At 37.2% G+C, this 62,109-nt stretch overlaps 1 protein-coding gene across 6 annotated transcripts; it reads right to left on the bottom strand.

The window, feature by feature from the left end:
* Positions 1-1,760: 1,760 nt before the first annotated feature.
* WWP1 (WW domain containing E3 ubiquitin protein ligase 1) lies at positions 1,761-60,135 on the bottom strand. 6 transcript variants are annotated; one of them, XM_069005041.1, is made up of 24 exons: positions 59,688-60,135; positions 37,838-37,928; positions 34,021-34,159; positions 31,667-31,791; positions 28,774-28,911; positions 28,611-28,677; positions 26,387-26,568; positions 23,502-23,853; positions 21,328-21,423; positions 20,533-20,707; positions 17,172-17,226; positions 16,993-17,077; positions 16,765-16,893; positions 15,761-15,833; positions 15,597-15,668; positions 14,525-14,613; positions 11,732-11,891; positions 8,997-9,130; positions 8,763-8,903; positions 7,720-7,840; positions 5,898-6,002; positions 4,290-4,386; positions 3,915-3,987; positions 1,761-2,691 (listed from the first exon to the last, which is right to left on the bottom strand). In XM_069005041.1, the coding sequence occupies exons 2-24, from the start codon at positions 37,905-37,907 to the stop codon at positions 2,592-2,594; spliced, it is 2,778 nt and encodes a 925-aa protein (XP_068861142.1). In that variant the 5' UTR covers positions 37,908-37,928; positions 59,688-60,135; the 3' UTR covers positions 1,761-2,591. The 6 variants fall into 6 exon arrangements, with proteins under 6 accessions (XP_068861142.1, XP_068861144.1, XP_068861143.1 ...); XM_069005043.1 differs by having other exon boundaries at positions 28,611-28,674; XM_069005042.1 differs by having other exon boundaries at positions 59,738-60,135.
* Between the last annotated feature and the right edge of the window lie 1,974 nt (positions 60,136-62,109).

Raw genomic sequence — 62,109 nt, 5'->3', positions numbered from 1 at the left:
GGAAGAATATCCAGGTACTGAGTAACAATTGTGGAGTGTGTAGTGAAAAGCATCTGAGTTGCAGGAAGAAAGGAACCAACAAAACCCATGAACTACACACCAGCTCCTTCAAGTAGTATTACCTCACTGGTTCCCTGGTCAGATCTCCAGCCATTGCTGCCTTCCCTCTTTTTGCTGTTTTACTCACTCCCCCCAAATATAGGTGAAATATGCAGAATTCAAATGGGAAAAGAAAAAATTACAACATAGTCTTACTGAAATTCCCAGAAAATTCAATTACAGTACATACATGCACACAGGTATATTAATTTTGCATTTTTTCCTCTGTAGCCAGGAGGTTTCAGTTAGTCCAATTCACAGATTTAGTCTGTGACCAATTCAGTCAAATTCATGTTAGTCATACACATGTACAGAAAGCTACTGGGTTTGGTTTTTTCTTGCTTACTAATCCTTACCCCCAAGAAAAACTAGTGCAGTTATGAGACAGCAAAAGTTACCAAAACAATGAAACAACTACATTCTTGTGATGTGCTGTCTTTTTTATTTTGTTCAGTTACTCACAGATTCACAAAATTCAGCAGTTGGTAGTGGGTCACCAAGTCATTCATTAGTGCAAATTCATTAACTGTGACATTTAGCCCTCCTTGTCTTTTAGGCAAGTGACACACACTCCTGGTGCCTGGCCTTTGACCTTCTTGGTTTGTTTTCTTAAACTTCCTCCATTCTAATCAGCAAAAGTGATAATTTAAGTGGATTTGCACTTCAAATGAATTCAGTGCTATATAAAAATGGTTTTGCAGAAGATACTTGGTGGTGTATGAAAAACCCTCAAAGTGGTGGAAATTTTTGAAGCTCTTACAGAAGAGTTCATGTAAGACAGCAGTCTGTTGGGCCTGCTGCACCACTGCTGTGACCAGAGCTCTGTACAGGTACAGCTCCAGTGTAAGCTGTGCATATTGAATACAAAGCCTCGAGACAATCCCATATGTAGAAAAATAAATTTCTGGCAGAATTCAGCTGCTGTATTGGAAAGATACATGAACAGATACAGCTATTTTTTCCACATGTACACTTTTAACAGTGCAATATGATATGTTAACACAAGTGTGTTGAATCGTATTCTAAAATCATTTTAATGTGTGTACAAAATCCTGTGTAATTAAATGTAATGGAATTTACAGATAATATTTAAAGCATATTACAAATGGTGATTTAAAACATTTTTACTCTAAGGAAGCACAGTTTGCTAAAAATAGCATTTAATAGAATTCAAAAGAATAAGGTGTTAAGTTTTAGTACTTTTTTAAACACATCTTTGCAGTTCAGCAAATATATACCAATAAAATGCCAATAAAACTTAATTTTAAAATGCTTTTATATTATTGTGCACTTAGGACAAACCTGACCTACATAGAAGGATGGCAGGTTTTAGATGTACTTCATTCAAGTACATCTAAATTGCTGTATGAACTTTAGAGAAATGAGAGTATTTAATACTAAATCTTTTTATCTGTGCAAAGCTTAAGTAACTTTCATTTTATTTGAGTTTACTAGATCCAGTATCTGAAACTGAACATGAACACAGCAGCAAAATTCACATTACCTTTTGTATACCCTTATAGCTCAGTTTACATTAATATAACTCTACAACATTATAAAAAGGACATGATGGATTGAAAAGGGAAACCAAATAAAACAAAACAAAACAAAAAAAAAAAAAAAAAAAAGAGAAAAGCCTGCAAGACACCAGACCAAGAAGATAAAGGGTAGTATTTTCTCTTTTATTTTTTTTTCTTTGAAGATTACCTAACATCCTCGTGGTAATAACCCAAGGTACTATGTAAACAAATTTCAATGCTGCTCAAATGAATTAAAATACTCTGTTCAGCTCCTGCAGTAAGTCAGAACAGTGGCACCAATTCCTTTCAACATTAAATCACATTCATCTCATTGTACATGACTCTTGTGCAAGTAGTAAAGGCTTTATTCATGACCTTGGCTACATCAGTAAGGAGGGATATATCAGCTATTTATGTATTTAAAAAAATTAAACTGACAGAACAACAGATTCTGTCATCTCAAATACCAGCAGCATCTTTCTACATATTTAGGATACGTTTGGCCTAAGCCTTTAACACCTTTTAGAACAGCCATGCAGTAAAACAAACTTGGAGATGTTTCTTAAGAGAACATTGAGCAGTTTAAACATTTTTCTGAATGATAAAGCCAAGATAAAGCAAATCCAGGCCCTTTCAAATGGCTGCAACTTCTCATACACTTAAAGCTCTATAAAACTAGAGCCCATTAGTATATATATTTATATTTTTTTATATATATATTTTAAATAAGTCTCTTGTCTGCTTTCAAAATTTATGGAGGGGTTTTTCTGGTCTTTTGAAAGGGCAATAAATAAAAGTAGAAAAGGCTGAACTGTTTTGCATATATTTGTGGAAGAACAGAGAACAATTAAACTTTTAGAGTTCCAGAAAGATCACTGTACAGAACAAAAAGCTTATATACAATTAAGTGTGCAATTTTAGTTGGCTGGGCCTTTAATTATGCAAGAGATCCTTTTTGACTAGAAGCCACTTCTACTCTTGTCCAAATCCCTCAGTTTCTTCAATGGCAAAGAGCAACTTCTCTTTTAGTTGTTCATAGCTTTTGTATGGTGGCAAATCCAAACGATTAAAACTGAGCAAAAAGAAAACAGAATTTTGTTAAGTTTATCTAAATCCCATGTAAAACTCTACAGAACTCATCTGTTACAGTAGAAGTTATAAATGTTCTGATCTAACACTTAGAAAAAAAGAAATAAAAATCAGCACTATCTCACTGCCTTGACATTTCTACAAGAAGTAAAAACAAATTTTCAGAGGAATATTTTAAGAAACAAAAGACTGTTACCAGATAAAAAGCCAGAATCATTAAAGACTGAAGACAGCCTAAGATACAGGGAACTATAATACTTAGAAAAAAATACCATATAAAAACATGATACTTAAAGTAATAATTACTATTTCTTATAATAGTAATACTTAGAAAAGGAAATTTTCAGCATGAAGTTTAATATAGACCCAGTTTGATGCATCTCCAAATTTCAACAACAGCATGAAAAAGCTGAACTTTTCTCCTTCCTACACATGCTTCGATACAGGTGGGTGTTTTTTCCTCCAAACTTTGCCCTTAAAGGCTTCTGCCAAAACATTTCATTCCATGTCTTCCCCAAAATTATCCTAGACAAGACATGTGTAACTCTTGCAAACATCACTTAAACAAAAATCCAGTGGAGAAAATGTAAAATGGAGGATAACCTTTAAGTAGTTTAAAAGCATGATGAATATTATTGTCACATGGTGCCAAAGGAAAGTGTGTCCATCTTGCACAGTTTATATAAAAAAGTGATCTTTGTACCTGTTGCACCAGTTCAGTATGCACAGGAATGCCAGGCCAATAATGGCCCATCTGAAGCCTGGTGGAAAATAGTATCAGCAATCTTGGCTAAGCATCCTTGTTTTGAAAGTTTGCTGTGATTTCTTCTCATGACTATACACTTTATCTTTTATAAGGTTACTGCATAATAACTATCTAATAACTGTATGTACCTACTACTAACATGACTTGTTCAGCTATTTAATATTCTCTAAAATAATTAGGAAAACACCTCTGAGTTCTACACACAGATGTTCTCACGCTTTTGATAGATCTGGCACTGACAAACTGTTCAGCACAGTAGCAAAATTTAAGAAGAGGGCAACTAGAAAAGTTTTTCGGTACTGTCATACCAGGGCAATCAAACAAAGCTGAAGATGGAGATAAGAGGATTGATTCAAATTAGATTTCATTTAATTTGGCCAATGCAAGCCTGGAAGAGATAAACCACTAAAAGTACAGAAACTTTACACGTAACAACTCACCATGTGTGACTTCTTGGTAACCAGGTTTCCTTGCCAACTTTTTCAATGCAGAATTTCTGAGGACCATTACTTCCTAGAAAAGAAGATTTTGAAAAGTGTAATCTGTTCCCCTTAAGTAGCATAGATGATATATACGTGACATAAGACACAACTCAGACACAGCAGAGTTCATCAGTTATATGAACATGCTTCTCACAGAAACGAGCTAATTTCCAAACAGTTTATAAACATATTCATGGGATTTATGATATCAAAAGCCCTTCTAGATACAAGGTGATGAACATGAAGTTACTCTTATCTGTACGCTTGCAGCATGGTTCATTTGCAAATGAAACAGTGACAATATAAGAACTCTTTTGGTCACCTTTTACTTACCCATAAGTTCAGCAAATCCACCCAGAGGTAATCTGCAAGTGCCAGTGACAAACTGCAGAAGTCGCATGCGAACCTCGTTGTCTGTTTCTTTTACAAACTAGGCACAGAAATTCAAATTACTTAATAAAAAGTTTTAACACAGCTGGACAAAAACAAAAACCCCATGAGATGGTTGAAAAAGTCTAATTCCATTTAAAAATACACCACCTTGGTACCAGTTTGCATTTCTTGACTTTAGCAAAATTGGGTGGAGGGAGAACAGTGATTTCAGATTATATGCACTGTCATCCATTACAGTGTGAAGGCTGGGAACAGCAAATAAGAAGAATCCTTACCTATTTTATTCTACACTAAAATATAAATCATGCCAATGCTTTTTATAAAGACTATTGCCATTGTTGTTAAACACAGCACTAGTCTAGCCACAGACTCAGGGTATTTCAAGACTAAATACTCCTTGTATGTGGAAGTCTCAGTGAGAGAAAACCCATCCATAACAGCTGCATCACTTTGTCAGGAAATTCACTGGGAAAGGAAGAGGAAGAAAAGACAGCAGAGATGGAGAACATCTCAGTAAGACAGGGGGCATTAATATACCTAGAATTTTGACTCAGAAAAACTTGCATATAAATCTTGATACTTAAACTTCTTTAGATTCTTTCAGTACCAAGCATCTTAAAAAGAGGTATCACATCTTACAATATAAATAGGAAATCATTGATTTGCATCACTTTCCCAGAGAAACTTAGTCAAAAGCATCTCTAAAATGGTGATTTTTCATAAGATAGGAAGACCCTAGGTCTGACTTCTCTTTAGGAAAATTCATAGAAACTGTGAGCCTGAATAGTATTTGAGGATTTTTCCTTAGCCAACTTCATTAAAATGTGAGTGAAGATTATTCAGTGCTAGACCAGAACAGTTAATATGACAATAATCAAAAGTACTGTGTAGCATTTTTAGATCACAGAATCATAGAATGGTTTGGGTTGAAAGGGACCTTAAAGATCATCTAGTTCCAACCCTCTGCCATGACAGGAATACTTTCCACTAGACCAGGTTGCTCAGAGCTCCATGCAGCCTGGCCTGGAACACCTCCAGGGATGGGGCATCCACAACTTCTCTGGACAATCTGTTCCAGTGCCTCTTCACCCTCACAGCAAACAGTGCCTCACACCCTCACCCTCTTTTTGAATCCATTTCCCCTTGTCCTGTCCTATATGCTCTTGTAAAAAGTCCCTCTCCATCTTTCTTGTAGGCTCCCTTCAGGTACTGGAAATTGAAGATGTACAGGTGTACTACATATTAAAACATTAACAAGGCAAATGACTGCTCAGAATAAAAAAAAACTCATTGAATAATCAGTAAGGACAACATACAGAAGAAAATATTCGTAAGCCAGCATCCAAATGTAATGTGTGTATCTATCTGCCATTTCTCACCCTAAAGTATCCTCCCTAAAGACCAGTAATCCTCCTTTCCTTCTCTGAAAAGAAAAAAGAAAGGAAGCTGTAAGAACCTTCACTTGGATGGCCCTCCACTCCACATGTCATTTGTGCTCCAGAACAAAACAAAACCTAAAGAAGTCAGAACTGTAACTGATTAACATACCTGCCAGAACCATATGATCTGCTTGCTATTCCTTGTATAATGGCGATAAACAGTGTTCCTCTGCCAGTCTGCTAAATCAACTTCTTGCATACCACAGAGCATAACCTAGAAAAGAGAACAATTTCTTCACATTAAACACATAAATTAAGAGTATTTTCTATTTTGTATGAGATATAGTAAAAAAAAATGAAAGTTTTTGCTCCAAAAAAGGACTGGTAATTTTTTCATTTTACTACACAATTAGATTTTCCTTTTTCCAAAGTTTACAGAGCTACTCCAAAATTGTGTACGTATTTAAGTGGTCTGAAAGACTGAATACCAGAAACTTGGTATCTTCCAACTAATAGCTCAATAATAAAAGATACTACCTTTCCCATAAGAGAAATTTTTATATGAAGAAGGAGATTACCCTCTCCATTAAACCTTCACCTCATATTCCAAAATGATGATGATTACATTGCTGCTGCTGCTACTGCTACTACTAATAAAAATAAAACATACTGCAAAGTGTAAGTCTGAAAAGTATTCATTACAAGAGGCAATGAAAGCCTAAAGTTCTAAAGGCAAAGCCTTCTACAAAACTGAACACTGAGTAAGATCAAGCAAAGCCTTTTCTTAGAAAAAACCCTCCCATTTAACTTAAGAAGGTTTCAGAAAGCTGCTCATATACAGGAAACCTTGGCAAGTCACACAGAAATAAATGAGCACAGCACTACAGAGCCTGTTGTCCCTACTCCAAGTCACAACCCCAAGAGTGAACACAGGGCAGGCTGACTGTTAAGTAAACATGGAGCATGCAAGCAATCCCTGTTTACCAGCCTTTGGGTTACATACTGAATATCTGCAAAGTTCAGTTTCCAACCTTGTTGGTTGCTCCAGCTTTCTGTCTTTAAATGTAAGAACAATAGAACCTTAGACTGTGTAATGTGATACCAAGCAATCATTATACACTACACTCAACTTCTGTGTCATCTGTTACATGGTAATTCTACCCATCTACCAGAGAGGGAAAAGTCTGTGACTCAGAGATCCATAAGTGATCTGATATACTTTCGCAGATACTTTCAAAAAAACATTTTAATGCTGAGCTGTGGGGTATGCCCAGCCCCTGCCTTGGAGGCATTGCATAGCCTCGCAGCAAGATCCCCTTGGAAAAGGCAGCACTTCTCAGTGAGGGTGAGAGAATACAGAATCATGATCCTCTGGGAGACCCTATGTAGATTCTCTGTAACCCATTGGCTTCTACCCTCTCACACCCACCCTTGCATCCCTGTAAGAACTACCCCTACTCCCCCTTAGATATCGGAGAGCTCATCCCTGGCCTCCCCTTCATGGGGAGTGGGTCAAATAAAGCTGCCCCATGCAGAACCACCAAAGGAGCCTCTCGTCTCTCTCCTCCTGGTCCAGCCTGGGGTTTGCCTTGCAGGACAAGAGCTGAAATCACTCTCACTGAAATCCCTAAAGAGCTGACAGCCTGCTGAGACAGGCACCCCTCTGCGGAGGCACCCCGGCGGCTGAGGGATCCCCGCAGACCTCTGGGGGACTGTCCCTTGTGGGACGCTCTCTCTGGTCGGTCACGGCTTCCTGGGTCTGAGCCACAGACCCCAACCCGGCCACAATATTGAACACCACAAAATACTGATTCAAAATACTGATTCAATTTTATCATGATTTAATCCCATTGCTCCTAATAAATTTTCCATGTTCCAGAAGCTATAAAATGGAGCATGCACAGACAAGAGATTCAAGCTGACCTATCCATTTAATCTCTCCATTTGTATTATCCTTGCAAAAGGTAAAAATGTTGAATAAAAAACCTCACCTCCAGTTCCTTTTCATCAAAATAATGTAGCCATTGTAGAGGAACTACTTCATTAAAACCATCAAGAAAAGCTTTGGTTTGTTCTCTAACTCCCCGAGAAAATCGCCACTCTGCCATTAGCCTGGGATAGAACAAAACCAAATGTGAATTAAACATCAATTATGCATTCAACATGAAGAAGTTCAAACACATAGGATTGTGTGTGTGTTCCCATCAGGAAAGAATCCCTCAAGTTTTACTTCTTACACTGTTTGAGTCTATTTAACTATAAGGAACCTACTATACTCTGTTATCCCAAATCTTCAAACTCAGATAATAGTAAAGTAGCAAGATGTAACTTAGATTACCATTCCAGTTAAAAATAAATATTAACTTTAATTTATCTACATACTATAGAATATATATACTATACACATATGTATCTATTATATACTCTATTTCTCTCAGAAACTGAAGACCACTAATTGAAACTTTATTTGTAGTACTGGACATACCCTGTATCACAGAAAAGGGTCTGTGTACATCTGCTTTTCAGATCACCAAATAGATCAGAAATAGAGGTTCAGAAAAAGAAGGGCAGTGATAAAATTAGGAAATAAGTAGAAAAGAGCAGCAGAAAGAGTTTAAAAACAACAGTTGAAGTCACAGCATGTTACACACCATTTTGAACTTCCATTTCCACATTTAGAGCAAAGTTCTGGACAATTTTAGAATCTTCTGTTAAATAGATTATCTTCCCTCTACCTGGATTTGTTACCTGAAGTTACTGAAAATAGGCTTGCTTATTTCAGTTTCACCTGTTCTCTCACTGTACAAGAGCATGACAGGTCATCTCCCCACATGGTCTCCTTCTGTACCAAGTGATTGTGTATCAAGATAGCAACATGTACGAAGATACCATTTCAGTAACAGCCACAAGAATTACATAGTACCATGGGAAGAAAAAAAACAAAACAAAACCAACAAAAACCACTGTGCCAAAAAAAAAAACTAGACAACAGGAGAAACATGGAACACGTTTTTCAGCATTTACACCTTCCTACCCAATATATTCTTCTTTGTTCTCCTCAGTTACCAAGATATTTGAACCTCCTGATTTCAGTTCATGTGAGGTTACTTTTCCTAAGAGCTCCATATCCACACAGAAGTACATTTCCAAGTTACACTCCTCAATGTTATTATCCCTGGATGGCAAGAAAAAAATATTGTAATGAATTCTATATAAACAAAAAATCCATAAAATATCAAAGACACACACAAAAAAATGAACTACAAACCTTATCCAAATTAGGGAGTTGTAGAATTCAGTATCAATAGATTCTAAGTCCTTAATAGTAAGCTTTTTGCTCAGCATTCGTTTGTAGAAAGGCAGAGAAAAACCAGTGTCAATAAATTTCCCATGAAACAATGCCTGTTGAACAGAAAAATATTTTCAGTTTTTATTGAACTACTGACTTATTGAAGTGTTTCTGGACTTGAAGTCTTTTTTTTTTCCTTTCTCCTTCAAATAATAAAAAGCACCCAATAGCAGTACCATCTTTTTAAAGCTGTATTTATAAAGAACAAAACATTAAATTAAATGGGAAGCAAAAAAAAAAGACAAAACTTATCCAAGCGTATGTTATTACAATTTAGAAATTCTTTGATTTAAAAAAAAAACTTCTCATAAAAGGACTTCATCCTTTCTTCACCTTCATTATGTGAATAGGCATAATTGTGTTATTTTATCCTACTTGATCATAATATTTGATCCTACTTGAATACTACTGCCATTTTTTACTACATACATACAACAACATCATCCATTACAGAATGCTACTGCAGCTTGTAAGAAAGAGCTTTGGGAATCACATTTTTTTATAGGTGAGTAACAGAACTGAGGAATTGAGTTCTCCACGAAACTGAAAAAAAAGCCAAACCCAAAACATGGTCACACTTGTCTCACCACACTGATTTCTAGAATTAGAAACCTGCTTTCTAGTACTGAATCATAGCCTTACACACACATACACACACACAGTGTTAACCTCTACACTGACTCAGTGCATCTGAGAGCACAACCATAACCCTGAAACCCTTTTTTCCCCTCAGCTTTATCAAGTACATAGGCCATGTGTGGCATTCATCACTTCTCTTTCCTCACATCTGAAATTCTGTGAGCAGAACAGCCAATTAACAGCCCATTTCCTGGAGGCTCCATCTTTTTTCCCCACCTAATTTCCCCCTTTTAGGCTTAGTCTATTATGCATTTTCTTCTGCTTAAGGAGAGCCTAAAGAGGTTCTCTTAGAGGCCTTTATTTATTTGTTTATTTATACATTTATTTACTTTTAAGCTAGTCTACTCTTCTCATGGGAAAGTGACCTGATAGAAATTCGATGTCAAGTGCAGCATTTGGGCATATGATTTTCTGCTTTTGCAAGATTAAGTTCTTAAAATCACCTTATTTAATGTGTATGGTAATCTTAGAGCAAAATATAAAAGTTGCCTCAGCCAACTTCATTTAACAGGTTTCTATTACGAAGTAAGATGTGTATTGTTTATGTTTAATCCTGTTTCAGTTGAAAACATTTGTGGTTACTTCAGTACTTAAAACTAAAAAACCCACTACTATTTTAGAACTGTGAGAAGAACAGAAACTGCAACTGCATTTCCCAGTTACATTATTACCTGAGCTATCTTAAGCCACTAGAGGATATCCCAGGAAGCACTGCAGAAAATACCATCCAGTATAAACCATGAATACACTCAAACCTTGCACATTAGGCACTGTTACACAGGTCTCTCTCGCCCCACTTGGAGAATTTAAAATATAAACACATATATACTTCAGGAAATAAAAGTCTGTCTTTTAATTACATTGATTACTTTAATTAAGCTTTTTACTTTGATGTGTACTGTTACGAAATAGCTTTCCTAAAGTTAACATTTCTTACACACAAGATCAAAAATCACCAACTAAAAGAAACAATGGCTCTAGCACGTAACTGGCTTTATCATGCCTTCCTTCTAAGTGGCATTGTAACTTGCTGAGGACTCTAAAATAAAGAAAAAAGTTGGCAGCCTATTGAAAGTGTTAACACAATGAGATAAATTTTCATGACAGCATAAAAATTGTGAATTCGGCCATAAAACACTTGAAATCAGAGATGTTATCATCATAACTGAATAATTTCTCAAGCATCATCTATAAGAAAAGCAGAACTAAGAAACCACCCAAGCCTAATTTTAAGTCTGAAAGTATTTTTTCATTTATGTTACACTTGGCTTGTATTTATTCTAATTTTATACGAAAAGCCTGAACAACATAAGGCAATAGTCTTTTCAATCTGAACTCTTTTTGGTTTCACTGTTCACCATGTTCAGGGGTGTTGCTGAGGACTACCTGTAGACATGATGATTATGTGGAAAGATGACAGTATCACTACATGGAAGGAAAGAAATGTGACAGAACAGGAGTCACTATAGAAGACCAACTCAGCGATACCAGAAGAAATGATACAACATGCCTGATCACCTTGTAGTTAAAGAGAAATCTGATGGCAGAGAATCAGCTCCCTGACAGCTTTTGGTCTCCACAGTATCTGACTTTGGTATCCAAGCATGTACATTTAAATTAAGGCTCAGTGTACTCTGCAAAACATTCTAACTCATTTTTTCAAATACACTAAGGTATACCAAGTCCAACTGAGGAGCTGTTTTCACAAAATATGTCACATTTTTCAGAGCATCAGTATTCAGACACTCAATCAAGCAGCAATTTGCATGAAGTACACACATCCAATTGATGAAAATAAAGTATTATATTGAATGTCATATTAACTTTCATCACTCTCCCAGGAAACATGAGTGTGGAAGAGACTTAACTCTCAGGGAATTGGCTCAATAAACTTATATGCCTTAATCTTCCATTTCTATGAGATTAATATAACCTTTAATAACTGTACAAACAAATACTGTTCAGGAGTAAATGTATAGCTACAGCAAATATAAAACCTTAAAAATCTAACCTACCATGGCAATAAAGCGCCCAATGAAACAGAAATATGAAAGATGGTCAGGATTGATTGTTGATGCTGGATTTATCTGCAGGCAATAGTTGCTCTTGCCAGCATATTCAAATAGGCAGTACATAGGGTTCAGTACTTCATGGGAAAGCAAGAAAAACCATTCTCTAAGGAAAAAAAACATGTATACACATAAAAAACCATCAAATACAGATGTTTATCACCATTCCCCTTAGGTAACTAGCAAAATGGTCAAAATATATGCAAACTTTGAAAAATAATATAAACAGTGTTGTATTAGAATCACAGAATTATATATGGTATTATACACTTCTTAAATATAGAAAATTAATTATCAAACCAAATAATGTTAGAAAGTCATAGTTTCCAAAGTTTAGAAATTATAGTTAAGATTTTCACCTTGAATGCACCCTCACAGCACAGGTTTTAGCTGCCTCTCAGTAACATTTTTTTCTTACACAGTCCTTGCCTCAGCTAGTACACAGCATTTACCCTCCTCATGCCTACTTTACTGTCTACAACTCACATCTTTACTCAAAAAAATCACAGATTATTCCATGCTTATTATAAACAATTTAGATAAAACAAAACAAATAAATTGAAACCTCAGAACACCTTATTTGCTTTTCCAGTCTGACAGAAAAATACACACTGAGTTACTGTAGTTTTAACAAATTACCATGCATTGGTTAAGCCTACACAACATGACAGTGTAAAAGTATCTTTTTGCTGAGATTAAATGAATACATGTTTTTCACCACTTCAGTTGTTTTCAACTCAAGTGATCTGAAATAATACCAGAATCTGGTATTTCAGTGTTCAGATAGGTGATTTTTATAATATTCGTTGCTTTACAGTATTTGCAGAGGCCTCAGAGCAGTCATACACACTCAGGAGCTCCGGTATCAGGCACTAAATGTTTGGTACTAAATAACCAGGCTTAGTGACATAAAAAAGCTAAAAGTCTGTCCCATAATAACTTTAGGGACTGAATTCCATTCTGACTGCCTTTCAGCTGTCACATTTAAGAGGCATCTCTTCTATCCCTGTACTTACTCAAGATCAAGGAATAGAAATGAGGTTTGCTGGTATGTTGCTCCTACCAGTGCTGTGAAACTCAAGTCATGGATCATGATTCACAATGATACACTTCCAACACAAAGGCCAAGTAGGAAGAGTAAACAGAGAAAGGCAGCCAGGATCCAATAACCCTAACAGAGCTCCACGTATCTTCCAGTAAGCACAAGAATGTTGTACAGCATTCTAGGCAAGTTTCATAGTGACACAATTACATTAACTACATAGAAGCATCAAATTTAATAGGCATTTAAATTAAAACAAAGTCAGATAACAAGGGAGAAATTAACTATATCAGTCATTAACAAGAAGTTGTGGGAGCAATGCCTTTTTCACATCAGCAGCTAAAACTTGCCACAGGACATAATGTCAGATCGGTCCTGCTACATGCAAGGTAAAAATCTGAAGGAATTTATTCTGCTGAGAGACAGCTGATCTTTATTTGTATTAATGCAGTATTTCATTAGTCAGTACATGAACATTTATTTAGTGTCACTTAAGAATTCTCAGCTCAAGTTACAGTGAGATCCTGGCTGGTTCTCAGGGCCACATACAAAATCTTAGGCAAGACTTAAGTAACTATGAAACTATGAAATTACACTACTTACATATTATTTATTTATTTGTTCTCCTACTTTCTATGATTAACACACTGCAGTTAAATTATTTTAACATCTTTTCTATGGAATACTTCATTTCTATGGAAAAGGCTATGTGAACTGTCCTGGTTCCCATCTTATGCCTGCAGCCCTCACAATAGGGACACCAAACAAACAAAATCCATGCAAAGCAAAAATTGAATTCCTCCCTGCAATCACTCCCCAAAAGCCTATATGATACCGTAATCAGAAGCAAAACACCACATACCCAAAGAAGCTCAACCTTCAGAGGCAAGCTTCCTTACTTATAAATAGTACACGTTTTCACTGAATTCCATTTTAACACAGGAAGCTACATAAAACCAGAACAAAACCAAAACAGAACATTTTTACATTTAAAAAAAAACACAAAACAAAACCAAAACAACATGACAAGAAAAATTCTATCACCTGTAACCTCTTCCAGTTCCCTGGCTCTACAGTAGTACTGAAATTTTTATCCTAGCAGTAACATTTCATTCAAGTAACAGGCAGCAGTAGTCAGTGGTTGTATTCTCTGTGGTCAAGAAATGAAATTTTGTCTGTGTTTTTCTTGTTATCAGATTTTTCCCCTCCAACTTCCAGTTCAGATTCTAGAAAAACTCATACTCCGGCTGTTTCACATTCCAGTGGAGCTGACATGATCTGTTTGCTGTTCCTTCATGCCTGCACTACTCTCCTTTGGTTTTTTTTCCTTTCTGTTCTTATCAGCCCTAATCTGCTGTTTGCTTGCCATTTTTCCAAATAAGCAGAACACTTTATTTTCCCATAGTCCCCAGTTCTAGGAAAATCGAGCTTTCTGATAGAAAGGTTCTGAAATAACTCAGTCTAGAGCAATTAATTTCATTCCAATTTAAACATCACTCTTTGTCAAAGAACTGAACAACTGAGACCATAGTTTTACCAATGTGAAGTTATAACCTGTAAAAATAGCCAGTGCTGCCAGTTCCACCTCCTTAATATATTTAGGAGGACTAAGAAGGTACCTAGGGTCAGACTGCAAGAGAAATCAAGGCTAGAGTGCTATTAAAAAAATAAAAACTATTTAAGCAAATTTCTTTTACCTTGCCAAGCCACCATAATCCAATCCTTCTTCTCCTCTAAATATAACGTATAATCTTCTCCTCAAATCATAGGGTTTTAATGCCATAATCTATTAAAAAAATAAATTAGTAAGTTATAAATTATGCATTGTCACTACATCACTCATTCAAATTTAATTTAATGCTGATACAGAAATGATATATATGTCAAATGTTGCACAAATCTGAAAAGCACATAGACCATCTCATGGAACATGCAATCAATGAAATACACACAAAAATACCAACTTGGATTTAAAATCCTTGAGCAGCAGACTGTTAGCAAGTGGAAGGAATATCTGGAAAGTATTGCTGTATGGGTACCCTGTTCTTACAGTCTTCCTAAGGCAGTCATTATTAAAGGAAAACGGGCAAAAAGGCACTTCATCTGATATATATGATTTTTGGGTTTAGGAAAATCACTTAAAGAAATAATTTAATCCAGAATAAATTCAATATACTTTCATTTATAATATACTTTTTACTTATAGAGAATCCCTGCCAAGAGGTCTTGATGTGGTGACAGCAGCAAGAATTTTCATCATACACTGGCTGCAGATTCTAAGAGCTCAAGCACTGTAAGCTTCAATTACACAGATTTAATCTTTGAAGGATGAAGCAGGACGCCAGTTTTAACTGGAGAAAACAACATATTGTAATGTATCTAAACACACAAATCCAGTGTGGCTGATGCCACAGTAGGTTAAGCTATGGAACTCCACCACAGGAGGCTGTAGATGCAAAAAGTTCACCAGAGGAACACAGACAAGCTCATAGAAGAGAAATCCCTTGAGGATTATTAAAATACTCAGAAACCACTTGAAGCTCAGCTCAAGAAGCATTTCAATTGTAAACAGCTGGAAAATGAAAGATCATATGATAAAAGTATTATATACAATACTTCTGTTCTTACAGTCTTCCCTAAGAAACCCCACTAGCTAATACCAGGGGAAGACTACTGTGCCTGAAGGACCCTTAGTCTGAACTGGCTATGGCCATTTTTGTTGTTCTGCTTTGACTTGATAAACAAACACAATCATTTTTGCAGGCTTACTTGCTGGAAGGAATCCTCAAACAAAGTCTGTCTGGATACATTGATTTTCACATGACTTGGCAGTGCATTGGACTGTAATCATAAGGCAGTAACATTAAAAGGCAGCACATACATACGTAAAAACTCAAATAATTTCAATAAGTAAATAATTACTAAATCAGTACCTGACACAAGTAACGGAAATGAGCAAGTTTCCACCTAAAGCTACGCTCATAAGCAATCTGTGGCCCTTTATTTCTGTAAGGAAACATATTTGAGATACATTAAGCATGCAGACATCAAATAATACTTTCAATTCTAAACAACAGCATGAAGATTTCAAAAATACACAAAAATTGTTATTGTAAGATAGGATCAAATGCAGCTGGTGGTTTGGAATGCCAGTCTTCCTTTCCACCATCCCTCACCCTTTTTTTTGCAAGTCAATTTACCAAACTTGATAGAAAGCTGAAAGATCAAGAGGATATCAAATCCCTATGAAACCTGTAAAAAGTACAAGTCACATAAAGGAGAGACATCTAATTTATCATCTTCACTGAGAAAAGGATTGCTAAGTTAGGCTTTATAAATTTAGCTTCTTCTGGAATTATGCAGGACTTCCTAGTGCAACATTCTACACGCTCATTGAATGACAAGTCATCACCACGTTGTCAGAAGTAAACCCTACCCCATATAAAAGACATTAAGAAAGCTACTATAGGTTGGGTCAATACTTCTAAACAAAATATTCAAAAGAAGATTTGCATGTAAACTTTTTCAGAAGTATTTAGTAGTACTTTGTTTAGACATTACTGTTGCTAGAGTGTGTATCATTATAAGCAATACTCAGAATGATCATTTTCTGTTTCTTAAAAAATGTAACTATTAGTTACATTAGTTCATTATTCAGGTTTACCTCACTTCCCCTCTTTATTAATAAAATTATTACAATCTTGGTATTTCAAAAGTGTATCAAAACTATAGAACATCAGAGCAACAGCAAAGTGTGACATAGATAAAGTCACAATTAAAATTTAAAAATATATTAAATTTATATTACAAAAACTTGTTCATAATTTAGGGTGCAATTCCAGCTAAAAACTGCAGATCATTTTACAGTATGAGAAAAGTTCACTATTAAACTATAACAAGGTAAAACATTCAAAAATATATTTAATTTCTCACTTACACAGAAGATTTCCCAGTACGAGGATCATTGAAGGTGGTGGTTCTTGTATTATGATCAACAAAGTATCTGACACCTTCTCTGGTATATCTGATTTCCCAGCCCTCTGGAAGAGGGTCCTCATTTTGTAAACTGCAAAAGAAATTGCAGGCAGTGCTTTTTCCCCCATATCATGATATAAAATAATTAAGCAAGACCTTTTGTACCTGCACAGTCATTATACACACCTACCCTTGAGTTCGAGGGTCTTCCCACTGTGTTGTCTTTGTGTTGTGATTTACAAAATACACCCGATCATTTGAATCCACTCTCCTTTCTAAGGGGAAAAAAGAAAAAAATCCACTATACAACAACTGCATTCCAAATTTCTGTAACAGCCACCTCCTGAAATCCACAGCTAATTAACTTACCCCAGCCTGGTGGTAAAGGCCCAAGTGGATCATTTTCTGCTGACAACATTGAAGCCTATTTAAAAACAAGAGGACTTCCAGTTAGGCCAAATATTATTCATATTTTTTCTCAGTGTGTTTTAAGATTACCACTAGTCCTGAAGACTATTCATTCTGCAAGAAAAAAGCCCATCATGCCATTTTGAATCTGGTTTTGCAAAGAAACTTAGATTATATGATAATAAAATATGCTTTGCACACTTGTTTCCAACCCAATGTACCCTCCCTCTCCCTTCCTACAGCAGACTTAAGTAGTGGTACAAAGTGTTCATACAAGTTTTGAGGAAGCATGTATCAGCAGATAAGCACAAAGTTCTTGCTTAAGAATATGTTTTACCATAATAAACATCTCCAAGCACAGTGACTACTGCCAGCACAGGGGGTTTTACTTCCTCAATACATGATAACTTCCCTGGATGTTTGGCTATTTTTAAATTCTGTATTTTTTTTTTTTTAATGCAGCTGCATTCATATGTGGATGGGCAAAATTATACCAACATCCAGTAATGCTAAAAGGGAAAAAAAAAGGGATTATGTTATTATGTAAATGCATGCTAAGCTCATAATATACTGTAACCTTGCAGAAGTCCCCAAGTAGCTCCCAAAAATACAAAGCATGGAGAAAAATAAAAACAAAAGGCAGAAATCCCACAGACTATAGGAAATATGCTCTAATTTATAATTAAAAGCATCCACCCCTAAAATTTGTGGACACTAACTTTTAGTGTGTGTGGGTGCAGAATGGAATTTTGATATAGGGGAACCAAGCTGTGTCCAAGCTATGTTTTCTAAAGAGTGTCTTAGGAACTAATACTGCTTTGTATAGCATTTGCAATACAAAAATGTCAAATGAACTTAGGAGCTTACAGCAGCAAATTCAGGCAAAACAAACCTATGATATTTTTTATCTGAAGGAGAAATAGATCAAGGACCAGAATGAAATGCACTAGTTACACTCAAAATTGAGCTGCGTAGTTGTTCCAGCCACCAGCTACTACACGAGAACAGAGAATTATAGTTATTTCAGCAGCAAATGCAGTAAGTCTTTTCTGCTTTAGGAGACTACACAATCACAGTGACCCTCTAACCAAAGACTTCCCTGTGGTGAGTGTAAAAAAAGAATAGTGCACAAAAGCAAAATGCTGTCTGCAGGAGAACTGAATGGTGGCACAATTCAGATACTTCCAACCTTCTTAATGGGTCTGAGGATTTGTGTGTGGCTGCTGGCCACACAGAGCTGTATACTTAACAGAACACACTGAAAGACCAGGGAGATTCACTTCCAAAATGACTATGATAAATTAATCCAGGTAAAATTAAAGTAATTAAAACAACTATACCCCATCTACTTTTCTTTCTTTACATAGTTAAGCTTTGACCACAAAAGATAATTGAAACTTTCTCTAACCAAAAGTATTCATCTACTTTTTCCCAAAAAAATAAAATACAATCTCACTCAAACTGCTATACAGGCAGAGTCCTGGTACATCACCAGAGCATGAAAAGGTAGCTATAGTTTGACCTTAACTATTCTAGAAGAAAAGCACACTAAAGTGAAAACAAAACACTCTTTCTTCAATATAATTTCAATTTTTCCCCCTCAATAAACTGTGAATTCTACCTGTGCAACAGATATAATACTTAGAAAACAGAATTCTAAAGAGATGCAAACAGTCAAGTTTTCTTTTCTCTTCCTTCAAGTATATTCTGTCTCACTAACAAATCCTCATTTAATGATTCTAAGGTCAGATGAGACATTTTAAGAAATGGGTCTGTGGTTTTCAGTAACGGTTATCATTTAATGAAGGAAGTAACATAATTTTAAAAATACATTGTTCCTTGAAGAATAAATCTAGCTCAAAAAAAAAGTCTTGGCATCAGAAAAGAGAGTTTTCTCAGATGTTTTATGCAACTGATCAAAGTACACAAGTACGCAAAGTCAGTCAGCAAGAGGTTTTGGCTCAACATGCTTCAGCTGTGATTCTTGGATTTGCATTAGAAGTTACCAGTGTGTATAAGTACCTGAAGGAGGGTGCAAAAAGGATGGAGCCAGGCTGTTTTCACTGGTTCACAGAGGCAAAACCAGAGGCAATGGGCACACGCTGAAACACAGGGGTGTTCCCTCTAAACATTGGGAAACACTTTTTACTGGGAGGGTGACCAAGCACTGGCAGAGGTTTCCCAGAGGAGTTGTGCAGTCTCCATCCTTGATCTACAAGACATCAGTCCTGCATGGCTGGCTGTAGGTGGCCTTGCCTGAGGAGGGACATTGGACCAAATAATCTTCAGAGGTCCCTTCCAGCCTTGACCATTCTACTTTTCTCTAACTGCATAAAACAAATTGAATTTGATGTACAGCTCCGGGAGTTCAAAAATTAGTGGTGATGCATGTTTCTTCTATTGCTAGTGACAAGATACAATGTCTAATTCAATAATGAGAGGTTGAGAACTTTTAAGTAATGCTGCAGCATCCTTTACTTCAGAGGGGTGTGTGAATAAAGTCCATCAAATTCAAATTAGATCTGCACATGCAGAGTCCTACTCCAATGAAGCTGTTTGAGACTTGTACTTCAATGGTTTCTTCTATAAAACACTCCAGTTTTGCTATAGATGTTACAAAGTCTCTGGGATCAGATAATTTTAAGAAGCCAAGCACAATTCTTAAAGAGTTTAGAGTGACACTGTTTAGAGTGACAGTGACACACAGGCACCATTGATGCACAGGCAACGTCGCTGTTAACACTGAAGAAACAACTATCCTATTTAGCCAGACACAGATGTGAAAATCTGACTCAAGAAATACCCTCTTTGAAGCTACTCAAATTTTCTTCAGGCAGAGGTAAGCAACTATCTGAGAGAAACGGAAAACCATGTAGGAAATTCCAGAGCTGAACCAGATGTACAACCTTCCAAGTAAGCTCAAAGTACAAGAATTGCCACTTGTATTAGTGAAGGACTCCTAATCAGTTAAACAGTTTTGAAGGCTATTTAAAGTTCAAAATGTCCCCTAACAGTGTTTACATTCCTTTTCATTTTAAGGGACTGCTTTAGTTTTACCCCTTCCTACTGGCATTAAAAGTCTTACAAAAATGCAGTACACAAAGCTCCAGTTGGGGAACAAACTCAGAAACTCAGAAGGGAGTACTTTCTGCCTCCAAGGATGATTTTTAACTTTTTTCAAAATAATCAGAATCCAAATTCCTGATGCAAAACATCTTCTAACACATATGATTGAATAGTTGTAAAATCACTTTTTCTAAAGTTAAAAACCAAAAAGTATACCTATACCTCTGTACTGATTTCTAAATTTTGTACACTTTACCGAATAGAGGTATCGTTGGTTGAATTGTTGCATAGCTCCCTGCAGTTGATTCCGTTGAGATTGCCATTGCTCAAAGTTCCTCACTGACTCCATTGTTGGTCGCTGCCACGTTGTTGTTCTGGTGTTGTGGTCCACATAGTAAACTCTCCCACGATCATCAACTCTTCTTTCCCAGCTTTCAAAAAATACAAATGTTAACAGCTAATTGTTTCAATAGTGTTACTAACCAATTTTCTCTTTATGCTAAATTCCTAGGTGGTACTTGAATGAACTACTGGAGTCCCAGGCATGATTTTAATTTCTGAAGGACACAAAAGCACCCCAACTTAATTGGTAGAAGAACAACCACAATGAGCAAACACAGACTTCTAGCAATTGCCTGCTCAGCGCTCTGTCACCTCATTTTTAATTTTGTAAACTCCTGTGACTGCAAGTAATGTTGGCAGATTTCACAGAGAACACTTTGCTGGGAAATCTGAGGCTTAGAACCAGTGCACTACACTCAGTGGTGCCACCTAAATAAAGGCAATCAAATATGCATTATTTCATGCTTAAGTTTCAAAGGAAGAACAAAATACCTTAGTAGCTGTACTTGAACAAGTGATTAAAACTAGTGACATCTCCAGTATCAACATTCCCAGAAAAATAGCTGCAATTAATATAATTAAATGAAAGCCAGAATTTCTTAAAATATGATATAGAATACAGTTTTGATGAGCTGCTGTTTGTTTCCAGCAACAAACAAACAAAAATATAGTACATTTATCATATTTAATTCAAAAAAGTCTACATTACCCAGGAGGTAAGGGCTGTGGTCTTTCCCATGTTGTAGTTCGTGTGTTGTGATCAACATAATAGGTTCTACCATGAGGATCCTTTCTTTGCTCCCACCTTCAAGACAAAGAGACTTGCACATAAGTCAAGGTGAAAATACTTCCTAGGGACTTCCCACTAAGACAAAAAAGTACCTTGGCATTGAATGAAAATACCGTGGTCCAAAACCCATTCTAGGACAGGAAAGAAAATTCACACCAGAATACATATCAGTTACTTCCTATTGAACTGATACCACCAAAAAGACTTCTTTAAAGGACTTGGCACATAATGAGCATACATCAATAGTCACAAGCATTTTCCTATTATATTTAACCTGAGAACAAAGTCAATTAATTATGTGCTCAATGCTTGAACACTAAAACAACCTCACTCCGAAAGTGCTTAGAGATGCATTCTTTGGATTTCCAAGTTCATGCCTCTCAAAAAATGAGAGTGTTTACATTTTGAAGCTCTGTTCCCTATATCCAACAAACAGTATCTTTCAGAGTGAACCTTAAGTGTGTGCTATCAGATGGCTTTCCTGTGTTTCTATTTCCTATCCTGGTAAATGCTGTATCTGATATCCTGGGGATTACTTCTTTTTGCAAAACAACCTTAGATTGAAAATGGAGCTAGGACCTAACATTATCAACAGCTGAAGTTTCATGATGCTGAGAACTACTATAATGCAATAAAAGTACTTATAAATGGAGAGGAAACCAGGATAAACATTAGGTGAAAAGCTGAAGTGCTTGTCTGCAGTTGATATATATTTGCTTTTCTTACATAAATACTTAATTAGCTCCTAAAAATGTAGGCAGAACACCTGGCCTGCTATTCATAGGATTGGATGTGCATTTCCTCACTATTGCAGAGCATTGTACAAAACTACAAAAGTTTTTCTGCAATTCAAGAGGTTATATGTTAAGATTTCAATAAGAGAAGAAAGGAGCAGCAACATTTTACAGAGTTCCTAGGTCTCAACATAATGGAGACTCAATTAGGCAGGGGGGTGATAAGAGTGGGAGGGGAGAGGAAGGAGGGGGGGTGGGGAACCACCAAATAGAAACCCCACAGAAACATGATCAGGGAATGATGAAGAAATGCAGTTGGCCGTAGTGTGCACTATGCCTGGAACTCATGACCCTGTCCTCAGTGGGAAAGCATGTAATTAATTTAAAAAAAGAATGTGTGGAAGAATTCCCACCTATAAGGACAGAGCAATTGAAAATTAAATACTAAGTAACTCTTCCAGAATTTATATAAAATACTTCTATCTTTTTAAATGTTTGTTTTCATGTTTATCTAACTGCAGAAACTCAAGTGATGTGTCACTAATAACTTACTGAACCTTCTTCACAGGGGGCAGGTATAAGACAAGCTCTCTGAAAGATCAGCTACAATGACACAAGGTATATACACTTTGGGTTAGGAAACAGTTTCTGTGACCAGAAAATGCTAAAATAGTCAATATTTAAAACATTATGGAAATGTCAGTATTTCTAATTTGAACTGAAGGTATCTTTTCACCCCAACATGAAAGCATGTATAAAAAATGTTAAGATCTATCTTATGTATATATATTTGAGCATGTACTGTATTTTCCTTTAATGTCCAAGCAGATTTTTAATTTTGTATTTAAGACTACTAAAGCAGTTTCTAACAATCTAGTAGAATTAAAATATTCTAGCTATTCTTAGCATATACATACATACACATCAAATCTTATTTTTAACTGTAACATTACTGAACTCATTCTTACGCAGCAAGCACATCCAAGCATTTATATACTAATAATTTTCACTTCTCTGTGCTTTGGTCCTTTACTACATTCTCATAGCTTAAGAAACAAAGGAGTAACAAATTACAGCTCAAGTTTGAAAATATCAAATTAAAAGTCTTCACGTCCATAATGCCCAGAAGCTTGTCTGTTAAGATCACAATACCGTATCAGCACATCAGTTATCAGTTGTTACTTTCTGGGACAAGAGTAGCCAGTTATAGCAGCAGTACAAATCCCATTTTAGATCAAACAACCCCATCTCAGTCAGTTGACCTGCATTTGACAATCCCTGTATAGAATTAAGTTTCTGCTTCTTTATATGCACATTTAGATGACACAAAATGATAGCATTAAAAGCAAAACACCATACCCTGGTGGCAAAGGCTCTGTACTGGCACTACCAGGCTGCTGTCTTACAGGTTCTGCAGATGCACTTGGCGTGGAGGAGGACTCCCTTGGCTTTGCTGCATCTGCTGCTATACTGTTTCGAGCATTAGGCTGAGCACAGTCTGTTGCAGCTGCAGGTTCTAGTCCAACAGACACAACAGGTAATGCAGAAGCATGGCTTTCAGAGCAACTAGCTGCTTCTGTTGCTGACTGAGGTTCTGCTGTATCATTAGTGCAATCTGCTGAAGACACAGGAGCTTCGACTGAACCCATCGGAGCCTCGGAGACAGAAGAATTACCAGCTTCAGGTGCAGGGGCAGATGACTCGCCATTAACTGAGAAATGGAAGAAAAAGTGATTACTCTATGAGATTCGCAAAACTAAGAGGCATTTCTTACAGGTAATTTCTTTCCTTTTTCAGAGCTGAGGTACAGAACCCTACAATTAACTCTAAACCTGTGTGTGACTTGGAAAAAAAATCCCCCTCCAAAGGAGGGATTAAAATATAAAAACTATTATTGGCTAACACAACTTACATAGATCAATGAATGAAGAAAATTACTTCAGAATCACAAAGTAAATCTATTCTATCTTTTAAAGAAAATATAAATGTCATCAAACTCAAGCAAGCACAATCTCGTAAAAAGTTCAAAGCAGGCATGGATTTAGCAGGCAAAGGGCGCTAAGAAGGCTTTATTAGTCCCAAACCCACTTGGCCAACAATACACCAATCATCTGCCGTGCTTAACGGAACAGTATCTCAGCAGGACAAGATCTTGTCTTAGGCAAGACAAGACATCAGGTACAGCAGTCTGTAGGACACCCATTAAAAGTCAAGGCCCTATAAAAAGTAGTGCAACATCATTCAGCACTTTCATTTTCTGCACCACTAATCAACATCATACAGTGACAATTCTATTTATACTTAGCAGCTTGTACCTGTTTTAGAGTTGGAACAATTTTCTACAGGACTAAGGATATGCAACAATCTTCAAGCAATTTTCTTACCTTACAGCTTATTATCACTTTACCATGCTAAGGGCTGAAACCAACACAATTTTATACTCTTGACTCTTAACCTTAGTGATACACATTTGCAAAATTTAACCCTACACTAGTGCCTGTAAAATGTTGCTTCATTATTTTAAAGGGGTCATTGTTTAATTCTGTCATCAGGAATGAATTTAAATTAGCAAGTCAGTTTCTTTAAGGAATTACCACTGCACCATATGAATTTTCTTGATATGCATAATGATAAGCATGACTTTACAGGCAACAGATTTTTAAGTTTTGTAAAGACACTACTGTTTCAACACAACTTTTCCAGGGTAACACATCACTGCTTCCAGATGGCACAAAAGAAATTAACTACATTAAGACATATCAAGACATTTTATATTGTTTCAGCATGACATGAAAACTACCAACAATTTGATCAAGTTCCTCAAATTTCTCCTTAAAGCAGCAACAACTTAACTTACACAGGAAAAAAGCCAACTGAAATTTCAACTTCCATTAAAAAAATTCAACTTATTCGCATGAAAGACTGAATAAGATTACATAATAAAGTTAGAAGCAAAATAATGAACAAATCATCTGCTCTATTAGTAAGTTCATCTCCAAAGAGACCTATAAAACATTACAACAGATGATTACTTCACCCGTTTTGCCTAAAACAGCAATTATGGCAACATGACATAAAATTACAATCCTACTAAGCACAACAGTGGGAAAGAAAGTGTCATCAAAAAATGCTGGAGACCTGTTTTATGCCTTGCCATAAAAACATCTTCACCAACTGGTAGAGTACTTGACTACTGCTATATCAATGCCTCAGTGCAAGCTCAGTGATGATTTCATCAATATTACCATTTGAACAAATCAATTATTTTTCAATTCTTCTATCTTAATACAGATTTCAAATGGATCTCTCTGCTGTTGAAGAAAAAGGGAGCAATGTCTTAATAATATATATGCCCTCTAGCCTTGAGCTGAAAAGAGAGGGGAATCAAATTAAAGTTCTCCAAATAGAGAAAAGATTCAGAGGCAGCCTAATTTAATTATTACCTTTTAAAGTTCATAATTGTTTCTGTTATCTTCCAACCATACCAACATTTTCCACTCTATTACAGAGAGTTTGACAATCTCAGTTCTACTATTTAGTAGCAACTTGCCTATTTCTATTTACAGTTGTCTTTTCTCTCTGCCATCACTGTAATCTCTCTCAAACAGCTGAGAAAACACAAAGTGCTTAGAAAGCACAGACATTATTAGATGCCAGAGGAACAAAAATCAAAAAACACTTTCTTCTCACTAGTTTCACTGTACAAAAAGTGAACTGTAGTCAGAATCAATGTTTTTGTGTTTAAGAGGAAAATGAAATTCAGTATCTGCCACTACCTGTTTTTAAATAGAATTTTTGAAAAAACTGAAGGCATGGAGAGTCTGCAACACATCTCGACTCAGAGTACAGCAGTTCCCTGTCTAAATCAGATTTATGTAATGTCAGGAAAAACTTAACCACAGTTACTCAAATTAATTGTGAAAGAAATCTGATTTTTCCTCCAGACAATCAGGAATATAGTTTCATCATCTGGGACAGAAAAATCGAAGATTTTGGACACTTTAATCTTTCTTCATCAGAGAAAAGAACTGATGATAAAGTGTGAAACTCAGTATATTTAAGAATGGGTCTACTGCAGAAAAATTTACAAGAGTGGACACACAAGATTATAAATTCAAGCCTAGAAACATCCTTTAAGTATTTCTGAAATCTGTATAGACTGTATAGAAAAAGTAGCTCAACTTCAGATACAACTAGATAAAGAAGGCTTATGGAACACGTTCCCATAACTCTCCCATTCTTACCAGTGCTGTTGACAGGCTGAGCTTCAAGTGGTTTTGGTACTGGGGTATTTTTGGGTCTGGCTGCAACATGATTAGGAGATGGTGAGCTGTCTCCATTAACAGCTTCTACACAGAATGTATTCTGTATCACAGAGTTGGAAGGTACTTGATTGTCTATCCCATTAGAAATGTCACAAGGAGATCTTGGTAAAAATAAAAGATGATTTTAGGTTACTACAAGCAACATGTTAAACAGTTATGCAACTAAACTAAATCCTACACTAAACCATGCTATAGAAACAAATAAAGAAATGGTGGTAAATTAACAACTGTTTATAGCATGGTGCTTGCAGCCTAGATAATTGTCTTGGTCTTGCACTTGACTGTTAAGAAAAAGGCAAGAATCAGTTTTGAGGATTTCAGATACTTAAAACAGGTAAGAGTTTATATTTTCACTTTCTCTTTACTTTTAATGACATATTAGAATTGAATTGAACAGACTGATACACCTGCTGCATCTTCCGAAGCGGCCTTAGGGACCCTGCCAAAGTGCAGCTATGAGCAGGAAAGCTTTTTCTCTCATTAAGCAAGAGGAAGAACTGGTTTTGTTAGTCATATCACTAAAAATACTCGTAACATAAGAGAGCAACAAAATTCTCCCTCAGTAAAAGGAAAATAAGATGAGCTTCTCTATGCACTGGCAGGATGGGACATTGTGAGGACAAATAGACATAGGCAGCTCTGTGTTTACAAGGCCACATGGAAATAAATGCAGTTTAAGGGCTTGTGAATGGAAAGTTTTGTTCAGTTACAGTGGTACACTGGTTTTTTACTTAAATCTCTTTCAGAATGCTTAAAGCCGTCTACCAGAGACACATATTTTGATAATTACACTCAATGCCAACTCCTTCTCAAGGAGTAGAGGCTAAATATTGAAGTTAAACAGATGACAAAAATGTGAGGTTAGAAGTCCAACTTTGTGGAGTAAGAAAGGAAGAAGCAGCATTTCCATCCTACCTTATCCAACTCCAAAGGAGCAGTATAAACAGAGAATTGAGGTATTATCCCTTTTCAACTCTGGACTACAAACTCAATTTGCCTCCGAAAGGCATGCAGAGAAGCTACCTTAAAGCTGTTCTTCATCTCTTAATTTTAAAACTGTAAATCAAAATTTCTGGATAGTTGTGTGGAAAACTGCAGTAAATTAAAATATCAATATCAAGAGCAGGATCCCAGTAAGAGACATTATCTCCAGCAACAACAGCTGAATGAAAACTAATTATTGTTACTACTGTTTCAAAATGATATGCAGATGTGTTTCAAACCACTTTTAGCAGTCCCAAACCTTTCTAAGGAAAAAAAAGCAGAAGCAACTTTTTATTCTCACTCCCTCATCTTGAGCACCCATCAGGGAAGAGAGACAAACATCCATATGTTCAAAAAAATAATCAAGTCAAGCATACAAGGACAAATGTGTCCCTGTCACTCAAATGCCTAGCAACTGGATTTTTTTTCACTCCAGTGAGTGTCAATAACTTAAGCAGAAATGGGTTCACACAAGGTAACTGAGCAGACCAATAACATTAAATTGATCTGAATTGACCTGTTTGTCTTACTAGTGATGAGGGGGCAAAAAATCTATTCCTACTTCTCTCCAGCCAGTCCTTGAGCAGGCATAATGGTTGAGAAGCCAAGAACGAAGCTCTAAATTGGTCCCAATGTCTTTTTCTTGCCACTTCAGGAGGAAACAGGCCTTGGCCTCAGTGTTACAAATACTACTTGTGAAACTCAATACAAGTCTCTTAAGTTCCTTATCACGACCTTAAGAAGGCTGAGGAGGAAGTAATTCAGGCTTTCTTTTCCTTTTCCTTCTGTTCAGGTGCTGCATTGCAAAAAGCTGGTAGACATTAATAGAAATGGTTCTTAAGCAGACAAAGGAAATAAATGGAATGAGTAAGTAAAAATACACTGAGCCACTGCTCCTCTAATTTCTGCTGCAGCACTTAATAGATTTCCAATCAGTTGAACTAAATTATGTAATTGTCAAGCAAATCATGTTTCTAAAACCTGTGGCAACATAATTTAGACCTCAGAGACTGAAATCTCTCACCTTCAAAACCATTAAAATAAATTTAAAAAAAAAAACAGAAAAAAACCACACCAAAACACAAACAACCCAAACATTTCAACTGATAAATTTGCTAATATACCTCATATGGCACAAAACACAAAAATAAATTCCAACCTGGATGAACTTCTTGCTGAAGCATCTCTGCTTTCATGTACAGCCCCGCCATTTTGCTGAACTTCTACTGAACAGTAAGAAACAAATTCAACAGAAATATTCTATTATATCTGTTTGAAATCTTAATCCAAATGTTATCATTGACTTAATTATTTTAACTTACTGGTTGCTGATGAACTGAGATTTGTAAGAGATTCTTGTTCAACAACCAAACCATCTAGCACAACTGTCAGTTCACCTGTTTGCACCATGCCACTCTTGTTTTCCAAAGAGAGTTTCAACTGTTCTTTTACCTTCTCCACTAAAAATGGAGTTGGGGTGGGTAGGGGAAGAGAAGGAAAGAAGGGGTAAAGGAGAGATTAAATTCTAAATAATATTAAAAGAGACCTTCAACACACAAACGTGACATATGCATTTAGTTCTACAAAACTGAACATGCGAGATACTCAAATCAATGCAAAAATCACTATGGAGCTGTGTATATTTACAGCTGCTGTGGGTAAATGCACACTTTGTTTTAAAAATGAACTGTCTGTTTACATAGTATACTCTATAGGTATGCTAAAGAATCCATGCGGATTCAGTACTTTGTTGTTAATGATTTCCCAGGTCTGTCATTTCCCTTAAGCCCTTTGGAAATTACACACTACTTACATAACATGTGATGGCTTAAAAGTCAAACAACTTCTGAACCACACATCCAAATATTATAAGTCACTGGGAACCTCATTTTACAACCAGGGCTTATATTCATTTCCCATAGCACCTTCCAAAACTGATTCTAAAAGACCACGGAAAAAAACATCTCTTTGAGGAAGAAGTAAATGCAAAGACTGCATAGAGTACTCCCTCAATTTTAAAACTATTTTTAGTAAATCCTTACTAGCATTTTCATAGATTGCAGCTCCAAGGATTAAACAGTAAGAGAGGATGCCTCAGGTAACCGAAAGTTAAATCAGAAACTATTTTCACTGAAATAAAATTTGAGATAACTAATGGTGCAGTAAAAATATTCAATCTGACTGACAAGCAATACACGCATTTGTAGAGAGACATACATAATCCAGAGGTAAAATATGCTGGGGATGCTACATAATTCTCTCTAAATCAACTACTACCAGTACAACAGTTAAAGCTACATGTCATAAATCCAAACACAGTCCGCTAAGAGTTCACATTAATCTGGTTAAAATGGTTAAGACCTTCTAGTGTTTGTGCTCTCAGATTAAAAGATCAGTTTTTTAAGATAGGCCATCATATTTCCCTCCATATGATAGCATCCCAAGTTAAATTTAAACTGGGCACTTCTATGCATTAAACTAGGATTTCCATTTTTTCTTCATTCTTAACATGTATCATAAGTGAAAAATAAACATGAAAACAGGGGAGGCTACCATAATCTACTGCCAGATACACCCAAGCTATTACTTGAAAGAGCAGGTTTGACAGCGTAGTTGGGCAGCAGTTCCCAGCAGAAACACACTGCTATACTACAATGCATTTTAAAGGACTTTAAATCTCTGGAGCAAGCACAAAGCTCCTAAATCTACAGGATTACTGATTTAGCAATCTGCATTTTGCAAAAGAGTACTACCTCAAAGAAGAGAAAAGAAGAAACTAGCCTACCACTGAATTGTTTAATTAGCACATTCATAATTTTTGTAAAGGGTGGTTGGTTTAACTTCTGCTATTTTAACAGGTTATCTTCCTAAAGCAGATCAACTGTTGGCTGTAGTTCAACTGAGCTGGCAAGAAAACAAAAAATTGTGGGCAGCAATTTAATACTGGTGGTGTTTTGCAGAAAAAGTAAACTCATTAATTCTAAAGTTTCTGCATTTAGAGGACTTCTCATTCCATATTCATCAGCAAAGAGCCTTTCAAGTGCTTCATTTTACAATAGGTATCAATAACTAAATGCATGAAGGAAACCAATCAGATTATTCTACCAGTGAATTCTTAGATAATCCAGTAAGTGTCAAACTACTGACTTGCCCAAATACAAAACATTGCACATAAATTATTTTTGGTGCAATGTACAGCAAACTCAGTCAACCATTCCCTGAAAGAATCTGTCAAGTTGTTAGGTCCTACCTCCCCTGGATCTAATAAAATATTAACTATTTTGTTAGAAATAGCTAAAATAATAATTACTTTTTTGGGGCTAACATTATTATAACACAGTTTCTTCAGATACAGTTTTCTTATTTAAGAAGAAAATTTTCTGCTTAACTATGAAATTTACTGCTGAATTATTATAATACTGTTGAAGAAGCCCCACTTAATTTTGGATTCTGTTCCACTTTTCTGTAAGACTCAGAAAAATTTAGCTTTTTTTTTTTTTTTTGGCTCTCCTTTCCCCCCCACACCCTTCTAAACAGACACCTCAGGTTTGTGTATATAACTTGTGAGAGAGGTTAAGATTGGTTTAGCTGGAATTCTATTGCTACTCTGGAATGGAATTTAAAGTGTGGATTCACCATCTTGTTGTACTAAAGAAAAAAAATTTCTAAAGCAAATTAGATATATCCTATTAAAAATATTTAATACTAGAAGTTACTTAGAACAAACAATCTCTAATGTACTAAAAGGCAGATCACAATTGTTTCATTAATCAGTGTTTTCTATTGCTCTCTGGGCAGCTAAATTATGAGGGACAAATATCCAGCCTTTCTATTAGTGACTCCAGAGAAGGAAAACATGAAAAATTACATGGCTTTTCCGAAAGTTTAACTTTTTTTTTTTTTTGGTTACCAAATCTAAAACAGATCATCTACCAAATTAGTTACCAGCTTGCTACAAAACATTGTATTTAATCACTTCTGCTTTTACTTAATTTTCAGCAACTCATACTCTACTGTTTGTTTCAAAAGTATTATATCCCATTGTTACATTTAAATTGTTCTCAATAGCACAGACATCTCTAGAAGCGAAAAGTAAAGACATCAACTAAAAGCCAGTTGTAATTACATGCATAGTTAGTAGCTCGTTGCCAGTTTGATACACAGATTAGTAATTATAATTCTACTTTATTCAAAATATCCTTCATGACAACTTACATTTTCTATTGTGTACTTCCAAAGCTTGTTTCAAGTCTACAGTGGCTCTTCCTAATAACGCATCTGCTTTTAAAGTGTGATGGCTCCACACTCTAAATTCCAGCGTAGTCTGTGGAGTCACATTCCTGCATATAAAATACATTTAAAAAAAATATACATACAGATTTTAAAGAATTTGTTCTTGTTATTAGGAGTACTTGAACTTCATTTACCTTCTTGTATTTCTTGATACTATTGAAGTGAAATTCTGTATTGCAAGAGGAAATTTTTAACTAAGAGCTGTGAACACTATGATATTTACACTTAGGATCAAACTTAAAGTGAATTACTATGATAGCATAAGGAATTTGTGAAGTATCAGAATAACCCACACTAAGCTCAAATCTCAGTTATATAAAACATATCTTTATTTATGAAAGGCATATTTCCCCTATTCCTCCAGAGTTCTACCTAAAAGCTTACATTACTAAATGTGGAGAAAAAGGTGGGAAGTATGCTTGCCTGCCACTAAAAAAGAAAAATACTAAATATTTTTTAAAAAGGAAAAAGCAATGAAGCATCTATTTGCAAGCAGGAAGAACCCACTTAAGAGGTGTCAGCTTGCCACGAAAGTGTCGATAAACATTTTTTTGTGAATCCACAAATATATATAAAACCATAAGGCATACTCTCAGAAAACAGAGGGGAAAAATCAAATGATGAAGCTAAAGCAAAAATTGGAAGCAAGCAGAAAGGTAAAGGACTCACTTGCAGTAATATTATGACAAGCTTTGGCATTGACCTCTCCCTTGCTAAAGCTATGCTAGGTCCTGGAGAATAAGTTTTGTAGTACAGGGTCTAGTACTGCAAGGGTGCTCTTGACTGTGAAAAATGGGAGTAGAAGTACTTTATTGCAAAAAGTCAAAGGCTACATATCCATCAGAATTGACCTAATATATACAGAAAGTTATGTCAGCAATGCTGAAAATAATAATAAAAACAATCCCCACCCTCCCAACAACAGGACTAGAGCTCTACAGTCACTTGAACATGTTGGACAAGGTGGACCATTTTTCCTGAAACACAAGCAAATATATTTTTGTATTTTGAATAGGCTGCCTTTTAAGGGAGGTCTTAGTAGAAGAGCAACAAAGTAAAGGAAAAAATCCCCAATACCTACACACACAAAATATATTGCTGCCCCATGGAAGTGAGGGGAATTTGGTAAGCCAGAGAGTTCACCTAATGTCAAATACCATTCCAATAGCCAGAGGAAGAGGGGACCAGAATATCTTAAACATATTTATAAGGGTAAGACCCTAAGTTAGCAATACTCACTACAAAATGAGTCTGCCTTTACCATGCATTGCAAATTGCCCCATTTCTATCAGATCACCAAATCCTGCCAAATCAAACCCACCTCCTCAACAGAAACTCGAGTCTCTGTGAATATACCGATAGCTCTGTACTTGTTCTAGTTCTTGATCCTGGAAATCATCCTCAGGTCCCAGACTATGTTATTCTCTTCTGCAACATTGCAAAGGGCTAGTAAGTTCACTAAACCTGAAATACCAAGAAATGAGGCACAGGAATACCCTACTTGCTTCAGACCAGGTCTGGAGTAAGTAAGTGCTCCCAAGCAGAGTTTCCCAAAGATGTACCACTCCCCACTCTCCAGCACTGTTAGTTACTGGAATCTAGCATGGTTCCTGCTACTACCAAACCCAGCTATTGCACATCAGATGCCGTGAAATGTACTGGCCCAGGCTCAATGCCACTTGATAGGAGCTATGCTGTTTCCAGACCCAAGTCTAAACCAATACAATCTTGCTTGTGAATAAAGCATTCTAACCAAGTGTTCTTGCCAGTTCTTCATGAAGTCCTATTCAGGTATATCTACACCCCTAGCACACTTAAGCCAAACTAAACTACAAGAAGATTAAAATGGTCAAATATCAGGGTAAGTTGCAGGGTCACTTTGCAGTTTTTGTGTGCACATCCCTTCACTGGGAAATTCAAAGGAAGAAGTGACCTTCCTCATAACTATTACTTATCCAGCTGAGACTTTAAAAAGTTGAGAATTACATGGTTACAATTAGTAACTTTCTATGAAGGTGTGCTAAAAACAGTGCTAACAAATACCAAGACTATACCATGTACAGCCACGGTATGCAAGTAATACACTCAGTAGGAAAAAAATATTCTCAAAATGTTGTAAGGATTCAGAAAAAAAATCATTTGAGATAAATACCAACTTATGTCTGCATTTAGACATCAACAGCCAGAGCAAACTATGTAGGCAGCCAAGCTTACTAAATATTTGCCTGCCATGTCTGTCTAATAAATAGTATCAAACAACCAAAAAATCTACTTACACTGTCAGCTGCTCATCCCATTTGGGATTTGAAGAACTACTTGATTTTGCTGTTTTCTTAATTTCTCCATCTGCAGTTAATTCCGTGTAGAAAGTTGTTCCAAACCAATTCTTTTTCCGTTTCAGTTTGGCACTAGAAACTAATAAAATACATTGCTTTATCTATAACAGCACACTGTTGCTGAAAAACAGAAAATGTACTGCCTACACACTGTATGAAATAGATTGCATGGCAATGTTGTTCCTTCTCTACTTCCACTGAACAGAAAGAAGTGAATGCAAAAATGGTAGCTTTTAGTTTCAAAAGCTACTTTGTCAGATAGTTGAAACCAAGCGTCACATACTCTTCCCCACATACTGGCAGGACTGGTTTTAGAGACAGCACGATTATTTTAGGGATAAACACTGGAAATAACGTAGGTTATTTTCTCATTGTTCTTCATATTCTTCCCTAATTGAAAAATGCCCTAAGTATGATACATCTTATGATGCATCTGAGAGATTATCCAGCCTTATTTTTTAGTTATATATTGTTATGAAAGTCGATGCAGTTCACACCTATTTCAAAATGTCCCTGTATAGCAAATCCTATATACAGAGCTTCATTTCTTTCCCTGTATTACTGTATGGTTCAATTGTGGCTTTACACATCCGTTTGTCAAAATTAAGAAACCTGATCTTAGATTTCCCCTATTTAAACAGCTTTGCAGATGAACTCAAAGGTTTCAGGTAAATATTCAAAAATTAAGAAACACCACATGACCAAAGAAGCTATTTTTCACCTCCAAATCACTGGTGAGCTCCTCTGTACTCCTGAACGTAAGTCTGTTCTCCCTCTTCCATGCCCAGCTGAGGAAATCACTATAAAAACCAACAGCAGCCTAACTGCCAAGATTTTAAATTCTATTTCAGGCAGATGGTGTCTTGAAAAGGCCACAAGAATGGACTCTCAGCTATACTTACCTGCTGGCTATGCCTTCTCTCTTGCTTCAGTGTGATTCTTGCTCCCTCCACTTGCAAACTAAAACAAGGCTGAGTGTTTTCAGCCATTTGGAAATAATTCTTCTCTATTCCTTTCCATAAAGTACCTTTATGGTACTTGCTAACTCAATGTTTAAGTTTGCTAAACTGAAAGGGAGAGATGTTTCTGGATTTCAGTATTCTGAGACATATACATCAGTTATTTAAAAGTTAGTGAGATGCAAGCATCCAAGATTCTAAAGGCACTAGCCATGGACTTTTACTTAGATTCAAACAAAAGGTGCAAAATTAACTCCCTCATACTTGGAAAGCCTAGTCTTAGTAATGTTTCATGGGTCATAAAAGGGTACTACAGCCCAGAAAATGATGAAGGCTTGAATGTAGAAAACTAAAACTGTAATTCCACAAGTCACATTTTTTCATCTGAAATCATGATACATTTTTAAGCTTTGACAACCTCTACTTCTTCCACATTTTTCCTCCACAATTTGCTTTCCAAAGGAAAATACAAGATTTATTAAAACAGGTATTTAGTAATGATATTCAAGCTTCCTTTTAATTTCCCCTCTTGTATCTCATTATGTTTTAAGTTAGTAAATTTTGAGTGCCCAAACATAAAAGGAGACCATTGTCATCTTTTGGTTAGGACATCTTCTAAAAAAAACTGTAAGTAGTAATACCAGCAACCCTTCCAAAAGAACTAACAAGACAAGATCTCACCAAAATTATTTGAGCAAATACTGATGGCAAAGCATGCCTGCAACATGCTGCATCTGTCCAAACTCAAACAAGTCACCACTCCGTATGAATTCCTTGTCTGCAAAATGAGTCTATGAGACTTGCTGCCTTTATAAAAGTGCTTTTTAAGTATAGTTCTTGAAATATAAGTCTAGCTTCTACAGCAGCATAAACAAAACTGTGCATAAATATGAAGTGTACATCAAGCAATACTACAGTCCCACACTTGTCTGTGTCCCACTACTTTCCCTGTACTGGCACTGGCATTCCTGTGATTTTGCAATAAAAACTGGTTAGAGAAATAAACCTTCAGAAAACTAATCATAAACTTTGTAAAGACCTCTTCCCATTTGAGCCCTGACCCAGACTTCTTGGAGTCAAAAGAAGTCCCAGTACCAGAATACAAGACTATTTACATAAGGAGCAGCTCAGCACAGGATACAAAATTACCATTTCTGTATACACAGATCTGAAGTTAAGGGTAATTTGTGCACGTCAGTTTACAATGGTGTATTTACATTCAGTCTAAAGGTGGCTCCATCTCTGCTGTTAGCTATTGCCAGATTTGATGATTCATTACATTATTGAGTAATGTGCTCCTTACATAAGATTAATCAGTTTTAAGGTTCCTCTCTTATCTAATTTCATAACATATCCATTTGGGGCACTCTTCAAAATTATATTTTTTTCTCAGATAACCTGGCCATCTTTGGATCATCCAACAAGATGCATCTTTCTTTGGATGCAGCCTTTATTAAGACATGGTGTCTTACTCATGTTTTTTCCAAATTTTTTTCAGGATAGCCTTAATATATTCTTGGCCATGCATTCATTTTTACTTCAGTGTTCCCAGATTTCTCAAAATCCCTGGAAAGTTCAAGTGAGTTATCAACAGTAAAATAATACTTGTACACATAAGTATTTACGATAGATGTATTTATGCACTGTATTTTGTATACATATATATGTATAAATATATACTACGTGCTGGTAACATTTTCACTTTTAACTGCTGTAACACTGTCACAATTAGCTATCAAACTTGTTTACCTCGATGCATTTTGCTTATCTTCAGACTACAAGGAAGTCTCAGTTCTGCTCTGCCATCCCACAGAGAGACTAGCTAAGACTGACAGCAATTGTCACATCTTTGACCAGTTCTTGTCCATCAGTAGCAAAATGCATAACCTACTTGGCCTGTTCAACATCTACTGAAAAAGTGTCCCCAGCACAATCAGAAATTTCCAGGCCTGTTTGTAGCCTACTGTGTTTCCCTTCCATGGATACCAGGATGGTTGACTTCTGCCTCGAACTATGAGAACTAGCAGAGCAAAAGGAAAAAAAGTAGTCACAAGAGATAGCATAGTAAATTTCAACTGGATAGAAGGAAAAACAATCACAGTGACATGGTTTATCACAAGGAAAGCTGGTAGTCTACAGCCTTTGAGATACTGAAAATTCGACTGGACAATACCATGAGAAACCTGATCCAACTTCAAAGGTAGCCTTGCCTTCATCAGAAGAGTGAACAGGGAACCACCAAAGGTCCCTTCCAACCTAAATTATTCTATATGTCTGTTTAATCCAACCTGTGGCCCTAAGAATATTATACTCAGCAAGTATTTACCTGATATGTAGTGGAAGAACTTAATCTTTTGAAGGCCTAGCAAATTTTGTGATCCCCTCCAGTTCTCCACCTTCACTACAACATTGTACTCATTTTCAGCTTGGGGTTCACCACAACCACCAATCTTTTTCCTAGAATTTCAGTAATATGTGTTCCCTCTTCAGAACACATGTCATTAACCATTTGTTCCCTAGCAAATTTTCTTTCAATTGTCTGTACTGTTGTACAGAATATCCTTTTTTTTTTTATTTTGAAGACATATTAAACCCTGTCATGCAACTCACCGTATAATCTCTAATTAGCTTCAAATCATCTACATGCATTATAGTCACATTATTAACTGTAACATTCATACCAGTAATTAAAATATTAACTACACTAGTTAATTTCTACACTCACTTCCAGGATTGCTTTTCCTGTAAAATATGTTTTCCTGTAAAAATCACTATGATACACATCACTCACTACTTGCCTGTTACTTGCATCTGTAGTCTTCCATTACGGTTGTTACTTGTATCAGATCTTGGTGAGGCTGTGGCCATGTCAGAGGTTTAGGCTTCAGCCTAAAAAAAGCAAACAGGTAGCTTATTAAAAAGTACTTATCTCTGCATGTTAGCAAAAGCTATTAAATAAAATGTTCAACTAATCAAGAAGTTACCATATATTATTTAGGTGAGGCAGAACATATTATTTCATAACAGCAGTTATAAAAAGCAATCACTTTGGAAATTTGTCCCATCTTACACCTCTAAGGATGCCAAGACACTTCAGTTACATACATATTTATGTAGTTTAGAACAACTGTGTAAGGCAAGAATAGAAACTCAGCTGTGATGTATCAATAATTCCCTCTCTAGAAGACATACTCATGGTCTGATTTCAGATAAGCTGAGCACCAACAACTTCAAACAAACAAAACATGTGAAGTATTTACATGCTTGAAAATCACGCTGTCACCTGAACAATACACTCAAGCAGTAACAAAAGCGATTCAGACAAACATTTGCATTCTATCCCTAAATTTGCCACCAGCTTTCTGCCCCACTGTTGTCCACCCACAAATCACTTCCCTCATCTATTGAGGCCATATGCACTTTACAAGGACCACCCCACCTTACCACTCAGCAACTAAAACTGTGTGTGTCAGATCCCAGCTGGGGCATCCCAGCACTTAGACGTGCAGACAGCATCACTCCTGTCCTCCTGAATTACTACACCGGAAACATATCTAGAAGTAAAATATTCTGTTTCTATCAGACAACTACTTTTCACGAGGAAAGAATAAATACCTGAATATATATATTCCCTCACCTCGATGAACTTCCACATGTTTCTGTGTACACAACTGGTTTCAATAATATGGGAAAAGCTGTCACCAAACGTTTTTGATCATGCACCTCTACAAGTAAAAAAATTTTGAGTGCATACCCCCAATATGTGTGTATTTATTTATAAATTATATATATGTACCACCATACTAATACATTCTGTATATATTACAACATATAAAAACAGAAATTAAAAAGGATAAGATGAAGATGGAATAAACAGTATTTTTAAAGAATTTTTAATGACAAAAAGCTCTTTGCTCTTACTAATTTTTTTTTGGTTTTTTGTGAGAGTCATGTGACTGAATATGCTGCAGCATTTTTTAATATGTTGGCTTAACACTTCGTAATACAGTGATTTGAAGGTCTAGTTTTAAATTCAGTTTATTGGCTGTCATAGCTGGAAAACACAATTTACAAAGACACGTACATCCAAAATCAAAGTGCATCACTGGCTACACTTTCTAAATCATGACACTCATTTTGCCTCTCCATCCACTAATTACACAAAGTTTTTTCTTGAAATTTGGCCAGTAAATTTCCATCTTCCCTGATATCAATCACTTGTTATTAAAAGGTAATGGATGGTGTTGCATCTTCATACTTTTAACAAATTTTCAGATTCTGAAACTCTTAATTGGGAGGACTTTTAAGCAGATGGGAAAATTCTGCTTCCAAGTCTAATTGTACAAATATGGGAGGTTTTACAGATGACACAAATCTTTTCTGGTAACAAAAATCACACAACGAAACATTTCAAAACATCCATTTTCAAAATGGTCTCTCCCTAGCATCAGTTTATTAAAAAGCAGTAGGATTCTTGCTTGGTAAAGTACCATCTTCGCCTTCAAGGGAAGGTGTCTTACATGCCTTAACTTTTTTGAAAATAACTGATAGTCAGCATACTGCTGACTGTTATCACCGAACAGGTCAGCAAATTCCTAACACTTGTCTTTTTGCGAGATAGAACATGTAATTAACGTTCAAGTTTTACAACTCTTCAAAGCACTTTGCTGTGATAACTAGCAAACCTCTGCACAGTACAAAAGATCTTCCTGGTCACACCCGGTGTCGTTACAGATTATTTAAGATTATTACAGATTATTATACTATTTAAAGGTTTTATTTTCATACAATGAACCACAATGATGACATCCTGCAGCACTTTGTGCATTTACGGCTCCAACTTCCTTGTTGCTTGCCTATGCATGAGGCAGTGAATGAATTCTGCATGTGGTGTTCACCTTGTAACCTTAGCCCAGAGCCTTTTTTACTTCAGTCAATCAGCCACTCCATCTGTGGTTACTTTTGTACAGTTTTTTCCATTTAAAAAACCTGCTGTTATTAAAGAAGATACTGCTTAGAATTTATGGTTAAGAATGTCTCTTGTCTGATACATCTTTCCCTAGTGAATTTCATTATGGACACAGATCTAGCAATTACCGTAAGTCAAGCCACACTACAAACACCTATACTTTCATCCAACTGTCTGTACAGCAAGCCACTGTGTAATTTTGTCTAATATTTGTCTCTTCAGAACTTTGGCAATGTTTTCCAGACATCTTCCAACAGTATCTGCTGACAAAAGAATGTTTTAGTCTGTCACCAAATTGTTTACCACGTATTATTTCAGACATTTTTACTACTGCAGGAAGATGAAGTGTTTCCCCAACAGCATCTGTGTCTTCTGCTACCGAGAAATCTCAAAAGAGGCTTCTAATGATTTATCACTAAGTTCAGTGAAATCATGCAAAGTCTTGGATTGAGTATAGCATGACTTTAACATTGCAGAAAAAAACCTGTAGATGTTTGTCTTCATGTTCAGGGTGCTTAGTTTTTAAATGCCTTGCTAACTGTGATGGCTTCATACTATCATTAGCTGATACTTCAAGAAACAATGTTCATCATTTCCAATAGTGGATGTATATCCATATTTGAAATACCCTTCTTGATAAAGCAAATTGTTTTGGCTGACTTCTTGTCAGATCTAATTGCCAATGGTTTTATCTCATAATACATCCAACCAAGAGCTCATGCTAGGAGTAGAAGGAACATCAGCTCTGCCATGTTCTTATTATCCACGTTATTATCTTCAATCCATGGTCTCTTTGCAGGAATTTTTTTAAGCCACTTTCCCATTTTGTGAGGGTTTGTTTAGTAAAAACTAAATATTATAATCCACAAATCCTCCTAACGGGGCACAAGTAAACTGCATCCATTACAATACACTGGAAGTGAATGAACAAATGAAGGTGACCCCATCATACTGCAGATCCGTCTTCAGGACACCTCACAAACCAAATGTGACACAGGACTATCTGACAAACAGACCTACAGAGGATGCCAGTGTCAATATGTATACTAAATAAAGCTTAATTCCTTTCTTATTTTTCAGGTAAAATATAAGTCCTAGATTTTCTTCCTACATTTCACTGGATGGTCTTCTACACCTAAGTTTGGAGGCCACTGATATGGAAAATGTCATAAAAGCAGCACATCCAAACAACTCTGAGGCAAATAAATTCAAATTCTTCACAAGAAACCAAGATCTGCAATCTAGTTCTACACATCCACTAAAAAACTAGTTTAGGCATACTTTTTTAATTGACAAATTATGATTGTTTCTTTCCTCTAACTGTTTAACCTGCATAGATCTAAAACGCTAGGGGCGTTTCGGTTTTTATTTGGTTGGTTGGATGGGTTTTGTACTTTTTTTAACTCTACATCAAGGATGCACAAAGCAAAATAAATGCAATAAATAAATAAATAAATAGTGTCAGAGTCCTCAGGTAGACAGTTCAATGTGTAATCTCCTCAGACTTCAGGTGTTGATTTATCTGCAAGCAATACCACCTGCCCAAACCTGAGTTTCTGGCTCTTCTAGCTACTAAGCTGCTAACCGCATTTGGCAAACACGTTTGCCAATCTTCTGATAACAGGGAAGCGAGAATTCACTACACTTAGCTTTGCATCTTTCCTCTTGAAGGAAAAAATGACCATGATGCCTGGGAGAAACTGCAGTGTGAGGGAGATCTCAACAGCTGATGGAGATGAAACAAAGTTAGGCTTGGGGCTGGCTGAGGGGCTGTATGTCACTACATGACTGCAACTCACAACAACAGCCCCCTGATATTCTAATTCTGTTGAATTAATATCCTTCTGTAATAGGAATCTATTTTATATTCTTGGCAATATGGTACACTTAGGCCCATTCACACAGCAATGATTACAGTTCCATGTTTTTAGTATGTTGTAAATGAAATACTGTCATTCATGTCAAATACTATTTAGAAAAACAAAGTAAAATAAATGGAAGTTAAAAAAATTTAAAACATTACAAATAAACATAGGTCTTTATCAATGATACATAAAGTTTTGTGTCATAGTTTATATTGAAAAGGGCTTTACTGAACAGATGAAATTTGTTGAACTGACTGATTCTGTTTTCATTGTGTTCCAAAGATTCTAATGCTGCAGCCCACCCATTCTTGCTTAAGTGATTAGAAATCAAGAACTGTATTACAAATTAAGGAGAAAGGAAACATTAAATTTATTTAAGGCTTCAGTCATCAGTTATTTTCATCACTAACTATCCAAACTCAGCCACTGACATTTTTAAATTAGCAGGTTATTGCCTAATCAGCTCAGATGTAGGCTGGTTCTTCTGGGAGACAGCCTGCTGACATGACGATGTTTGTCATTTTCATTCAAGATCCAAAAAGCTACTCTAATGTTAATATTTAAAAAAAACCCAAAATTTCAACTAAACATGTTGTCTGATCTGAAGGAATGCATGGGATGGCAATTAGACCAAGAGAAATGAAAATATTCATTAGGAGGACTGAGTAGTTTTCACATCCAGAGTAATGACAAAAGCAAAATACCTGTACTTTCTTGATCTAATTTGCAAAAAAGTCTCCATGAGAAACAGATGGTGAAGAAACGCTGAAAGATGAGGATTTTTTTAACTCAACAATTTTAAAAGTTATATTTCAAATAATGCAAGCCCTTACCACTAATGGACAAGGGAACACTAGGGGCACTAATTACTGTTTTCCGGCATCATGGACAAACTTTTTTTTCCTCATCCCAAAATCCCTTGGTTTTGTTTCTCAAAATAAACACCCAGTTTGGCTCCTGAATATATTGATTAAGGGTTAAAATCTTTGAGGTTGTCTTTACATAATCTTAAAAAGAGGATTACATACATCAATGTAAGAGACACAATCCTTGTAGTTATAATCTTCCTGAAAATCAGGGGATTAATTCTGACAGGGTTACAGTCACCACATATTCCCAAATACGAACTTGCTACACCTCTCTATTCAAGCTCTAGGCTAAACTTCATTGGTCTAGAGTATGTGAAGCTTTACTTTCAGAACTGTTTCATCAACACATACAAATACCACCCCCAGCCTCAAAATTCCTGGACAACAAAAATTCACAGACTCTGGAGAGCCCCATGAAGACTGTCTAAACCATCGTCATCATACGTAACTGTCACATCAACTGGAAGAGTACAATCTAGTTATTAACTCCTACAGCTGATATTTTAATACTACTTCAGTTGTATATATTATTTTGGGTAACTACACATTGATTAGGACAAAATAAGATCCAAGCAAAACCATGGAATGGACAACACAGTAGTGTATTAAAAAAATTAAAAGTTCATTTTCTAATTCATGTGAATAAACAGTTTCATGGAATTCAGTCTTGTTAACAATATTTATAAAATTTACACTTCTGTGAACAATATTCTCTAAATCTCAAAATGCTATTAAAACATCAGAAATAAAAGGGAACCACAACAGTGAATACTTCATTTATTTATTTTTCAGTCATTGGTAAAACAATTACTTATTCATAGAATTTAAGCAGGTACATTTTAAATTGCATTACTCATCTAGTAATGAGTGCACCTGGTGCAGGTATTTCTTGTGAAGCTGAAACTTAGAAAGTATCACTGGAGCAGCAAACACACGTTTATAAATTTCCTGATGCTGTGAACCAGTAATTGAGGAGGTATTTCATGAAGAACCAAGGCACTCAAAAGCAAAAATGTACACCCACCAAGAGAGAAAACCATTTCCTTACTCATATGATACCACAAGACTCAAGTAAGGAATAAAACAAACCAAAAAAAGTACCAGAATAGTATGGTCTAATTACCCATTATATCATTTCATAATGTATGGAAAATCCCATCAATTAAAACAGTTAATTTTTTTCTCTTTTTTTTTCTTGTGCTTTAGTTCATTAATGTAAAAAGGTCAATTAATGCTAAAGGTTGGAGAGGTGAAGAGTGATTTCAGAAGGCTGTAGGGGTCAGAATCCCTGTACTGTAGCTGTCCTGATATTCTGAGTGTGAGGTATGGGAATGAAAGATTCTCGGGAAACTCTGCCCATGGTGGAGTATGCAGTACAGGGTGACAAAGCAACCCTGTGAGAGCATCTTTCAGGAAAAGACAGTTGTTCCACTATGTTGGGGAGCATAGGAAATCATCCACACTTCTAGTCCTGCCTCCAGGTCATCTTCTTCCACCAAAGAAACAAGGCTGGGGTGGGGGGAAGGGAGTTATGACACTGATGAAAATCAGCAAGTATAGGGTTGGAAGCAAAATTTTAATGTAAAAATAAGAAAAAAAAAAAGGAAAAAATGGCTTTTCTTATGACAGATCCAAGTAACTTTCTTAATCAATTTCCTTCCATTAAGACTTTCAAAATCCAGAATTTTATTCAACACAATTCTGATTGGAAAGTCCATTTCACTATTTATCAACAATAAAAATGGTGATGATTTTGTCACAGCTAAGTGAACATATGTCTAATCAACTGGGGCTTTTAAGAAAAACCCAAAACTATTCCTTCCAGAGAGAACCAGTAAAATTTTAAAAATCTCTTTTAAAAAATGAATGGTTTCTCCCTCTGCCATTGGGAAACTTTCAGCTCAATAATTCAAAATGCACAAACAGAAACGAGGTCTGAAACAGAACTGGAGAAATATCTGTAGACTCAAAAATGCACTGGCCCTTCTTAAAATGAGCAGGATAGTGGAGTCATTTTTACAATTCCTCTTGCCCTCTGCAAAAAAAACAAAAACTAACCAAAAAAAATATCTAAGACTTGGCATTCCCTAAATGGATAGCTTTAATCATCAAAAGCTAAATTACAGTAATATTTACACATAGGGAAACGGAGAACTTAAAGGTGTATTTCTTTGAGTGCCACAAACCTTACTACAAACCACATGCCACTTTAAAAAGCAATGGAAAGACTTATCAGTAAGACATGACTTCCACAAACACCAGCACGACCTTCTAAGAACCACTGAACTTTTTGCTTCATGTTGAAGACAAAACTAATTTGTCCTTCACAAAAATTTCATCTCTCCTCCTCCATTTCAGATGTCTTCTTCCTCTTTAAGATTTCCTATTACAGGCCAAGTCGGAATGGCCAGAGTTTCATTCTCTTTTCTGAACAAATATATGGTAACCAGGAATATACAGTGAAGCCCAATACAAATTTTGGTTTAGGTGCAATGGATTAGGGATACAGAAAAGACATCATGTAAGCCAAGGTACTAGCTTTAATTAACCAGCAATTAATTGGTGTATAGGGCAAGGGTGGGGGAAGAGAAAACAACCCTACTCCTGTGAATATTAGCTTCCAGTAAAAAGATATATTCATGGACATCTTACATACTTAATGAAAATATTTTCTAGTTTGATTACTTTCAAAAGAATGCCAGAATTTAAACTACTCATAAAGCTGGCAAAATGGTACCTTGACATGCTTCAGCTACTTAGAAGAATTCTGTCACATATGCACTCTGTTACAGTCATTCTTAAGGAATCAAATTGTTTGAACATAAGAACAAACTTTAAGAAAAGGAAAATATTGTCTAGCTATACTATTGTTTTAATTATTTCACATTACACATCTTTCAAGCTGGCAAGGACTTTAAAAAGGGTTATATATAGCTATAAATGAACATATTGTAACAGTTAAGCTGGCAATAAGTTCCACTCAAAATTACTAAAAGTTGCAAAAACATTGAAGAGATTTTTTTTTTCAATGTCAAATAAAAGCATTGACATTCTTTAGTAAATTGAAATTAAGTAAATGAATTGAACAAGAACTATGGAGTAATGAAGCACCATTAAGCAGCAGGTAGGGTTTTTTGTCTCTCTTACACATATACTGAAAGAAATGGTTCGGTGGCAAAGCCCAGTAAGTAGGGCTTCAACGTGTGACTCCTGCTAGACCCATGCGAAAAAAACAAAGTCCAAGTTATACACACAGCTCTAACCTTTGATTTCTAATCTGGATGCCTTACACTGGAAGTCTTGAATTCTTCCAATTTAATTTAATAGGTCTGTTTATATGACATTGCAATGTGGGATTTTTTTTTCACAGATTAAACCAAGTTACATGTCTTCTGGTATTCTGGCTCTTGCCTCAAGCAGCCAATTCCCAAATACATTTTTTTATCTGTATGAATTCAAATACTTCCTGGTTTTTAAACCCCTTATTTTTTGTTGTTCTCACCTTTACTACTTTTAAATTTCAGTCCTACGTATATTTTTCTCTTTGCATTTTATACCTATATATTTTAAAATTTTTCTGGGGGATATTTTAATTATTCAACACACAACTACACATGAAAGCCATATGTTACAAAATAAAAAATATTTAAGAATGGAACAAAGTAGCATGCATGCTTACCATCAGGTTTTCTACTATGTCTTAAAATTACGCATAAAACTAAAGAACCTGAAACATTACAAATCCTAACTTCTGGGATAGTATGCTCAACGAAGGAAAGACTATTAACTTTTAGAATCCCTGTGAAAACAATTTAAGTCCTATGCTCAAACTGAAGTCAAAAGATGGTACAAAATGTATTCAGAATCCTAAACCATACAATAAGTTTACTAACTAGCCAGTAAATCTGTAAGATGCAGTGAGTAGTACTGAACAGTTTCCTCACCTAGGAAGTACCGTTTGTAAAAGTATTATAAAGAGTAGCTTAAGTCATTGTTTAATACCTTAGAAAATATTAGAAATGGAAATCAGTTTTTCACTGATCATTTAAAATAATGCTAAGAGCACTGATTTTACTTCTCATCACACAGTGGAAACACATGACAACAGTACTTCTAGGACAGGACTGCAGAAAAGACCAACATTTGTTGAGCAACAAATTATTTTCTGTGGTACTACTGTTAAACTTGCGTCAGACAAATACTGATAGACTGAAATGTAGGTCTCTACCTTAAAAAAAAAATCTAGGACAGTTTATAAAAATCCAAAGTTAACAACTTGAAACTATTTAACAGAATAGTTAGCTACTTATCAAGACCGTAAGATTCCTTCAGGTCCCTTTAGAACTTCTTACTAATAGTTTCTCCAATTCCTTAGGTATTGATGAGTTTAAAATATGTATGTTAAAAAAAATAACTATTCCATCAGGCACATAAATAATTACCTATGCAAACAGATCTGGAAAACCTGAAAGGACAGTAATATGTACTGTTCAAAACATTTGTAACTGTAGGGCATATTCTATGCTAATAGTGAATATTGGAAACCTTTTTTTAAGTCAAAGCAGAGATGGTCCAGTGCCTTAATCATCTTGATGGCCCTTAATTAAACTCTCTTGAGCACATCCATGCCTCCCTTGTACTGGGCACAGCACTCCAGGTGTGACCTCATCACCAGTGCTGAATAAAAGGGAAGGATCACCTCCCTCAACCTGATGGAGATTCTTTGTCTAATGCAGGCCAGGAACCAGTCACCACCTTTGCCCCCATGGCATATTGCTGCATCATTTTCAACCTCATGTCCACCAGGACCCCCAGATCATTTTCTGCCAGCAGAATGTTTTTCTTCTCCTTTTAAAACTCAAAAGTACTACAAAAACCATCTTCAACTGACAATATCCCTCACTCCTTTATCTAAGAGCAACTTACAAGTATTCCCCAAAAAAAAGAGAATTACTTGAGGCTGAGAGGACTGGAAAAGGACCCAAATTTGTTAATTAGTACGCCAACAAAACAAAGGAGAAGAAAGCTATGAGAATATCCTCGTATTTTCTGTTTTCATCAACATACTTTTGGGAGTGAATTTTCAGACCAGCCTAAACAGTCAGGGATATAGGAGCATTTAATTGCTCATCTTTTTGCCAAGCCCACAGTACATACTGGTGGGTATAGATATAGTAGTGGCTTCCTCAGGATCTGCTTTCACACAAGTAGAATTTCAGCTTCAGCACTCTCCTCCTCCAAGGTTTATGAGCCCTTGCCAATAAGACAAGGCATTTGTTCTTCCTGACAGTAAACCAACAGCTTCTCCAGAGATACTTCAATGTCCCTGATACATCGTAAATATTTTGTTACTAAGTTCCAAGTTGCCAACCCTACAGCAGACCAACAGAGACCTGAACTGGAAAGCAAACTGTAACTCTTCCTAAAACACAGGACATCCTGAGATGGAAGAGACCCCCAAGGATCATCTCATCCAACTCCTGACTCCACATAGCAACATAAAAATTAAACAATGTATCTAAGAGCACTGTCTGAACACTTTCTGAACAGGATGGATTGGCCAAATTCCCAGGGCTATGATATCACTGGTGTTTGTAAGACTTGGTGGAATGAGTCCCATGGCTGGAGCACTGGGATGGAAAGCCACAGGCTGTTCAGGAGCAATAGGCAGAGCAGGTAAGGTGGAGGAATTGCACTGTATGCGAGGGAGGGTTTGACTGCACAGCCCTTACAGTTAGTGATGATGTGATTGAGAGCCCCTGAGAGAGGATGAGGGGGATGGAAAAAAAGGAGTTGTTGCAGTGGGCGTCTACTACTGATACTCCAGCCAGGATAAAATCATTGATGAATTACTCTATAAGCAATCTAGGGGAAATCCCTGAATTTTTAGCCCTTGTTCTTATGAAAGATTTCAATTAATATCAACAAGGAGCACCATACCACTGTGATGAGGAAGTCTTGGAAATTCTTGAAGTCTGTAGGAGACAACTTCTTGTCACACGTACTCAGTGAGCCAACTAGAAAAGATGCCTTTCCCAACTTGCTATTTGTGATAAAGAAGGACTCGTGGGGGGATGTGATGGTAGGTTGCTGTCTTGGCTGGTGTGATCATGAAATGATCCTGTTTAATTTTACATCTTTCTATGATAAGGCCACCAACCTTGTGGATCAAGGGAAGGTGGCAGATATAGTTCTGGATTTTAGCAAGGCTTTTGATACTATTCCTCACAACATCCTTCTGGACAAGTTGTCCAACTGTGGGATAGGCAGGTTCATGGTATGCTCAGTGAAGTACCGTCTGAAGGGCAGAGCTCAAAGGGTTGTACCAAATGAGACTACATCTGACTGGTGACCTGTCAAGGCTCAATTCCAGGGCCCCTCCTGTTCAATATTTTTACCACTGATCTGGATATTGTAGTTGAATGCTCCAGTAGCAAGTCTGCTGATTGGAAACTGGGGAGGGAGTCACTGATCACCTCTCCAGGATATTCAGTGACAGGACATGTAGGAATGGTTCAACATTGAGTCAGGGGAAGTTCAGACCTGACATTAGAAAGTAATTCTTCACTGATAAGGGGGTCAAACACTGTATCAGGTTTCTTAGAGAGGTGGTCTATGCCCCAGGCCTGTCAGTGTTTAAGAGACATTCAGACAATGCCCTTAACAACATAGTTTACCTTGCTGTCAGCCCTGAACTGCTCAGGCAGGTGGACTAGATCATCATTGTAGGTCCCTGCCAATTGAAATGTTGTACTCTCTTTTATTCTTGAAGACTGACAGCTTGGGGCCATGACCACTTCCCTGGGGAGCTTGTTCCAGTGCTTGACCCAACTTTTGAGATCCTTTCCAACATACACCATTCCATGATTCAGTGGAGAACTTCTTCTTATTAACCAACCTGGACTTTCGCAAAACAGTTTTAAGCAATTCCCTATCACTGGACAGCAGAAGATCAGCACCTCCTTATCTCTTCCCCATGATGTGGAAGTTGTAGACAGCAATGACGTCACCTCTCCATTTCATCTTCTCTAAGCTGAACAAATGTAGTATCCTGAGCTGCTCCTCCTAAGTCATGCTCTCTACTCCTCCTTTGGACAAATTCTAACATTCACACCGGGTCTGATATAAATACTACTGTATTTAATTTTCTTAAGCCAAGCTATATGCATTTTCCACCCCTCCACCTCAGAAACCAAATCATCTACTCCTGTTGATATGGAGAGCAAGCTATACACAAAAAATATTTTCTGCATTCTTTCAAGCACATTCACTGACCCTTGTTACAAATGCTGCAGAATTGATCTGTGCATTATCCATAACATATTACCAGCCTCATATTAGGGTATAAGAAAAAATATAGTACCATTACAGAAGTTTACAAAAAACTATATTTCCGAGTGTTATGCAAGAGGCCTAGACAAATGACTATGATTCCACTGCACACATCTGCCTGTTCTGTTCTGCCTTATACTTGGACCTTTTCAGCCTTGTTTTCCCGAGAAAAAATCACATGCATGACTCATACTGTCCACCTGCCTCTTCCCCCTCTTCCTTTCATCTCCATCCCTCTAAGTGAATCTGTTCACCACCAGATTCAGCTAAAATAAACTGAGAAGTAAAATCCCCTAAAACACTAAGTTCCCATCAGTTCCACAAAGTTCAGTACCATAGAAGAGGAAAGAGACACAATTTCATGTGCTTGCTAAGCAAAGGGCTGCAGCATGAGCTCAAGCTTGCTACACTGCCTGACTCAAAAGCTACACCAACACCACAGAAAGCTCTGAATCAGCCTGAGCTGCAGCAGTGCATAGTGCCTTTTCTACTACAAGTAAGAAAGGTCTAGAACAGCACATGAAGCAAAGAATTGTAAGAAAAGTCTGTATGGAGCCTAGTCCCACTGCTACAGAGCAACTTACGGCAAATTATTTACAGTACACGTTGCTTGCGAATCTTAATCACAGTAATCACAGTAATGCTTCTACATTCACAGTCCTACCACAATGTCAAATAATGAAAAATATCACAATGCCTCCTCTGTGTATTACAGATAAAAACACACATACACACTGAAACAAACAGAGTAAACAACTTCCAGGTTTCTTGAACAGAACAATGGTAGTTAAAGGCCAACACACACATCAAGAAATCAGGGAAGAATATTTTCTCCTTAATGCTAATATTTAGCTGAATAGTTCTCATATCTGCTAGAACATGTAATATGCTAGCTACACAAGTCTTTCTGGGTTGTCTTCTGTTATGGATAATCCTAACACTTATTGTTCATCAGACTTGCATCAAGAGCAATGTAAAGCAATATATTAAGATAGATTGTTAGAATATGGGCAGATTTTAGTGTACCTACACTGCAAACAGGAAACTACCCTAGTTACATACAGGCACCTCCATATTAAACTATATAGGTAATCAATTTTAACAACATGGAAAATGGAGAAGTGTGAGCTTCCAAACAGGCAGAGAGCCTGAGCACATACCAAGAGTGCTCAGATAGCATATAAAATCCACTTGCAGGAATTCATGCCTGTCAGCACCACCTTATTAGTTACAATAGCTTTGACTGGTGTAAACACATCTCTACTGCAGCCACAGCAAAATTAGCAAACGAGCAACAACTTTAAAGATGTTAACCGAGAGTGCTGCTGTTACTGTTACATACCCCCACTTTGTTTTTAAGGGATATCAAAACAGTTGACTAAAGAGTACCAATAATGGGAAATACATTAACACTGCCCCACAAAATAGTTTCCCAGCCTCCCCATTGTTTTGGTAAGTCATAAAAAACACCAATTTGAAGAGGGGAAGAGAAGCCTACTCAGTGTTATGAGAAAGAGGCAGAAAGGGTTTTGCACAATTTTTGTCAGTAAGACATTTGATGTGATCCACCTCTCACCAGCAACTTTATCTCAAAAAATAGCTCAAAGAGGTATAAGTAGAATTCACTGCATGTTCTCACTCTCTTTTCTCTGAATATTTGATTTTTTAAAAGTGCTATGCAAGGCTCTTTCCAGCTGTCAATCTCAGCAGTGTTAAAACACGTCTGTCCTACTTCCAGTCACAGACTGCACTAATCTTACCTACTGCTACCTGGGAGCATTCAGCCCATTCATTGTCACTTACTTTTTCAAAAACAGCCCTTCAGTCTCTACAGTGCTAGAGAATTCAACCTGATTCTAACTAAGCCTCCAAGGTGATGAATAATTCTCACTTCTTAAAACAAAGTTGCCTGTTTCTGCTAATTATTTTCCAATCAAATTTTAATCTGAGTTAATCTGATCCCAAAATTTAACTACAAAAAAATCACAAGTCGAGAACATGAAAACTAATAAAACACAAGTCTTACCAGAAGGGCCCAAAGCTTGACTTCTCAAGGGCCACAATAATACATTGCATATTAAGTTTAACACAGCATTACAAAAGCAACAGTGAAAGAAAACACACTTTCACAAATGTCAGTATCCTTTCTAGTGAAAAGCTAAAGACTAAGTTATAAAACTTAAAATGATTATAAAACTTAAAATGATTAACAGCTTATTCTTGAGAGCAACACTGCCTTGAAATCAGGTGGCAACAAAAAGTTCACAAAAAAGACCATCCAGCTTCCCACTGAAGGATGTGAAAATTATTCCCTAATTCAGGTTGATTTTCGAGGGACTTGCAAGGGTAGATATTAGAGGAAAGACAAGCAAGAGAAAAGCGTCTCCAGCATGATTTACCCACAAAACATACACCTGCATGATATGGTCAACACACAGGCCTTCAGCCTGAAGAGTATTAAAAACCCTTAGTCATTCTCAAAAGTCTTCTTCCATATGAATCTCTCCTCCGCTTGCTGTCCTTTTTTGTACTTTCTCCAGTTATACTGTCCAGCTTTTAAGACAGGGCAGAACATGGAAAAGTTGAAAAGATACACAAAGCATTCATTCAAGCTAGGAATGCACTGTGCACATAAACAGTGGCATGATGACATTGTCTGTTTTATTCTTTAGTCTATTCCTATATCAACCTTTGAAACCACCAGTTTTTAAGCTGTGTAGCGTCAATAAACATCTGGAAAAATGTTCTTAGTTCCCCTCTGTTATCAGGGAGGGATTGAAACACTAAATGTCCAACTATGCAGGAAAATAAACCCAAAGTGAATGTCTCTGCTAATACAGATTTATTTAATCAATTTTGATTTCTTATGGCCTTTAAAGCTTTGCAACTGAAGCAAGCAGCATAACAGATTTATACAAAAGAGACAAGAACAGCAACCAACTCTGAAAGGAAGCTGTCCCTGACAGTTCTAGTCAAAAAACCACAAAACCAAAACATAAACAATCACCAAGAAAGGCTACAGGGGGCAGTCCAGACTAACTTGCCCTTAGAAAGTATTTTAAAATGCATTTAGTTTATGCACTAAAATACAGTGCATAAGATCTGTATGATCTTTTTTATTAAAACTCCTATTTCTTAGCCATGGATTTTCTCCTTGTCGGTATAACAATTTATTCCTTATTTTGAATCACACATCAGTCAATCTCAACTGAATTGTGTAAGAATTACTTCTTCATAGACTACCCTCCTCAACTTTGAAAAGTGTTCTCTAACATCTCCTTTTTTAGTTGTATGACACAGGCTTAAAAGCATAGGCTGGAATTAATATTTATATTGAATAGATTTAATATTTAAGGTTCTGTGGGCCTCTGCTAGAGGCCTCTCTTCACTTTTTTTTTTAAATGCTAAAAAGTAACAACATTTTTCATTTTATTAGCACAGAAGCTGCACTACTCTGATAGTTTTCTCCTCAATCAGTTATTTTTTCCTGCTTAAAGACTGAATAGAAACAAGAAAGAAACCCAACAGTCCATTTCTAAAAGAGCCAAAGCTAGGGAATTCCCAAAACCATTTACCATAAAATAGTAACAAATATGCTTATGTAAGTAATATAAAAATACCATGTAAGCTCATATATGTTATATTCTGAATACATTCCAACACTGAGTTTTTTACTCCATTCCTGATGGGACACTTTCATACAACAATTCTTAACTATGTTTGGTACTTGTTAACAAATACTTCATTACACCTCATTTTGAGGAATAGTTGCAGCTGCTCTTTCCAACACACATTAGGTCTCCAACGTTAACACAAAAAATGTACCTATCACCAAATATTACACTAGCCACTGTTATTTCCATCTGAAGGTTCAACTTTCATTACTCAGTAAATAATTTTACTACCTAAAGATTTTGCCAGCTCATGAGCAGAAGATTTTTTTATCATGTTATGAACTAAGATTCCAACTAGTTTTCTTTCCCATAGCTATTCCCTTGACAGTGCAGTTTAACTCACCATCCCATGAAAACATTTTGTCAGCAACCTATTACAAGACATTCAGTCAGGGATTTATTTTATTTTGGAATGACACACAGCTATCAGTCTTCCACCAGATTTTCAACACTGACTGAATTTTTCCTGTCCTTGTAACTGGCATCTTGAAGTCAAAATACATCTTTTTTTTCTTTTTTTTTTTTAAACCCAAAATCTTTTCAGCTACTAAGTAAGAAAAGTGATCATTTTTTAAAAAGATAACACTGTACGAAGATAGCTGGAAGTGGAAGATAAATTGTGCCAAGAATGGAGGAAAAAAAGGAACTGAAATTTAAGAAGAAGCAGCTTCCACACTTCTAACCTGAGGGGAAAAGGGAAGTTTGCCAATCCTATTACTCTTCATCTTCTATTGAGCTTTCCTCTTACATTTTATTTTGCTTTTTAATTGTTATGTTTACAAATATAATTTTATGTCATCATAGATGCTAGGAAAGGCAAGAGAGTATTGTGTATGTAATTTGGTACACTAGTTAGTAAAAACAAGGCTAGCTTTCAAGACTAAGGTATCTGTTCAGCAGTTTTAGTTCATCCTTACAAAAAAAAAAATTTTCCGAATTTCTCAAGAACTAACAGAGCACTGTGTTTCAAAACTGGATGTGTTATTTTTTCAGTTCTGATGCCAAAGCATATTGTGCAATTTTACAGATCATCAACTTTATCTTTCCTGTTTACTTTACCCCATTCTAAAACTAGAAATCATTTGATTTGATTTATACTGAGAAATTGCTGGCTACTTTGAAATGCACATACAATCCAAAGTTCTCTCATATTTTTCACCCACCTATAGGAGGAACAGATAAAATGTTTTTAGTTGCCTCCTTTTTTAAAGGATTCTTCTGCTAATCTCCTGCTCCATTTAGAGCTTACAGCAAAAGATCTGGGTTAAAAACCCAGTAATGAGAAATGTGTGCAGAGTATCCTGTTTACTGCTGTCAATGTTCACAGAAGCACAGATGAGAGCTCTCCTCTGCCCACTTCAGGCTGCAAGGTGAAGATACTTAAATGCATAAACCAGAATTATTTTGCTGCTTATCTTTAGAATCTGACTTCCTCTCCTCATCAGTTTTTAAATTACTTTCTTCTATCTCCAAAACAATTTCCTGCAAAATAAGTCTAAAATCCTAATGGAATAAAAGCAGATGGGAGCAATTCTGTGCTGTTTGAACTACTTGAGTGGTCAGTTACTAACAGGCATTTGCATTGTCAATGTCATTTACACATAAGACAAATCAAGAGATTGTCCTACTGTGTAATAGATAATTTTATTTGAAAAATAAAGTCTTCATGTTTTGAACTGGTTACATTTAAGTATACTCAGATGCTAGCCATTTAAACCAGAACATAAGCATATCTAACATATTCCAACGAGAAGAAAAATGGTGATTAATAAAAAGCCAGGAACGTAGTCTGCTTTGTTAGACACTTGCTTCACTCCAATTTTATTGATGACTTTATTTTAGTCAAAAGCCTTTATAAAGTAACACAACCAGCTCAGTAAATCTCAGTTGGCTCTTCAAAATCAGTAGAATTTACAAGTTAAATTCAAAGCTATATTCTCTTTTAACAGGATTTTAAAAGTGATTTTTTTTTTACAGTACTGAATCATCAAACTGTACATTAGATTAACAGTTTACACAATCCTCAACACTGACTGAGGGGAGAGGAATTAAAATATAATTGTTTCTTTGCCATACATAGGCTGCTATAACAGTACAGTCATGTAAACCTGCAATGATTAATTGCTTCTTATTATATGTGCAATAATTAGAAAGACCTATATGTAACAGAAACCTAAAGGTTTTCCTGACACTTTCCCTACAATGCTAAGAAATTAAAAAAAAAACAAAAAGCAAACAAAACAACAAAAAAAAACCCAAAAAAAAACCCCAAAACCTAGCACAGTCTCCTGTAAATAATTCTGACATCTATAACCACTCTGACAGCTGATTGCTTCCCTGGAATCTCCAGTGTTTCCTCTGTAAAGCAACACTACACTTGCAAAACAGAGCTAAACTTAAATACGCTTCTGGTTAAACTAGCAGGTCCTCAAACACAGCAAACACATGCCCCAAGCAGCAGTAATTAGAGCTTTTCACTTACAAAGAGCAATTAAAAACAAAAACTCTCTCTTACTCTCTCTTAAAAGTACCATAGCAAATTTTAGCAAAAACTATGCATGTTCTGCAGGAGAGGGGGGAGGGCAGGGAAAGAGGGTGCACCACTCTAAGACTTTTTCTTTTTTACATGCATTTGGAATGCCTCTTCTGGACATTCCCAACACCTGCTGATAAGAAGAGGAGATTTCTCTTTCCAGCCATATTATTTTTCTTCAAGAAAACAGAGGTGAGATCTCCAATATTTCCAATGGCCACTTTATGTAACCACAGGAGAATGCCAGGATACTACAGTAAATCTGAACGAACACCTACACAAAAAGGGGCCTACTGATGCAATGGCAACAAACTCTGAAAGAAGGGCCTGGATGTAACCAGCTCCTACTGTCTGCACTGGGACACCTAAGAATACAGAAGAGCGTCACTATGCATTGCATAACACAGAATTCAAAGGAAGAGTTCAGCAGTTCTGGTTTACAAGTTTCACAAGGACAGCAAATATAACAGGGTTTTTGCCTAATATGACACTACCATAGAAACTGGGTAATCCAGCCCCAGTTTACATACTTTCATGCAGGCACACTGGAGCAGCTTTTCTGATTTTGACTCACCATGCACCTGATTTTCTGGCAGAGAAAACAAAAAAATCAGAAAGGTTTTTCTTTTTTTTTTAAAATTCAGGTGAATGTTACACTGTGCAGAAGCAGGCAAGTGCAGTACTAAGCTCACTTAAAAGATAAAACACTTTTATCAGTAGCTTCACTCCTTTTCAGTCTTTACGAAGAGTCTTAATAACACAGCTAAAAGTAACTTACAAGAATCACTTAAAGACAGCTTGCAGCAAGCACTTATTTTTGTTTATCACTCCATCCATTACCTCACCTAGCCTTCACACTTCATTATCTCAATTCCAAAATGAACTTGGGGTTTTTTTGGGGGGGGGGATTTAGGTTGTACGGGTTTTTTAAGCTAGCAATGAGTGTTTGCTTTAAGTGCATAAAGAGTAGCCATTTCCAATTAATAGACGTGGCTTAGGTCATGATGTTTTGACTGTGGCACCTTAGTTTTCAAGTCTAATGTTTTAATGGTATAGGAAGCGTGAATAAACTGAATGTGATACCAACCCCCTGTGGTAAATCCTTACTCCTGATTCTTCCTGTCCAAAGCCCAGAAGGAATCTTGGTCCCCACATACATTCTTTCATGAGAAAGAACAGGGAAGTGGGTAGAAACTCCAACTTATCAAAATTTCCAACTTCATACTAAAAGATAAAAAGGAAAATGAAAAGCAGTAAAACTAGCAAATATTTCTCCTTCCAAGGCTTCCACAGACTCAGGAAAAGGGATTGGCTCTGAACTCCATCAGTATTCCTGTGATTTAAGAAGGACTTGTAGGCAAGTGATTATTTCAACTTCATTGAAAGCCCTTTAATAAAAACATGCTGACTGACTTACAGTGTTTTTTTCACTGATGTTTAGCAAAAAATGTAAACTATTTTACAAACAAAAATAATCCGTATTCTTTTGGTAACTAAGTGTCCCATACCAAGAGAATAAATCAGTCCCAAAGCTCTCAAACTTTCAAGTATAATTGTGTATTTAAGAGAATTATTTTACAGTATCATTGGGGAAAGTCTACAGCTAGTACTAAGTTGCTCAAACTAGAAGTACTTACAGGACTAGCCCTTTAAAATATAGTTCACAATACACACTGAAGAGGTGACAAAGGGATTCTAAACCCACAAGTTTACAAACAGCATCAACCAAAAGTATTTCTAGGTGCCCCACTTGCAAGCATCTTTTCATGAATCCAAGTAAAATGGTCTTTTGCAGCTGCAAAATTTTTCTCAAAAGGATGGAAAACCTTCAGATTTTTTCTCTATGCAGATTTCTTTAATCTTCATCAGTATTAAAATCGACCAGAAATAGTAATTCAGTTTATACCTTGACCAACACGGACTCAGATAAGGCAGCATGGAAAATTTTTAAAAAATAAACAACCACTCCAAGTTAGTAAAGCATTATCATAGCCAACAACAGTCCCTTTGTTTCTATACTGCAAAGAGATTAAACCAGAATACCAATTTTAAGAGAAGACTCTTATTACTATGAAGACTGTACTGTCTTTCATGAGTATGACCCAGCTACCTGCAGTCAGTGATTGCAACCCCTAGTAAGTCAGTATTACTTAACTTGCATAACCTGAGGTTTTTTCACTGCACAACATCCTGATGACTTTTTATATGACACAGCTGCCATGTGAAAATGCAACTGAAATATAAACACCTCTTATTACAGTTTCACCCAAACATCGAAGAGCTCCTATTAAAATGATTAGATGGTGTTAAGTCCTTTTCTCTCTTTGATGTACAGTTTAAACATTTATAGATCTGGAAGCAGAGCTAGATCATCCTAGTTAAACTGGGATGAGAATTGGTATCGTTCCAAAAATAAGACAACGACAAATAAAATCAAGAAAATAAACACACTGAGTTGTAACATTTTACAACAACATAAACAAAAATAAACGACACAAACAGGTCTTTTGAGGTCTTCAGTTCAAGAAGTGTTTCGGTGTTTGGCTCAGCCAAACACCCATCACAGGGACCCCGAGAGACGAGCAGACACCTATAACCTGAGCGGTGACCGGAACCCGCCGTGCCCCCTGCCCGTGGGCCCAGGCAGCGTGAGGGGCGACAGCAGCGCACCGGAGAGGGGACACGGCTCCTCACCTCCTCCCTCCCCGCCTTCACCAAAGGAAGGTGAACTTAAACGTAACCATATCCTTCTCCTCTGCTTTCACCCCGCACATAAGCAAGCCAGGGCCGGCCGTGGAGCTGCCTCACTGACTCCTGGTCACTAAAGCCTCTCGCAATCCACTCAGCGTTGACACAGGTCGCGACTCAGCCCTCAGTCACCCTCGCAAAGGCCGTAGACAGGAATAAACAAGGTTATTCGCCTGACACCGGACACCGGCGACACTCCCCCCCCCTCTCCCCCCGCCCCATAGCGACACAGGCTCACCACAGCCCCGACCCTCCCTCCCCTCGCCAGGTGCGGGCCCAGAGGCCCTCAGCCCTGTCCAGACGCGAGCCAGAGTGGGAGACGGCAGGGAAACACAGCAATTCTCCGAGCACCATGTGGGGCACCGGGAGGGGAGAAGCAACAGCCGCCGCCCCCCACCAGAAGAACCCAAGGGGTGCGACGAGTCGAAGTGCCGGAAAGACCGAGACCTCACTACAGCTCCCTTCGCCATTTTAGCCCCCACGCCCATTCCCCTCCTCCCCGCCCCTCGGTGACAGGGGCAGACTGCACCCGTCCACCGCCCACCCCCGTGGCTGCCCACGGCCAAGCGGCGGCGAGGAGCGAGGACGGCAGCCGTGTTTCTGCCGGGCCAGACCGCAAACCGAAGCGGCTGCGGCACAGTCTGTTTTGTGCCCTTACCGTGGCTCGCAGCCTCACAACTGCTGCCGCCTCCTTCTCCTTCCTCCCACCTTTCTCTTCTTCTTCGCTTCCTCGCCGCCGCGGCGGCTCCTCACCCCTCCGCGCCGCGCTCCGCCGCCGCCGCCGCGCAGAATGATGCCATCTCACAGCGGCATCAGCGGCTCCCGCACAACAGCCCTCCTCCCGCCGCCGCCCCTCCCGGTACTGCTCCCGCTGCTGCCGCCGGGCGCCCCCGACGGCCGAGCCAGCCTCGTGCGCGCCCCGGGCACGGGCAGCAGGAACTTGTGGAGCTGGAGCCGGAGCCGCTGGAGCCGCCGCCGCCGCCGGGGCGGGAGGGCCCAGTCGGGACCGAGCAGTGCGCAGCGGCGGTGGGAGGGAAGAGGCGAGCCTGAACCGAGGCTCTTCAAAGGGGACAGGGCTTATTCCTAGCGCCTGCCCCGGGCTGAACCAAGTCGGGCGCCGCGGCGGGGAGAAGGGCTGAGAGCACGGAATCGACCTCGGGGAAGGCGGGGTCGGGCTGCAGATCCGGAGCGCAGTCCGCGGGACAGAGCCTGCTGGGGCAGGACAAGGAGGGCTCCTGCGAGTCGCTGTCCCCCAACAAGGCTCCTCCGCGGCGTCGAGAGCCAGCACACCCCGGTGCGGTGAGAGCGATAAAGGCGGGGGGTGTCTCCTCCACCCGCCTCCCGCCCTCCCTCCCTGGCCGCGCAGGCAGGGCGGGCTCCTGCGCCCTGTCGGGAGCCTTCGTCGCCGCCGTGATAGAAGCCCCTGCCCGCGATCCCCTCGACCTCCCCGTCCTCCGCCGCCGGACCTCTTCTCCCTCTCTGAGTAACGCAGCCTTTGCCGTTCTCGGGCGGACGGATGTAGGCAGGGGAGAGGCAGCTCCGCGCAGAGCTGCCCGGCTGCAGGGGCGAGACACCGCCCGCCCCGGCAGGACCTCCGGGGGCACCTCCGACAGCCCCGGCATGGGCACGGGGTCGGCTTTCCCCTGGCAGGAACCACAGGCCTCCCTGCGGATTTACAAGCCCAAAAGTAGTTATATGCACAAATATGTGGGGCTGACGTTGTGCTTTACATTGAAGACTAATGAAGCTTTGTCTTCGTACCGTACAACATAACACTGTGGAGGCAGTGATAGCATGAACAAGGCACAAACAAGGCCTTTGAGTGGTTGTCCCAGAAAGTCCAGCATTACTGTTAATTGAAAGGAACAAAAGCTTACAGTGTGAGACCCTGAAGCAACGTCTGGTATTTCATTATTCTTAAAAAACAACATGGGGGCCAGCAATCAGATTTGGGCATGTAAATTCCTTCAGGAAATAAAAGGAATGCTCTCAAAAGTAATACTTTCCAACCTATTCATTCTTCCTAGAAAATCTGTAGGAAAACAAACTTTCCAAACAGAAAGGAAACAGTATTTACAGTTCAGCTTTAAAAGTATCTTAGAGTATTCTAGAAGAAAAAATACTGGTCTTCTCCTGACTGGTAATACTAGTACAAGTGACTGAAAACTGTGATGGGTTGGGCTTTTGCACACAGCATATGTAACAGAATATGTGAGTTCTACACTCACATAGTCTGGCGTGGGCAGTAAAACTAGCTGTTTGCAGTAAGCAACCTAATTAATCCAATTCAGCATATACTATTTTCTCTGCAACAACTAAAGCTAACATTTAAAGAAAACTAGAGTCCCTCTTTAGTTCTGAGACTGTCCAAAATTAGGTATTTGCTTACTACAAGGAACTACTTTTATAATATTTTGGTAGCACTTCCAGCACTTTGGTAGCTGATACTAAGCTCCATCTCACTTTCCTGGCTGTTTGTTTTTCTGGTGTAAAGCAATTTAATTGAAATGGATGTAGCATTATATTCCCAGCTGCAAAGGGTGGGTGAAAATGTAAATGGCAATATTCTATCTCTGGTCTTTGCATAAGATATTAATTTCTGTTCTGTAAAGCTTTGCTTGTTACTTATATCAGTAATCTGATACTTCATTGAAAGTATGAGCATTATTTCTTAGTATACATGTAAAATTTCTAAGTACTTTGTTCTTGCCTTATGAAGTATGAAAAGTGTGTAGTTACTTAAAACTGTACATGAATTATGGGCTTTTCTGGCTTGCCTCTTCCCTGTTTCTAAACAAATTTTGCCATACATTTGTCTCACTCTGGGGAACAGAAACATTCCAAGTATTCTTCTGTCTTAAAAGACATTTGATACACTAATGAATGCAAAATGTCACAAGTTTCTTAATGCCACAAGTTTGGTTTTAAATGTCTTATAAAACCTCAAGATTTTTTAATATTTCTGACCACTTTTAGAGCAGTAGGTAATGGAAACATAGAATTATAGAATGGTTTAGATTGAAAAGGACTCAAGTTCATCCAGTTCCCAACTCTCCCTGCCATGAGCAGGGACACCTTCC

Source organism: Aphelocoma coerulescens, chromosome 2 (assembly GCF_041296385.1).
Source record: "Aphelocoma coerulescens isolate FSJ_1873_10779 chromosome 2, UR_Acoe_1.0, whole genome shotgun sequence".
In the NCBI taxonomy this organism is placed as follows: domain Eukaryota; kingdom Metazoa; phylum Chordata; class Aves; order Passeriformes; family Corvidae; genus Aphelocoma; species Aphelocoma coerulescens.
The sequence above is the reverse complement of the archived record's forward strand: the minus strand, read 5'-3'. Positions and strand labels throughout refer to the sequence as shown.

Excerpts from the sequence above, each read along its gene's own strand:
- WWP1 (XM_069005041.1), bottom strand. The coding sequence starts at position 37,907 with ATGGCCACAGCCTCACCAAGATCTGATACAAGTAACAACCGTAATGGA. Across the intron at positions 23,854-26,386 it reads TCAGCCTGTCAACAGCACTG|TTAATGGCGAGTCATCTGCC; the intron begins GTAAGAATGGGA and ends TCCATTTCTCAG. Across the intron at positions 15,669-15,760 it reads ATTTCCGTTACTTGTGTCAG|TCCAATGCACTGCCAAGTCA; the intron begins GTACTGATTTAG and ends TTATGATTACAG.